The sequence below is a fragment of the Ceratotherium simum genome, chromosome 34 (genome assembly GCF_057802395.1).
Source record: "Ceratotherium simum simum isolate JZ-2026a chromosome 34, ASM5780239v1, whole genome shotgun sequence".
Lineage (NCBI taxonomy): Eukaryota > Metazoa > Chordata > Mammalia > Perissodactyla > Rhinocerotidae > Ceratotherium > Ceratotherium simum.
This window is the reverse complement of record NC_141933.1, coordinates 25,776,940-25,849,028: the sequence shown is the minus strand read 5'-3', so window position 1 is coordinate 25,849,028 and position 72,089 is coordinate 25,776,940.

Below are 72,089 nucleotides of genomic sequence, written 5' to 3'. Positions count from 1 at the left end.
GAATTGTACAATTAGTTTACCAGGAATTAGTTCACGTGCCCTCCTCACATCCCTAATGAGTATTTCTAGTTGACAAATAAACTTAAGCTCCGAATGATTGCAACTTTTCTCAAAAATAGAGAAATTAACCATTGGCAGATCAAATGGTTTCTAATTCTCAGATTAAAACTTTTTTCAAAGCCAATGTTTCCCAAGCACCTGTCTTTTGGTACCATTTTCACTCCTGTGAAGCTATAATAACCCCATCATCTGAACTATTATTGACTGATTATTTAATTACTTCAGTGGCTTAACAACTTATTTTAAATGAAATTTTGTATCTTACAATACTTGTATCTTATGATACATATCTTTATGTACAGCAAATTATATACTTTGTACATAAAAGATAACTGTACATAAAAGATAACTATAAAATTAATTTAAGTAAAGCAAATTATTCAATTCTTGAATATCATTGACTCACAAATGCTCTCAGGCAGTGGCCCATTCTCTTTTAAAACAAAAAGAGGTTAGCAAGTTGAAGACCTATTAACACCAAATTGGGGCGTTTTCCTTGTCATAATCGGATGAAATGAAATAGAACTGAAAGTGGAATTTCTTTATAATTATGTATCCCATTATTATTTGTTATTTAAAATTAGATTTATTTCTGTTCTGAGTACTGATTGCATGGCACATGTTCAACAATTTGAAAAACATTGCTCCAGGCCATATTGCTTCCCCAAATCTAGTGAAATATATATTCTTCCTCCTTCTATTTTTCTTTTCATATTATACTTTTGTCCTAAATATACATATGCAGATATTTATAGTTATGCCTAGCTCAATCTTTCTACATTACTTTAGAAAAGACACTGTTCCGATGGACTATCTTTATTCACAAGACATTAAACAAGCCTATCTTAATGTTAGAATTAGTGTATAAATGTGTTTTTTTTTTTGTAATTGACTAATGAAATATTTTTCTCAAGTCAAAATTCAGGTGGGTTCAATTGCAGTTTTATCTTCCTCAATGTAACATTTTCCTAAGACTTCTCCTATTCTTAAAAAAATTTCCTTTCTCAAATTACTACTTTTATTTTATCCTTAACTTTCAAGGCAAATTCCTAAAGAATCCCATTGATTGACTCCATTTCACGACCCTCCCACAGACTCTTTCCTTAGCTCCTGGAAGACTTCCACCATTATATTGAACTGATTCTCTAAGGTCACCAGTAGCATCTTAGCTGTCATAGATCATAGACTTTTTACTTTCTCTTTAATATTTAACTAATTGTTCTTATTTAACCTCTCAACTGCCTTTACTTCTGTGAGGCTGAGACCACTTGACTCAAACTGTTTCTGACTGTATCTTTCCTCTTAAGGCCTCAACTCTCTCCTCTCTGTAAATGAGTCCCAATTACCAAGTTCTGGATTCTGTCTCCAATTGTTTGCTGTCCACAGGAGATGAGACACCCTTGATTGGGGGTGGGAATGGGGCATATAACTCAACTCTCCACTGAACAGATCCAAAATGAAACTCAACTCTTAGTGCCTCAATACTGCTCCCCTTCCTCCTTTGTTTCCTATTGTTCTTATTGTCATTTTCATCCATCCGGTTTTTTAAGCCTAAAATCTTGGTATTGTCTCATTGACACTACATTTAAGCAATTGCTAAGTCCTATGTTCTACCTGAAAAATACCAATGCTTGTCCTCATAGTTTATTTTATTTTATTTTTTTGACAGGGGAAGAGTCATCCAGAGCTAACCTCTGTTGCCAATCTTCCTCTTTTTTTTTTTCCTCCCCAAAGCCCCAGTACATGGTTGTACATGCAAGTTGTATGTCATTCTAGTTCTTCTATGTGAGCTGCTGCCACAGCATGGCAACTGACAGATGGGTGGTGCAGTTTCACAACTGTGAAGTGAAGCCGGAACACCAAAGCAGTGAGCTCCAAACTTTAACCACTAGGCCGTCAGGGCTGGCTCTCTTGTCTTCCATTCTTATTATCAATGATTCAGGCCATAGTTACACCTTACTTGTCCCATTTTATCAAACTCTTTACTATTCTCCCCACCTCTAGTCTCTGACTATTCCAATTCATCTTGAGCAAGATTGCCAGATTGTTCTTCATGGAAGAGGATAGTCCTGGTTACGGCACTACTCTGCTGCAAATCAGTCAGTATCTTCCAAATATCCCCAAAATAAAGCTCAAACTTTATCTAGTCTTTTATTTAGTCTGGAATTTAAAGTCTTACATGATCCAATCAGTTCCTTTACTCAGTATGTCTTTACTTTCATCTTTGATTGGGCAAGTAATTAAAAAGTAGGTTAATTAAAATTATACACAAATTTTAAACATTTTGATCCAAAATAAAATGCATATATATACATTCATTTGCAAATCTTTTCATACAAAACCTAGGTCTTTTCTTTCTTTTTTTTTTAGTATAGATTCACTAGCTGCATAAATCACCTATAGTAAAGTGGATACGTTCTAGGAAATACTTTGCTAGGTGATTTTGTTGTTGTGTGAACATCATAGAGTGTCTTGAAGGGGAACAAAATTTGCCACCCCAAAATGTGCCTATTTAACATGAGGATTATTTTAGGCTGATTATTATTAAGAAACAAAAGAATCCAGAAAGTTTTTCTCGTTACCTGCCCTGCCCCTTAACTGCCTAAAAGGATTCAGAGAAAAAAAACACTGTCTCAGGAAGTGTTAGTTTAGCATAACATGAACTACGTGGTAGACAGGGAGGGACCTAGAAAAGCCTGTTTGTTGGGCTCCCCTCTATGTTTCTGTGTGGCCAAACACTTGATTTCCAAATGTTCGCTCCTAATCAACCACCTGTGAATTGCCTTCCTTCCTTTTGAAGTCCCTGACTCTCCCCCCTAAGATATTTTTTTGTCTTGAGCTGAGGATGGTATTTAAGGTGAGTGCTTTGGCCATTTTGGTGAGTTACTTGGTTTTCCTGGGTTTCTCCCTTGTATACGTGTTATCAAAATTCATTTGTTTTTCTCCTGTTAAGCTGTCTTGCGTCAATTTAATTCTTAGACCAGCTGAGGACCTTAGCAGGGTAGAGGAAAATTTCTTTCTCCACTGCAGAACTTACACAAACCTAGATGATACAGCCTACTACACATCTAGGTTATATAGTACTAATCTTACGAGACTGCTGTCATATATGCCATCCATCCTTGACTGAAATGTCATTAAGTTGCACATGACTATACTTTTTCTGGTTTTACTTTCCTTAGAATGGAGTAAGTGCTGAGAGATACCTGTGAAGCAATTTGAATGCACAATCCTTTAATATTTTAAAATTTTCCTCCAAACTTTTATATTTGATTCTTCTCCAATCACTGTCTGCTGTAATTCTTAAGTGATGCATCTATGTTGTGTCTTTTTAATGCATTAACTGAGCATTCACGGAAAAAACTAATTTTTCTTTTTGCACTTTGATTTCTTTGGCTGATATACTTTTAAATTACTATATATTTACAATAACAAGAACCATTGTTATTAGTAGTTTTAGGAACAAAAGCATGTGACTCCTGTTAAGCATACAATCGATTTGTAGAAGGAGAAATGCATGAATGTGTTGCAGAGTGGCTTAGCAGCACAAGAGTTCAATATGCCATGAACATCAAAAATAATACCCTATAGAAGTCAGGGACGACATCAGTTATTCAGCAACTTGAAGTTGGTTAAGGGAGACTTGCTGTACTCTCTATTCTCCAGAACAATGGTTCTGACCTTTGCTTCCCACGGTCCTCTCTCCACCCGACCCACTCAAATTTAGACGTATTTTAAAGATATTAATTTTAAGTTCCAAATCAAATTCCACAGTTTCCATGTTCAGTTCCCTGATGCCCCTACCTGAAATACTTTTCCTGTTTAAACTACCATAATATTTGTACATATGAATTTTGTAGAATAATTTTTTCTCCTTTGAACTATAGTTATTCCGCTGCACATTTCGTTGTAAGAGCTTGGAATGCAGGGGTTATTACTGAATTACATTGGTATCCTCCACAGAGTTTAGCGTGAAGAAAGCAAATGAACATATCATCATCAACATATCTCCAGGCTAATTCTCTGTGGATGCTGAGGCTTAGAGAAAGGAGAAACAATGGTAAGGCTTAGACAGAATATTACCAACACATAGACATAGTTTGAATGTAGGTGTTCATTCATCAGACATCTTAACTTGTAGTTGAATATATTTGATATGGTTAATTTATAAGTTTTTAAAAATTTTTGTTTTAATTTTTTATTAAAAGGAAGTTGCTGAAGCAAGGCAAAAATTACACAAACTATGATATATCCTAATGAAGGAATATTATGCAGTCATTTAAGATGATGTTTGCAAAGAGTATTTTGTATAATAAAAAAAATTTGTTATAATAAGTGAAAAAAAAGCAAGGCGGCAAATTAAAACTACAGTTTAAGCACAACATTAAACCTTAATGGAGAAACAGTGGAAATTAAAAGGCAAACATGTAAAATGATTGTGGGTGGTTTGTTTCTTTCATTGTTTATTTTATTCAAATTTTCTACGAAGACCGTGTTTTCATTTTATGATCACAATGAAGTAAAATGTTATCTTGTTATTTTTAAAGAAAGTTGCTCAATTTCCATAAATTGAATTAATCTCCTGTTATTAAGCAATTACTCTATTAATAGCTATTAGCAGCTACCAAAAAGGACAATGTGGGTAGAAGCATAGTGCAAATCACAGCACTATTGTTAGCTCCTGGAATACAAAGGAGAATGCCAATGATTTATTTTCAGAGTAAAAGGTGCATGACTTTCAACTTCTGATCCAAAGATTAGATCAACAAGAGAAAAGCTGAATATGTGATTAAGAGAAAAGCTAAGTATGTGATTAAGATCATAATTTTTAATGTACCTCCTCAGGAGATAAGGATACTATCTTTTCCCTTTAGGTAGGTGAGGGCCTAAAACAATTTTTAGGTATCTGTTATCTAATCTCAGAGTCTCTAGGAGATAAGAAAGAGGACTGAACACACAGGAGAGCAAAGACCATGGCTTTTCATCTCTTAGATGTGACATGGGACAAAGAATGTGAAGGTCTCCAAAGATTAAGGCCATTTCAAAGACACTTTAATACATTTTCCCCTCTGGGCTCTCTGATCCATTGTAACACCACCCTCTAGGTTCACAACTACCATTGGAGGTGGGGGAGGGGATGGTGGTGGAGAAGTGGTTTCCAAAGAGCTTAGAGAACAATTAGGCAAAATGAAAAGAGATGCAGGACCAACATCAAGGGCACCTTCAATGTAGCTAAAATCTCCTTGATTTTCTTGAGAAATATTTAGAGCCCTCTTGAGTGTGTCCATCTTAGTGCTCATCCTAGGATCTCCTCTTTGGACTGTCAACAATGTCCCAAAGTAATGTTTCAAAAAATGGTGTATTATTTTTCTAGCGCAGCTATAACAAAGTACCACAAACAAAAATCTCTCTAATTTTTCAAACTCTTGCCTATGTGTCTTTTCTGCCTAGATTGGCAGTTTCTTTTGGTCTTTTGTGATCAAGAAAGGAGGAAGGGCAAAACAGTAAGAAACAGAGTGTTAGAGAAAGACTGAAATTTAGGAGCAAGCAAAAGATACATAGAGGCATTTGGGAGTATTCAAAGTATGGTAAAATGGGAAAGAAAAAAAGAAAGTAATATTAACAAGTACAGTTGTCAATTAACTGTTCCTTTAATGAGTTTGAGATATACAAGTCAAGGACTTCAAGTATTTTTACATCACTGGGACTTTCTGGGATATGATTTCAGTCCCAGCGCTACTACACTATTGATTTATTTGGTCACACATACATAAGTGTGACATATAAAATTGGAATAATAATACATGCTTCATGACAAGTAAGAGATAATATTATTCATTAAACCCCTTAAGTAGTGCCTGATACATAATAGATGCTCAATAATAATGCTAGCTAGCATATATGCCTTCTCTCTACCTTACTACTCTCTGAATGGGTATCTTGCTATGCAATGGGGTGATGTCAATAGAGTTCTAATTACTCGGACACATTTAGTGCCTGCTAAGCTCCAAAGATAGAACTGTTTTTATGTAAAAATGCAGGAAAAATTCTGGCTAAAATATCAACTAGACATCCAGGAGAATTAGATCTGATTCCTTGAGTGCATGACCTTTGCACTGGATGCGATTTTAAGCCTTCATTTGACATCTAAATAATAACCATTTATTGAGTATACACCATCCATCCACCTATTTATCCGTCCATCAGTCTATCCATTCACCCATTCAGTCACCTGTTCAACAAATCCTTATGACGTGTCTGCTTATGTGTCAGGTAGTATTCTAGGAAGTGGATATAAGTGAAGAACAACACAGACTCTTCCTCTGCTATTGTGGAGTTACATTCTAATGGGGGAAACCAACTAGAGGAAACAGATAAAGAAACAACATGATTTTTGGTTTCTTGACCTCCATGCCAAGCACTGGAAACACATTTTTAGAAGGAGGGCTCTAGCAGTGTTGTAGAGTTGTCCAGGCAAAGAAAACCATATATGCAAAGGATCAAAAGGGAAATTCACGGTACATTTCAGGGCTGCAACTCAGTCTATATTGTACAGATGAATAAAAGGGATGGGGAATACCAGAAATGCAGCCAGAAGGGTAGAGAAACACAAGTTCTAAAAGGTATGTTAAGCGATATGTCAAGAATCTGGACTATATCCTAAGATTGTCAGAAAGATATCATTAAACACAGGGCTGAAAATGCCCTACTTAACATCTTTCAAATGTGCCTCCTTGTCTTTCTGACAATAGTTACTCAAATCTGAAGTCTGAATGAAAAGATAACTAATTTGAAGACCTATTGACATTACCTGGGCCTGGAGTCCTTTTCTATCCTGGATTCTGGTTTCAGATTCAATTCTTCCCTCATTAGTGCATTTCTTTTTACACCCAGGGTGCCTTTCTGGTTCTTGATTTTGCATACTTCCCTCTTCCCCACAACCCAACTATCAACTCAGCTCAGTTCTTAGATCTAAGAATTTTGCATTTACTCACTGTCTACCAGGAATTGCTGCTGCTTCAACACCAGACCCCTCTGCCACAAGCCAATGCTCTATGTTTGAAGGTGACATTGGCTGGATTCATTTTGTGTCACAATCTAAATAAAATATCTGGTTTTAATTGGCAGCCTTATAGTGCCCTTTAGAGAGATCATCACAAATTGAATCCCTTCTTTAAAAATTTGCATACCCAGGATGCATGAGGAGAATGACAGTATCTTTATTTAAGACTAATATCACACTAATTAATACTGTGTATTTTGAGGAAATGGTAATATTTTATATTATGTGGCCATCATTTTTAACAACAGGCATGGCATAAAACTTGTTTCTCTCTAATCATTCATATGCCTATAAAGCATTTTCTCTTCCTCTTCACAGAAAATTCTGAGGATAGGATGAGTTCACTTGAGTCCCGGAATAGCTGAAGAGGATATCCCCTATCATTAATGACACAAAAGTAAAGGTGCTAGTGGGTGGGCATTTTGAGACTTAAATTAACCACAACCAAAATATATAATCAGAGTTGTTCAGAAGAAAATCAGTTCATGGAAACATGTGGAGGAAACAAGATAAATAAAGCAAACTAAGTATCTACCCACAGTTTTGTTTGTCATTTTTGTCAGCCTTCAAACATTTCTCCAAAAGTGTGAAAAATCATACTCCAGGGATTTTTTTTTTTTAATGTCTTAAAGAGGAACTTTAAAAAAGGTGTGTGCATCCGTCTGGAGCAGGAATTATGGCAAAATTGTTATTAGAAGAGGGAGGAGCTACCTCTGGTGTTTGGACCCAGGTGGGAGTGAGAAGGGCTAGCACAGTTACCAGTTCTTCTTTTCTTTCAATAGCCCTGGGCACACCCCTGGAAGACCGTGGTAAGCAGTGAAATAGCTAATCAAATAAAGCTATTATACTGAGCTCTAGGAAAGGCTTGCACCATTTCATTCATTCATTCATTCATTCACTTACTTATTTCAGATTTTGTGGGTTTCTCACATTAGAAAAAATTACATAATGTCCAAGAACCCAAGGGAACTACTACAAGTTTGTAGTTGGAGCAATCAGACCCACATGCTGGGCCCTAGCCTATGCCGACCTCTCTAGCCTCTTACAGCAGTTACTCTGAACAGAGGCAGGCCTTCAGATGGCCGGGCAAGTTTCAATGTCTTGAGGTGGTTGGATCCAGGAGCTTCAGGTGGCTCTGGTATTGATGGTGATGGGGCACCACTGGGAGAAACATATTGAAGACTGGTCAGCAGTATAGTCACTGCAGGTGAGAGTCAGTGTAGTCTCCAGGCCTGCTGTCTAAGGTGGCAGCAGGTGATAGACAAGGGGGAGTGATCCAGTGACCCCATTAACTCTCCTTAGGGAAGGACACCTTGACTGCAGGATGGACTTATGTCATAAAGGAGCAAGAAGCTCTGCATCATCTGATCTGAATAGTGAAAGAGAAGTTCATTAAACAGGACAGGAAAATGATATCTGAGATTCATGATATCCCTGTAAACAAAATATGTATCAGGCAATCTCTAGAAGTAATTTTAAAAAGACCTCTGTGAAGCCGAAACTGTAAATATCCAATTGTGCCAGATGTCAGCTCTCATGATTATATCAATCTTCCTCCCTAAATAGATATTCTGATAACCCACTGGGGACATATGCATTTCAATGAGTTCCAATGGGCTTCAAACACAAGCATTCTTTTTCTGTAAAAGAATTACTACAGGAAAAGACTATGATCATTATAAAAATACTATTCCCCAAGGGAAGACGGAGCTTTTCTTTTTAATTAAACTTCCTTTTAAAACAAAACAAAGAACAATTTTAGACAGAGCTTCTGAATCTTGAGAACACTTTGCTTCCCCCTAAAAGCCAGGTTAGATGTAAACCGATCCTTCTACTTTTGATTACGTTCAGAAGCTATTTGAGACTGGTTTGTTTGTTTATTTTGTTTAAGAAAGGAGTGTGGAACAGCTGCATTTGTCTTCCTAAAAAAGCAGACAGGGTTAAAAGTCATACATAAAACGCTACTTTCTTATCTGGTTGAACATTTAAAATCTGTTTCTAAAAATAAGCAGGGGGTCGACCCAGTGGCGTAGAGGTTACATGTGTGCGCTTCTCTTCGCTAGCCCGGAGTTTGCAGGTTCGGATCCGGGCGTACACTGATGCACCGCTTGGCAAGCCATGCTGTGCTGGCATCCATATAAAGTAGAGGAAGATGGGCATGGATGTTAGCCCAGGGCCAATCTTCCTCAGCAAAAAAAAAAAAAAAACACAAGAGGATGATTGGCATCAGGTGTTAGCTCGGGGCTAATCTTCCTCACAAAAATAAAATAAACAAAAACAAGCAGAAAATAATTACATAAATAAGACTTTATAGCTGGAATCAATTCTACCTTTTAAGTTATGAATAACAACCACTTAGAACAATGGTCATGGAGGTAGAGCTAATTTATAGCTAGGTACTTACAAGTCATGTAAATTTTACCAATTAAGCCTTTCTTTACATGATATGTTTGCTCATATCTGTAATCTAAATACGGCAATTATTTCCTGGGACATAATCTTCTAGGCGGAAGAGTTCTGTACAGCATGATCGGCTATGAGCAAAATGGAAAGATGGGGACCCACGTATGGCAATAACACTGAGGAGATTGGAGAAAAACAGGCAAATGAGAACACATAAGTTTAAGAGAAGTCAAAATTAGACTAAAAAACTAGGTTTTGATCAATAGGTTATCCAAGCCCTAAAAATCCATTAAATTTCTAGAATCTAGGAACCTAGACAGCAGAATCCTCAAGTTAATCCAGGAAAAGTTCTGGGTCAGAGTGAAGCCTTAGGTTACTACTTTTCAAAAAATTTTTAAGCAGTTGGATCCCTTTCTTTAAATGAAATTTTAGTCAGAAGCCCTATATGTCCAACTAAGCGAAGCTGCTCTGCTTGGAGCAGGTGGGGACACTGCTAGCAGTCTCTCCTGTGGCTGTACTGGTGACTGTGGATGGTGGGGTGGGGTGGGGCATTGAGGCTGAGGGAAGCATAGTTTAAATTACCTTGTTATAGGAAAGTGCTTTCTGACCTGTGCAATTCTAAGCTTCAGGTTTATAAGGAGGCCCTTTGGCCATCTCCTTGATCTCCATGTTTTCCTTGACATTACAGTGTAGGGGAGGAAGAAATTTTCCTCTACCCTCTAGATCGTTCTGGCTGGTCTAAGAATTCAATTGATATGAGATAGAATAACAGGAGAAAAATCAAACAAATTTAATAACATATATATATAGGAGAAACCCAGGAGAACTGAGTAACTTGCCAAAATGGCCAAAGCCACCACCTTAAATACCATCTTCAGCTAAAGACAAAGGACGATGTTAAGGGTAGTGGTTTGAGACTTTAAAAGGAAGGAAGGGAATTTACATGAAGATGGAAAAGTAAATGTTTGGTAAACAAATGTATTCCATACCTTGCAGAGACAATGGGACATGGGGAGGACTTTGATCAAATGGGCCTTGCTAGGTTCCTCCCTGTTTACCACACCTAGTTCATATTATATGATATGATATAGTTCATATTATAAGATATAGTTATCTATTGAGATAGCTCCTTCTTGAAACAGGCCTTTTATCTTAAATTCTTTTAGGTAGTTAGGGGGATGGTCAAAGTTTCTTCCTGAGTCTTTTGTTCTCCAAAATAATCAAGATGAAGAGACACATTTTGGGGTAGCAAATTCTGCTCTCCTTCAATAGCAGAGTGAAACCAGCCCCAGTTTCAGATACAAAGATCTGGATTTGAATGTCTGCATTGTGATGTCAAGTATATTGTTTAACTTTGGTCACCTTCAGCTTCTTCATCTATAAAAGGGCAAAAACTTATTACTCTCACTTAATGAGGAGTAATTAAGAAGATGTATATAGCAGATAACAATGTTAAATTTTATGCAAGCCCTGTGATCCCGGGAAACAGTGATGGTTAAGAAATCCCACCTCCTGCCCTTTTTGGGTTCTGGGACACACCCTTCCCCACATGATTTAGAGAAGATTTAAGGATTTAAGGATGCCCCCATGTTTACCTATGACAAGGCCAGACGCAGACTCTTCAAATTCCCATTGTTTTTTGCCTCATAAATGATTAGCTGAACTGTTTTGTCTCCACTGATTAATCAGAACAAAATGTTTGTTAACCAAACTTTGGTTAAGATGTTCTCCTTCCCTGATGTCCCTGAACTTTGGCCTTCGGCCTGAGCCAGCATACAATCTCCTTCAGGGTAAAATATTCCCTGATACACTGTCTCATCAGGTCCCCTGCACCTGTTCATCTCATTCATTGCGTTTCCCCACTCTTAGTTCTTCATAGCCTTCTCTACTCCTCCCTGTGAAAGAAAATCCTCTTTCTGCCTCGCTGGCGATGCTTGCAGATCTCATGGCCTGAGCACTCTCCCTGTTGCGATGGGCCTCCCCTCCCTGGTTCAATAGTCATTTTCCCCTCTCTCACAATAACCTCTCAAATGAAGTCCCTCCTTACCTAAGTCAGGATTTGCTTTTTATTTGACATAGATGAAATTGCTGAGGAATTGAATTGGCAGGAAAATGGCTAGGTGATAACAGTCTCCCATTAGCTGTTGGGGGATAGAAAAATCCAGAAAACATAAACAACAACAACATATTTTTATCATTTGGACAGTGAGGGTCAGAAGAGGGAAAGTGTCAAGAATAATATCTATGATATCCAGATTTCTAATAGCAAGCCATGTATTATCACAATTGATATGGATCATTGGTTATCAACAACAGTTAAAAGTGATTTCAAAGCGATAAGTGCTCTGAAAAGTATAAAGCATTATATGAATGTCGATTGAAACTGCACAGGTCGGAAAGGGATTTCCTAATACATGGTATTTTAAGCTATATTTCTTTCATCTGCAATGAGCCTGGACTCCCCACCACCACCACACAAAATCTCCAGTACAGCCAAGAAGGTAAGCTGTTAGCAATATCCTTGCCCTGCTCTGAGCAGAACCACTGTGTTTTAACTATTTGTTGATATATAAAGCTTCTGAGAAAAATTTCTCTTAAAGAAAAAGATCCAACTGCTTTATTACAAAAATTTGAAAAGTATGAACCTAAAGCTTCAATCATTTATATCAATCAGCTAAATGACGTCAATTTTAATTCATCTCTACATGATTGGATATGTTCTTGGAAAGTGTGTTAACTCACCAGCCATGATTTGGATCTAACGTCAAGTCAAATACTAGTTCTTAAGGATTAGTCTATGTAATAATATCAATACAAATCATTCCTCAAAATGAGACAGTTCACAGCAAGATTTGCAAAGATAAAAGCATTTAATAATGAATTGTAGACCCTCCACTACTCTTTGGTACACCTGTAGACCTAACACTTATGAAAGCCCCAAACTAGCTCATTCTTATTTCTTTCCATCATGTATCTTACAGGTATCAGCAAGCATTTGCCTGTTGTTAGTTGACAGGTTATCAGCTCCTGCTATGGCATAACAGAGTCCTCTATTTACTCATCATTTCCCTCTCTCTACTAGAAGTTAGGGATACAGGGGTGAGGGGGTAGACAGGACCCCCACCTTCAATGAGCTTGGTGTCTAGAGAACAGCAGTGCTCAAACTTTACAGTGTAATAGAATCACTTGGAGGGCTTGTTAAAACCTACTCTCAGATTTTGATTCAGTAGGTCTGAGGTGGGGCCAAAGAATTTGCATTTCTAGCAATTTCCCAGGTGACTCTGATGCTGCTAGTCTGGGAGCTTTTCTATAGGAACCAATAGTCCAGTGATTACTAGGGATGTGATGCTCTTGTGAACTCTCTGACTGCATCTTTGTTAGAATAGGACAGAGACTTCTCACTCTTTGGAATGAGATTCCAATATGCGATTGAGTTTTATGCATACTCATAAAGACTAATTTCAGAGAGATTGAGTGGGCATTCTTGATAAACTCAAGATTACCTCTGATAACAAAAAAAAGGCTCACAAATGAAAATCAATCAAAGTGCTCTATGTTTTGGTATAAAAGAGAGATATTAAAATTCAAATTGGAGCTGCTTTATGTTAAAATCATGTGCTTGTCAAAGTGCTAAGCTACTATGGTAATGACTCAAATATATTTGAACAAAAACAAACATTTCCCCATTTATAGTGCAGACAAGCAGTGTTTGTGTCATTCGTTTCAGAAGCCAAGAAATATGTTCTGATTATTGGTGGAACAATGAAACAGATCTTTTTCATAAGGATAATTTATATCTTTGTGTTACAGAAAATTTAAGACATATTCCCTTCTTATTCCTACCTTACCTTTTTTATTTTGGTGGCAGGTGAGGGGAGACAGAGGGAAAAATCTGAAATAAGGGAAGGAGGCTGCTCTTTCATCGAAAATACCACCATAATATATCTGAAGCCAATGCACGACACTGATCCTGAACTTTGATAAATGTGATAAAATTAAAGCAAAACAAAAAATAATAGAATGCATATAGTCTTTGAGCAACATGAAGGCATCCTTTTTAAATGAAAAATTTTCCAGAACTAATAAGTAAGAACTTCAATTAAAGGAGCAGGAACGCCACCCTACTTTGTTTGCACTAATAGAAGTGTCTGTGTGAACTTCAATTCCTTTGGGAATAAGGCATGATCTGATAAATAAGTAAATAAATAAAAATAAAGAAGGACTGCTATGATCCACTCACATGTAAAGCTTTTTCAATGTTTTATCGAATCCAAATGAAAGTGACATAGGTTGAAAACACTGTTAACAGAGGCACCTCCAGTGACGTTTCTGCTGCTGAAGATGAGAGCTAAGCCCATCAGGAAGTTGGGAGATTTGTTCTCTAAAATATCTTATCCAAATAGTAATACCCAAAATAAAGGAATTTGAACAGTGGTTCTCAATCCCAACTACACACTACAATTACCCAGGAAACGTTCAAGCCATTCCGTCATTAGTTTGGATCCAACCCAAGACTAATGAAATCAAACTCTCTGGGTGTCAAACCATCCACATTCTTTACAAGTTTTCCAGTTGTTTCGAATGTGCCACTGAAGCTGAGAAACACTAATTGAGAGGAAAGACTGGTCTTTGTACCTGACATGTGACATATCCTTTCCAGTTTATTCTGTCATATCCTGGTTAAAGTCAGATTCCATACAGCATTTTTAGCATTGTCAAAGGAATTATTAACCAGTTTGAAATGTTTTTTGAGTCCAATAAGCACACTTCCTAGAGTCTGCTAGAATTAGAAGACTAAAAAGATGCCACTTTCTCTATGTCACTTGCAATAATCATTATTTACAAACCAGAGGATGTCTAGGGACTTTTCAAACCTATCACCTCACCTGTATCCCACTGAAGCACAAGGGAAGATGGAAATGATGTTGAACAAAAGTGAATGAAACCATAAGCCAGAACTGCTCAAGATGGAGTGTAATGTTCAGATTGCTCTGCTGTAGCTTTCAGCTGGGAATAAAACGGCTGTAAGCAAGGTACACGGTGATTGCTTTCCAAGGTAGCCCCAAAGTAGCAAATGGCCATTGAAATGTGATTCAACAGAGGACAAAACACTCCAGACACCAGTTCCAAGTCCAAGGAAATAATGCACAATGGGAAACGAAGAGATTTTCCCTAATTTTTTTCCCTCTTGAACAGAACTAATATTCTAAACTAGTAAAAAAGTCATTCAGGCATTTTTGCTTAAATGTATACAGACATATATAGAGTCAGATACGTACTCCCACACCCACTGGACACCCAATGCCATGAATTTGTTGCATATCTCTCAAGTCTTTTCAATGTATCTATGTATTAATATACTATGCAGTATATTAATTATATACATATGGAGTCATATAGTACAAATTCATGCATAGCCTGATTTTTTTATTCAACTTGTACATGGCCATCTTTTCAAGTCTATACCCTTAGCTCTACCTCACCCTTTTCAAAGCTATACTATATTCAATTATGTGGATGGATTATTCTTTGGTTACTCAATTCCTCACTGATGGACATTTAAAGAGTTTCTAATACTTTGCACTTAAATCATGTACACTTGTTTTCTTTTCTTTGCATAAATTCCTGGCTACAGAATCGCTGCAATGGAAAGAATGCAGATATTAAATTTTTATGGCAAGGAGCTAGTAAGTTACAGTGTGTTGAAGGTTAAGAGTAGAGGCAGATTGCCTAGGTTCAAAGTCTGTCTCTGATGCTTACTAAGTGAACAATTCACAAATTCAAGTCTCAATTTCCTCTGTTGTAAAATAGAGGTAATAATATTGCCTACATAATGGTTATGAGGCCTGAAGAGGAAAAAAATGATATATTGAGCCAAGCATACCAAGAGCTCTATGCATGATATCTTTTAAATTTTTATTTACGTTTTGCCAGATGGTTCTCAAGAAGAATTGCACAAATTTAGATACTTTTGCCAAATTCTAACACTGACACACTTTTAAACCTTTGACTCATATGAAGGGTGAAAACTAATACCACAAGGTTGTTTTCATTTGAATTTCTTTATTACTGAAGCTTTAAAAAGATTTGAATCTACAGTGGAACCGGAGGATATGAAATAGAGAATCTCACGCATATGCTCTCAGAAGAACGAAGTTAAGAACTGAAAGACTGATTTCCATTAAATGCCTGATTTACAGAAGACCGAGAAACACCTCCAGACCAATGAACATACGGCAAGAATCACTCCCCATCCTCAGGCCAACGAACTTACTGCTTGGACTCTGGCTGGTCTCCCTCTTTGCACTCTTTGCTCATAAATACAGCCTGCCCCAAACCCTCAACAGACACAGCATTCATTTCCCGAAAACGCAATTCTTCTACTATTCCAGAATAAGCTAAATTTCTGGTAATTTGAGCTTGCCTCAGTTTGCCTCTTCATTTGGGTTGACAAAGATGATCAGTTCTTCCTATCTATTAGGTGTTTGTTTGTTTTTCGGGGTTTTTTTGTGGTGAGGAAAGTTAGCCCTGAGCTAACATCTGTTGCCCATCTTCCTCTTTTTGCTGAGGAAGATTGGCCCTGGGCTAACATCTGTGCCCATCTTCCTCTATTTTGTTATGTGGGAAGCCTGCCACAGCATGGCTTGATAAGCCATGCATAGGTCTGTGCCTTGGATCCAAACTCACGAATCACGGACTGCAGAAGCATAGCATGCGAACTTAACCACTATGCCACTAGACCGGTCCCTCAGTGTTTGTTTTTTAAACTATTCATAAATAGTAATTGAGTTTTCCTCTCTTCTTGCCTCTATCATGAAGTCATTAGTACACTCTATTTCAAAGATTGGCAAACTACAGTCTATGGTCCAAACCTTGCCTGCTGCCTGTTTTGTAAATAATGTTTTATTGGAAAACAGTCTTATCCATTCATTTGCATACTGTCTCCAACTTCTTTCGTGCTGCAATGGCAGAGTCAAGTAGTCCCCAAAAAGACTGTATGGCCCACAAAGCCTAAAATACTTACTATTGAGCCCTTTACAGAATAAATTTCTCGACTTGTTCTATAGTAATTCTTCGTGTCTATGACTGCCTCCCTTTCTGGACTATACATTTGAATCTAAATACAGGGACAGTACTTTACCCATTGTATGTCCTTCACCTAGCACAGTCCGTGGCACAGAGTTGGTGTTTACTGAACATTTCAATATATCATTTGTTTCACTAAGGACCATAAAAGTCAGAAAATTTAAGTGATTGAAAAACATCTGAAGGTTCAATTCTGCAAGAAGTCTTCTACTTTTTTTATTGGTAAAATTCTGCTCATCCTTCCAGGCCAAGGTCAAATAACACATTATTTGAGAATATTCTCTAAATTTATATCCTTCTCAAACAAATAAGAAAACTACTTCCTCCTCTGTATACCACAAGACTTTAAAAAAACCATCATTGCAGAATTATAACTTCTTATTATAATTAAGAGCTTATGAGTCTGTCCTCCTTAATAGGATATGACCTTTTGTAGATCAGAGACTCTATTTTGTATTTCTTTATGTACTGCCAGCATCCAGCAAACAGTGGCGTTGCATTAAATATTCATTAAATGAATGAATGAATATACTCATTGTTAGTCTTAGCCTGGGTCATTTAACTTTCCTCTGCATTAATTTAACCACCAAACATAATATTTCCCCATCAACTCTCAAGGTTAAGAGCTTTATCAGGCCACCCTGGAGTCAGGCGCTTCATTGACCAGACTGCTTGTGGATGACATGGACTCATTCCCTTCTCACTACAGGTAAGATTTAGCTCTAAACACTAGTGAACATTTCCTTGACTGGATCTAGAATTCCTTTTAAACAACGTGTCTGCTGCTAAAGAGAAAAGCAATGAACCCAGTGATTCTACCATTCTCTGATTCTTTGCATTGTTTAGGGAAGCAAAGGAAGGATGTGGTTTAAAACCTTGATGGTTGTATTTCCTCAGTTCATTCACTTAACAAATATTTAAACAGGACCTAATCTGGAACAAGCTATGTGCTAAATTCAGGAATACATCTCGCCCCTCAAAAATTTGTCCTTCTAGAGTAGAGGAGCCAGTCTTGTTAACAAACTTTTTTTCTTTTTTCAAGTGATGCATTTGAAAGAGTGCTCTCTCCAGGGGAAAAATCAAACAAGCAATAAAAGATAACCAGATACTATATACCAATCTACTACATGACCAACTTGAGGTCACATAGCAAGTTGGTCTCTCTGGGGATAATCTTCCCATCTGTGGACTGAAACTCCCATAAGACAACTCTACTGACTCTAAAAATCCTATGAGTTCATGGTTGAAAATGGATTCATCATACTGAAGACTGTGTGGTCCCATCCAAACCCTTATTTTAACCTGTTTTACAGATCATGGGTGATTTCAGTTTTTAAAATAATCACCTAGTAATTGTCCTAATGGGAATAAATTTGTATTTGTATAAATTAATGTGTTATCATCTTTCTCATCTTCTGGTTATAAGTCTTTTTTTATTTGCTTTTTTTTTACTTAGATATGTCCTCTTTTTTGGTAATTTCGTGTCCCCATTCGTTGAATGGTAATGACAAATTCCAGAGCACTCAGATTCTCACGGGCACTGTTACTAATAAAAATACCCTCAGCAGGGTCCCAAATGCACGTAACTACATAAAAAGCAAAGACCATTTAGCTGTATGTTCATCAGGCCCAGCGTCTGGCTGATGAAATTGATAGAACAACATCGTGCTTGGTATATCAACCTACTCCACGTTTGACTGCTCCTCTTCCCTGGTGTGGGAGAGAATTAGAGAAATAAAGCCTTGAGATGCCAGAGACATGATGTTTATAGTAGATCTTTCAGTGCTTAAACCTGCAAGCATATTGGCTTTGGACAATTACAACATTAGACACAACAAACAGATACTCAAAGAGCATTAATTAGACACTTCACCAAAGAAGATATACAGATGGCAAATAAGCACATGAAAGATGCCCAAGATCATTTGTCATTAAAGAAATGCACATTGAATCAAGCACCCAATTTGGTTTTTGAGGTGTGGAGGATGAGGTATGGAATTAGTCCTTGACAGCCAGTAATATCTATGACACTTTGTTCTGGAAAATTGTATGCAAAGATGAAGACAGAAATGAGCTTGATGGTCTTTTATTTTCTTGTGAACCAAATACCATCAGCACACTACCCAAGAGATAAGAAGAGACCTCAGTACTGGATAAGCTCTCTGGCCTACAACAGGTATAGCATACCATGTAAGAGCTCATCAAGTTTGTGTTTGAATTCTAGTCCCATCACTTACCAGTATGTAACCTTGGCTGCGACATTCCTCATCTATAAAATGGGAATAATGGCATTTACCTCATGGGGTTGTTGTAACATTAAATGAGGCATTTTATCCAAAATACTCAGCCCAGTGTCTGGCGCATAATGATAATTATGCTAACTGTTATTGTTATTATCCTTTGCAGTTATAGCATCACAGCATGAGCTATTTCTGCTTCCCTCCCTGACATGGCTATCTTAGGTCCTTTGTGTTTACCAAAGGAATAGGCAAATATCTGAAGCGGTGGAGAAAACTTCCATTATATGATGTTGTTTCAGTGTAGCCCTGGGAAAGGTAAAGTTGATTCCAGTGCAAGGAATCTGTAGGGTAAAGGAGCCTAGCTGCCTTCTTGGGGACATGCGGGATGGGTAGGGAAGGGGGAGAGGTGGAATTTTGCTAGGTTGGCCTTCTTCTGGCATGGAGATATTTAGGAGGGAGCAAAAGCTCTAAACTGTGGCCACTTGGTGCATGAAAGGTATCAGAAGTGAAAGGAAAAATCAGGAAGGAGATGTTAAGACTAGTTGGGAAAGCACCCTGACCACATAGAAATTCTTCTTAATTTAGCTAAGATGAGGTCAAATGAGCTTTTTTACCAAATCATATAATTTTCTATGTCTCTGTTTCCTCTTTTCAATAGAGGAGATGTTAATTTCCTGTCTTGTCTTCATAAAAGGCTACATTTAAATCATCCTTGAAAAATGCATTCATCTATACTGGTCTTAAACGTCAGGAGTTACAAATTTCATAACAGACGATATGTATCTTTATTGTATCATTCACTCAGATGCAATCAAGCTTTTTCTTACGGCCTTCCCTCTGACTAAAGCACCCTCCCTACTCTCGCCACCAAATCAGACTTGTACTTCAAGTTGCCCCAAAATGGCTTTTTCCATTGACACACCCAGGAAACATTAAGTACCATTTTCTCTTCCATTCCATTCTACTTAGTTAAAAAAACTACTAGTATAAAGTAAATATTTATCTACAAGTCTGAATGCTGCTCTGCTGCAGCGGCCCGGAGTTCGCTGGTTCGGATCCTGGGCGCGCACCGACATACTGCATGGCAAGCCATGCTGTGGCGTCGTCCCACATAAAGTGGAGGAAGATGGGCACAGATGTTAGTACAGGGCCAGTCTTCCTCAGCAAAAAAAGAGGAGAATTGGCAGATGTTAGCACAGGGCTGATCTTCCTCACAAAAAAAAAAAAAAGAAAGAAAGAAAACGATGTTATCCCATGTTTTGACCATGGGGCTCAATTTTTTTTCAAAAATTAGAGATTTTTTTTCTCCAAATGCAATCTAAATGTCTCCTATTGTTTCTTGAGCATAACCTCTGAATTACTCCTTTCCACTACAAGCACAGTTTAAAGTAAAATGATTTTATTACTTTCCTCTTATTAATGAAACAAAATATTATTTAAAAAGAGAGTGATAGAAAAAATTCAGATAAGAAAAAAAATAAAAATATCCCCTAATCCAACCACCAAGACACAAGCACAATTCATATTTTGGTGGGGATCCTTCCAGAACCCCTGCCCTAATCTCCCCACAAACACACACACAAAGCAAATACAACTTAGTCCGTTTTTACTGCCATCAGTAAGCTTCATATAAACCTTCATAACTTTCTAATAAAATATTTCTTTGCAGTGGGTCTCTGAGATATGTCTGCTGATTTAACAAGTTTCTACAACCCATTAACTCCACAGGAGACCCTCCTGTTCAGAAAGAGTTGAGCTAGTTTCTCCTCAGGTTAGTTCACCGACTAACTGCCACCTAACATCACCAACAAATCCGTCAGCTAACTTCCGACCGCAGAATCCTTATTACGGCTAATTATATAAAAGGTAGATAAAGCACAGCAGGTGGTTCGTTTTTTAGGTGGAATGTGCAGCATTGAAGGCATTAGACAAGTATCTTCTTGCCTGGCAATCTGAGTCACATTGAAGTGGACAGGACAGGGCATCTGCATGAGGAAGGAAATGGACAATTTAGTCAGCACGGGGCTGGCGTTTGTGTGGTGTGGTGTAAGCAAGTGCTCATGGAATCCCACAGCAAACTCACATGGGAGTGCATCCTTCCTTTACAACTGCAAAATCTGGCTGAAGGAAGTTAATCAGTTTGTAAAGTTCTCATAAACATGAAGCGATGGAACTGCAAATTTAAACCCAGGTCCCTCGTGGTCCTACATTGCATATTCCGTAAACAACTATTACACTCGGTAGCCACAAGAATGTCTAACTCAGGGCTCTAACAAAGATCTCCCATAAAAAATTCTATAGGTAGATAAATACAAATCTAAACATTAAAAAAGACAGAATTATGCTAACAGCTAAAATTTAGAGCTAATTTTCAAGTTAATTTAGAGCTGTTTTATTAAAACAGCTAATTTTTAATAAAAAATTTAGGAAGAAAAGAAAAGCTATTTATATTATTTTTATAATGGCTAACATATTAAGGCCAGTGCAAAATACTTTACTTGCATTATCTCATTTAACTCTCATAGATTCCCAGAAAGCAGTTAGTACTATGTGGGGGACAACTTCCATTTGTCCAGATACATCCACTATTCATCCTTCCCCATCCTTATCTGTGAACTTGTGTAGATTATGAGTTCCCTTGTCTTCTGGCTTTCAATTGGGTTCAACCAATGGGGAAAACTGGCAGGACGTCAGAAGGAGGGAGAGAAAGGTCAGAGTATTTATATTCCTGGCTCCCTTCCTGCAGGGGTCATGGCTGGCTGAGTCCCTCGGCGGAAGGTCTAGTTAGATAGTGCTTTCCATATAGTTCTTTGTGACTTTAGGTTCAGATAACCATTACATTCACTAAGTCAACGGGTAGTAAAAGAATGTAGAGGTCACTAGCCCTTGTGGATTTCTTGTATGCTGCCCATACCTATGTAAATAGTTGTTGATGATACATACATTGTTATCCTCATTTACAGACAAGGAACTGATACTCAGAGAGATGAGATGACTTCTCCAAAGTCACAGAGGTAGCAAATGTTAGAATTCAGATTTAAACCCAGGCTTCTATCAAATCACAGCCCACACCAGTGTGCTGTCCTGTGCTGACTCTTCTTCTAGCCTATAAAATCCAAATTTCAGTCCCTGTTTTCTCTGAAGTGTCTGATAGCCTGATGGCCCACAGAGCACTGAAAGAAATTCAACTTCTGGATCAGCGGGAGGCATTAGTAATGTCTTTAGCCACCACAGGAGAAAGTACAATTTTATGAACCCAGGTCTAGTTAGCATAGAAAAAATGCTATAAAAGTCATCTACAAAATGTACACATGGTAATTCACCTCTAAAATGCACCCATTTGTACCACTAAATATTTTCAAATATGAGAGAGGATGTTTCAAAAAATTTCCATAATTTAACATTCAAATACCAAACTAATGAATGCTTAGAGTGCCATCATGGATCATAAACAGATAATGTTGCATAAAATTAGAGAGAAGTGACCAAAGTCAGAGGGTAACTCTACAGAATGGGCAGTCTTTGGAAGGTCCCTTCATCTGAAGGGTGTCGGTCTCCTGTCTGGGTGAAGGAGGGGCATTCTGATATCAATAAACCCACACCACTAGCCAACCAGTAAAATTAGGTAATAAGGAAAAGTTTTTCTCATACTCAAGATTCATGCCTATCCATGAGGAATAAGGTTTTCATGGTCCTTTCATGCCTACCTCTCTACCTTAATCTTCTACCACCAATTCCATTTCATACTCTAGGGGAATCGAGCTACTTGACCCTCCCAAATCCATAATTCTTAGTAACTCTGCATCTTTTTCATGCTGCTCCAACTGCCTGAAATTCCCTTCCCCTCCATGCTGCCCTGTAAACTCAATTACCCTTACAGAATCTCATGAAAATTGTCACCTCCATAATAGCACTATTAGATTATACTGAACTTGAAGCAACCAGAGCACGTTGCACATTCCTCATTTACTAGATATTGAGTGATGCATCACTCATCTGAGCTGGATACTCTTTATTTTATTTATTTATTTTTTTTTGCTGAGGAAGACTGGCCCTGAGCTAACATCTATTGCCAATCCTCCTCCTTTTTTTCCCCAAAGCCCCAGTAGACAGTTGTATGCCATAGTTGCACATCCGTCTAGTTGCTGCATGTGGCACGCGGTCTCATCATGGCCTGACAAGGGATGCGTCGGTGCGCGCCCGGGATCCAAATCTGGGCTGCCAGTAGTGGAGCACGCGCACTTAACCAGTAAGCCATGGGACCGGCCCCCAGATACTCTTTAAGTATGTTTTTTTCTCATCTTTGCATCCCTAGAACATAGTACATGGCTCACATCGACTCAAATTTGCACTGAATGAATTTATGAATGAATGATTAATTGAAAGCTTGAAGGAGAGAGCAGAGAAATTTCATCATGTAATTGAAGGAGAAACTATGAGTAACCTTGAATATTAAGTACAATGTTGAATCTATGTAGGATTTAGAATAAATATAGAATGAATTTTTAGGAAGCAAATATTATAGGATTGTCCTAGGCTAGGGAGAGCGTTGTGTATAACTTCTTACCATCATCACGAATTCATTTACTAAAAATCGTATCTTGTGGCAGACTATTTCTTTTCTCTCTCTAACGTATTGCCTAGAACAATGACAGGCCCTTAAACGTATATTCTTAGGGTTTTCCTCTTTGTCCATTGTAGTGGGCTGTGTGGTGGCCCCAAAGATATCAGGTCCTAATTTCTAGAACTTGTACATTTGGGAAGCGTCTTTTCAGATGTGATGAAGTTAAGCATCTTGAGACCATCCTGGATTATCTGCATGGGCCCTAAATGCCATCACAAGTATCCTTACAAAAGAGGGGTAGAAGGAGATTTGAAGCACACATAGAAGAGGAGGAAGCAATGTGATTACAGAGGTACAGATCAGGGTTACATGGCCACAAGTCAAGAAATGCCAGCAGCCACCAGAAGACAAGAGGCTAGGAACAGGTTGTCTCCAGGAGCCTCTGGATTCAGTAGAGCCCTGTCGATGTTTTGATTTTGGCTCAAAATGATTTTGGAATTCTGGCCTCCAGCACTGGGAGAGAATACATTTCTGCTATTTTAAGCCACCAAGTTTGTGGTAATTTGTTACAGCAGCCACAGTTAACTAACACACCTATAAAGCTAAACCTTACCTTGCCTTCAAAACTGACTCACAATTCTATAGTACTTATTGTCTGTCAGGCACTGTTCTAGCTGCTAAGGATGGAAGAGAAAACACACTTTTCTGTAAAGCTTCCCTATCCCATCTTCCTTTACCAGATATAATTTTTATGTCTTCTTCTGTACTACCTCTGGTCCTTGTACTTAATTTCATTATGGTCCTTATCACTTTATATTACAATTTGTTTTTAGATCTATCGTTCCTTGAGAAGAAGACTAATTTTTCTATACATTTCTCTTTCCCTAGGAAAGCATGTGCTGAGCATGTGCTCAGAAAAATACTTGGTGAATTAAATTAAATTGAATTATAAAGTTTCAATAAAGCGTTTTCCAAAGAATAAAATTTTTTGTGTGTGGCTTTATATAAGGCAAATTAAAAATGCACACTTTCTTCTTTCTGGAAGAGACAATGTTAATGACATTCTGGTAAACACTCAGACATTCAAAACTGTATACACTACAGAGCAAATTGATATTATTGGCAAAAAGAAGTAGGTCATTACCTTAAGATGTATTGTGTCATACAATTGCATGATATGCTTGTTGCTTGGCATGCTTATATATTTAATGGCTGGTCCTCTGAGTACCTCAACCTGAGGTCATAGTAGGTGAGAAGTGTGGTTCTGTAGTTTGGGAAGAGGATAACAAAGTGAGAGTAGAAAAGTGTGGCCACAATGGTTTTATTTGATTGTGTTAGAAACTGTAAGAGAAAGTCTAGACAGACAATTCCAATGTGGTGACTCTTTGGTGCCAATAAATTAACTTTGTCTTCCTTCTGAGCTTCAATACTAAGTCAGTGTAAGCCCTAGAGACTTACTTCCTACACCACTGTCAACCACAGCCTGTGGGAATTCTTTGCTTGATTCCTACCAACATTTTTGTAGGATGTACCTTAAAGTACACTTCACGGGCAGGCATGGCCCTAGGATTTCTATTCACTGTGAACCTAGGAGTTGCAAACATACTGGAAATGGGGCTAGGAGACACCACTTGAAGTTCTTTTATTGAGAACATGATGTAATCCATGCAGAAATAGAAGTATAATGATGTACACCTGAAATTTATACAATGTTATAAACCAATGTTACCGCAATAAACAAACAAAAACGAACATATTTTATGCAGATTATATGTTTATGGAGACATTTATCTTGAAACTTCATTGCACAGTAAGAATACTGTTTTTAACTTAATTCACCTGTGGAGCCATTAAGGGAGGCTGATGAAGATTTATGGGGTTGCCTGACTCAAAATTAGGAGATGCTTAACTCCTTCCCTCACTCCATGGCTATCCTAAAAGCAGTTCCTTTGTGCCCCTCCTCAAATGATGGGTTCTTATCAGTTTAGACCTTTGGAAGTAGTGTCACATGAGAGTATCCACATCTAGCTAAAATGGACCACTGTCTTTAAAGCTGAACTGCTCTTTCTCCTTTTTCTACTCTTGCTATTCTAATATTAGGCACTGCTTATGGATACTTTTGGTTTAGCAAAAACTCACAAAAGCTTTTAAGACCTAATACCCAATATAACTAATCAATCTCTCTTTCTTTCATTTGAAGTTGAGAAAAACATTTAAGCTTTTTATGGCTTTCCAAATTAAAACCCAGTCTTTCTCACCCAATAAATGCTTCCTCCTTGCACGCATCCATTTCAGGAAAAAGGCACCATAAATCTGGAATTAAACAAATAAAGCCATCTTCCACGCGATGACTCAAAATCTGAGAAAAGTAAGGTTCTGAGTCAGAGGAAGGATTTTAGCATTTTGTGGACAGATTTTTCTGTTTTGTTATTCAGCCTTGTGTAGGATTTAATGATCTGAATCGACTCTTTGTAAAACCCACGGATCCATCTACGCAAAGCAAAAATAAACAGACTTGTTAGAAAAGATCGCAGCAATAGAAGGAACAGAGCTCGTGCGTGTCTGCCCTAGCATCGCTGCAATTGTACGATGGAGGATCTCCTGATATTTTTACCCTGAGAGAGGACATGATTACCCAACACGACCCCTGAAATTGACCACAGAAGGCCAGTACTATCGCCTTAATTGTAACGTGTCACTAATTTTCTTGCCAATATGCTTAGATGTGGAATAAATGTTTTACTCATTAGAAGCAAACAAAAATGGCTCAGTCTCTTTAATAACGCACAATGTGATGGCAGGATTGGCACCACTGTCAACATTTTGATTGTCCTTTTCTACAAATAGGCTAAAAAATTTCACACCTGGCATTAGTGAGTTGCTCATCAATCTACATGTTTATTCAATCATTTGCAAACTATTTTGTGAACACGTACTGTGGGCCAGGCATTGTTTCAGGCACTGGAAGTACATAAATGAACAAACAGCAAATGTCCTGCCTTTCTGGAGCTTATATTACGAGAAACATAGTAAAGAAGATAATTATCTAGTGTGTTATAAGGTGAGAGATCTTGAAGAACACAAAAATATGTCAAGGAAAGAGGAGAGGAGTCAGGGGGACAGCAGTTACAGTATTAAATAGGGTAATCAGGATGGGCTTTATGGACAACATGAGATTTGTGTCAAGGCTTGGAAGAGGCAAGGTAATCAGCCAGGCAGATATCTGGAGCATGTGCTCCAGGCAAGAGAAGAACAAAAGCAAAGTCCCTATAGAAGAAGGATGCTCAACAGGTTCACAGGTTGAGCCAGGAAGCCAGTTTGCTGGAATTGAAGGAAGAGAGGGGAATTACAGAGTTAAAAGGATGTTAGAGAAATAAGGGATGCCAGATCATGAAGCTGCATGAATACAGCAAAGAAGAGCCATATCAAATTCATTAAACACAAATATTTGTTCATTAGCATCTGTACCTGGTTGTGTGATTTTTTCCTAAGCAGGATATGCTCTCTTTAAATCTACTATCGGCAGAAGTAATGAAAAATATGTTTGGGCTCCTATAATCTTGCATCAAAATTTCACCTATCTTGCAAAGCTTTCTGTTTATGACAACTGTAATCATGGGGCAGGCAAAGTCATCATCTCAACAGAAGGGAAAACAAGCATACTGCTTCATGCATTTCTTAACGGGGCTTTGATAGGATTGTTGAAACATGCAGGCTCTGGTCTACATGCAGCAAATGAGAATTAGAACATTAGATTAAAAGAGAATGGCCTTAAATGGGTAGACTGAGCCCAGGCAGCTAAGCCCAACTCTAAAATCTCTCCAAATGAAAGAAAAGTAATTTTTTTTCTTAAGAGGATTAGAATGGCACTACTTTGCCTTTTATGAGTGGTTGCTCTGTGCCAGGTACTGTTAACATGGGTTAACATTTGTCCCCACAGGAAGCCTATGAGAAGGATACTAGTATTTTTTTCCCCATTTTACGGGTAAGAAAGCTGAAGCTCTGAAGAAATTAGTGACTTGCTCAAGTAGGCACACTTAGTAAGCAGCAGATCCAGGATCCTATCCCTGTCAGCCTGACTCCTGAGCTCACGTCCTTAGCTATCATGCTACATCACGTCATTTAGAAAACTGGAGGGTTTGTTAGGAATTTTGAGGTATTTCTGAAAGGTATACAGAGAAGGGGCAACTGACATCTTTGCACCAGGAGAAAGCACTGAGCGAGGGAGGAGAAGGAAATGTGAATGGAAAGCGACCTCCTGGCGCAGAACAAAGCGGTCATTCATTCCTCCCTCCCACGTTCAGGCTGTTCCGCACTCTCAGAGGCAAATCAGTTCGTCAGCATCAGAGAGCAGTTATTTTCCAATCTAAAGATGAGAAGGCAATCTAGATTTACCAAACATTTGCAAAACAGCACCATGAAAATTATCAAAGGCGATGCACAGGAAGAAATACGGTATGCAAGACCGCAGAGTTAACAGAGCAAAAAGAAGATTCTAAGAGGGCTAAAATTACATGCTCAGACACTAAGAGGGTGATCGGATCCATAAGACAAGAACTGGCTTTTATGGAATTTTTTTTTAAAAAAGGGGAAATACTGGAAATAGAACCATGATTTCTGTTGCAATTAAAAGCTCAATAGGTGGATTGCATGGAAGAATTGACAAGGCTGATAAGAAAATTAGGGAGCTGAAGAAGGGAACAAAACTACTGTTCCAGAGTGTTAAGGGTCGGAGAAAAATTTAGAGAAATGGAGGATTGACTCAGAAGTCTCTTTCCACTGCCTCCCTTATGCTCTCCATTCCCTCCTCTGCCTGGATGTAACTACATTTTATATAATACTTTCTAGTCCTTTTACTTTTCATTTGTGTGTGTGTGTGTGTGTATTTGTACATGCATACTTCTGTTTTACATAAATAGAATCACACTGTGTCTATAGTTTCTGGAATTTTCTTTTTCATTAATATATAACTAGAATTTTCAAATTTCAAACTTTACCCTATGTACTTCTCTTGTAAGACTTATAATAGCCTTCATCAAAATGTAAACTTAAAATATAAAATATATTGAAGATTTTTGTATACATTTTCTCAAGACAGATTTTTACCAATTTATTCAAAATTTTTAGCAATTTGAACTAGAAAAATCTGTTCTGAATATGAGTTGCCAATCTGAGGAATAATGGCCACATGTCCAAACAGGGATTCACTGGTTTATCTCCAATTAGTCTTAAAAGGCTTGAAAACATGTGAATGGCATATATGTCTTAATTTATCTATTTAACTATCATTCATGAGTATAGTGCAGGTGGCTGGCTCTATGGTAAGAATAGATGAAAAATAATGATACATGATATTTTCCGTCTCAGAATTCACCGCCTAGCAGAGGATATAGACACTCAAATGGCTATCATACAATTTGCTAAGTGCTATAATAGAAGTCTGTACAAATTGCTATGGGAACATAAAGGAGGAAATTCCAGCAGTGGAGAGAGCTATAAAGGGTCTGAACCAAAGAAAGGAGCAGTGTATTTACAAAGAAACTTCCGGTTTCCTTTCTGAGGTAGAATCAACACAATATGGTGGCCAACTACATGGCTTGGAGGACTGGAGGCAGAAAGTTGAGATGAAGGTGACTCTTATGTATTATCCTCACAACACACCTACATGTTGCTTCCATTAATTGAGATGGGGGAAATAAAGGCGTGCTTATATTGGTTTGAGAGGAGTGGGGAGAATTGATGATTTTCATTTTAAGCATATTGTTTTCATGTGCTGTAGGTCATCTAAATAGAGCAGCAGTCTCGTAGAGCAATAATATACCACGTGTTTCATAATTTTTAAATTAAAGGAGCAAGAAATACAAATGCCTGTGAGGGCTGTCATCAGGGGATTGCTTATTCCATGTAAACTGGTGTGTTTTGTGGGGTGAGACTCTTTAAAAAGACATTCCATGGTCAATAAATATAGAAAATCCTACGTCCCATATATTCTTCTTGCATATATACAATATGAACATTAACATATGAACATTAACATAGTAAAGACTGTGAGAAATCTTGTAGCAAAGAAATTTGCTTAACTGATTTAATCACAGAGAATGCCTCCTGCTTATTTCTGGTTTTTTTCCTGAGTACCATTACATCTTGTAGAAGTTTCAGGGGTCTCGCCAATGGACGGTCTCACCAAAGGAACATTAATCCAGAAAAAAGTAAGATAAACCACAACTATGATTTATAATGAGGGAAATACTTTTTCTCCGCTCCTGACACTATAGGCTAGAAAGTTAGGGCAATATTCCCGGTTTCACTTGACTCCTTTTATCCACTTTGCATCTCCTGAGGTATGGTTGTTAAATTGGGGAAAAATAAAATATTTAGTCTTTTCCCTTTGGGAGCAAGCCGTCCACGGGGAGCAGGTGTTCCTTTGCTGCTCCATGCTGTAAGTCTCACCCATCCAGCATTGTTTTTGACTGGATGGTAAGTCTGTCCAATATGAGGTTCAGTTATTATGCCCAAACTATGCTATCTTCCCCAATCTTGTCTTTATCACCAGTAAAGGCATTATTTTATTCTTCTAAGTGCCTTAGTATTTTCTTTTATTTTTGACTTATCTCTCAATTAGTTGAGAACCTAGGCAGAGAAGAGGGATATTTATTTACTGAACTCCCTCAACGATCCCCATAATACCAGTAATCATTCAGAGATGTTGCTCTGTGAAGGATCACACAGAGTTTTCCCTCAGAAAACTTAAATGGTTGGGTAGATGTGGGAAGTGACACGTCCTTTGTGCCAAGTAGTGCCCTCAGCATGTTATACATAATATCTTATTTCATCCTCCTAACCTACAGAAGGGGGTAAAAATTATTAATATTGCCACTTCAAAAGAATCTGAGGCTCAGAGAGTTTCAAAAACCTGTACCATGTCATGCAGCTTCTGAATTCCTTGCTCCACTACCCAGGCTCTTTTCCATCCGTTACTTGGAATTTGTATGGAAACTAAATGATGTGCCTTCTCTCCCTGCAATGTTTAACCCAGCTCAATTCAGCTCAAATCTGTAGGCAATTGGACATCTAATAGTTTGGAGTAGCTTAATGGTTAATAACAAAGGTGCCAAAGTCTCTCTTGCTTTGTATCCAGCTCTAGTTTTGTCACCTTGGGCAAATGATATACGGACTTTAAATATCCATTTATTTTTCTCAAAAATAAGCAAAAGTAACAGTTCTTACCTCATGGAGTAAAATGAGATATTGCATATAAAGTGTTTAGCACAGAGCCTGGCACATAGAAAACATTTAATAAATCTGTTTGGTCCTTAAAGCCTGATGGTGAAGCCACACGTGTTTAACTATATTTTCCCTAGTCCCTAGAGTAGATTGTATTACCGTTCTTCAGTATGAGCAAGTGCATGGTGAAAATACTTTATTTATCATGCCAAAGTTACTGTTTAATATAACATACATTCCTTGGCCACAGAACCACTTGTAACCATACCTTCATGCTTTAGTGTCCCCCACAATGCACATGGAATTGTTATTGGTGGGCGAGTATGCCTCCATAAAATAAAAATTAGGTTTTTATTTTTGACAAACTCACTTACTCAAAGATGCCTATAATTGGTGCCTTCTGTTAGAAACACTCTATTTCCTGAGCTCTCTTTCTCTTGGCTAACTCCCCTACTCAGGCTTCATATCCTAGATTGAAAACACTTGAAAGAGGTGCTCCTTGAACTCTGGGCCCTGAGTCCCCTTGCTATAAGCTCACCCAGCATGTCTTCCTCTCGTCCTCGTGTCTTCGTGGTAATTTGTTCGTCCCACAGGACTCAAGTCATGTCTATCTTATCTGGCACTGTTTCCTCAGCATCAAGCACAGTTCTGAGGAGGTAATCAATGTTTTTCAAATTCAGTTGATTGAATATGGTCCATGTCATGTCAGAAAAATGACAAACCAACATATGTAGGATGCTTGCCTTAGCTAGGCATTTTATAGACACAATTGCAATTCACTCTTAACAATGCCATGTAATGCCCAGTATTACTACTCCCCACCCCCAAATGAAGTTGAAGCTTAGAGTGATTGTCATACCCAAAGTTCTTCAATAGCTTATTATACATTAATTGCTGGATTCAGAGCCTGATATATTTTAGTACAATTCCATGACTTTTACCACTATGTGATGGGTGCAGCAAAACCAATGAGGCATATTTTGCTTTGATAGATGATAGATAGATAGATAGATAGATAGATAGATAGATAGATAGGTGATAGATAGATAGATAGATAGATAGATAGATAGATAGATAGATAGGTATAGAGATGATATAGAGTTTTTTTTTCCAGGAAGAAAATATGTAACTATAACACTTCAATAGCAATGTCACTCAACACTTAAGATCTAGATCTTTCAGATAGCCAAGGGTATAAAGCCGTTGGCATGCTTGGGTTGAAACCAAAAACCTTTCCCAGCACTACCACCCAACACAGAAGGTTAATTCTTCTGCTAATTCCTTTGAGCAGGCGGGAGCTGCTGACAGTGCTTTCCCTTTTGGACAAAGACTGAGATGATGCACCTGAACATTTCATTCATTTGGAGAGGGAACACAGGCCGCCTCCCGCAGAAGCAGATCAGCACATTTCATTATCAAATAATGTAGCAAGAAATGGAAAACATTTACTCTATTACCTAATTCACACCACTCCTCCCTGGGGTGTATTGACTCCAAACCTTTGTCCAGTCTAGCTTAAACAAATCAAACTATGGGGAACCACTTCATCACCTAGTCAACTTCACAAGTGGAAACACTTTTGTGACACCCACATCTAATTAACAGTAATAATAAAACTAATGTGATGGTACTGATACTTTGGCCAAAATACAGCATAGTGTCACCAAATTAAGCTAAGCAGAAGTTCCCACTACCTGCCCATCTCAATTATCACCAATAAAAAATCGTGAGCCACACACTCCCCAGTTGTGATGCTCTCCCGCAATTAATTTGCATAACGAATAGCAACATTGAAATAAACACTAATTATGTACTGAATGGGATGTAGAGAGGTGATTCAAGTAATTTGACTGGCTAATCAACAGGAGATTATTTCTCAGCTATGATTGTACATATCAGAAATTTACTACCTGTTAAAAATGCAAATCGAGTGGTCCAGTGGTTAGGACAGTGGCCCAGTGGTAAGGACAGTGGCCCTAATGGACATAGACAGTTGTCTGTCCTGGTTCTGTGATTGCTTGATAGTCTGTGGATAACATGCTTACAGTTTAGTGGTAGCTAGCATTTATTGACCACCTATATGGCAGACACTGCTCTAAGGTCTCCACATAGTTTAAGTAAGTTAACCTGTACAATCCTACCTTTTAAAAAAAGATGAGATAGCAAAAACACAGAGAGTTTAAGTAACTTAACTAACAGCTTACATCTGATGAGCAGTGAAGTCTAGAATTGACCCAAGATGCCTGGTTCCAAAATCTAGGCTTTCCATCATTATCTGTCTCCATCTCTAAGTGTGATGGCTGAATTTATGCAGTGGACACTCCCAGCTTGTTAACAAGAGGAAAGTTACCATCTAAGAATTGTTGCCAATCTCCAACATCAACTTCATGATAACTTTGACTGTGGGAACCACCATCCACCATGTCACTAACAGAAGCTGAAGGTAGGATAGACCCACGTGATCGGCTGCCATTTGATCCAGAATTACAGGAATCCAAATTTTAAGTGCTTGGAAGATTGAGGAAATGTTCACTTATACATCTAAGCTGTTTAGCTTCAGATTGAAATGACTAAGAAAATGACTAAGATTTATTTTCAATTGGCTACTGTTCAGCGGGCTAGTTCACAGTGAAATCATTGGTAGAAATGACGTCTAGCAGTTGTCTAAAGCAGGAGGATCTCAGTTTAGGCCAAAAATCCAATGCCTGTCATAGAAGTTAAATCACTTCTTTCATCACTACAAATCCCAGATCATCGTTGAAGCAAATCTGAATGAGAAGTAACTGTCCCATACAACAATGTTCTATGTCAGCACTGTACGTACATAATCACCACTCCTCACAAGGACAGTATGAAATAGTTATTTTCTCTATTTTACAAATAAGAAAATGAACTGAGATGTTAACTCACTTGCTCAGAGTTACACAAAGTATAAAAATCAAAGCTACAACTCAAATCTAGATTGTCTTCCAAGTTCTTAAGCCTTCCTCAAAAGGTTTCCAGGCTCTATTTATATTCCCATAACAATCTCCAGATTAAGAGAATACAAATATATTTTTTCAATTTATTCCTTATGACATTTCTCCTTAATTATTTAACATCTTTCTAGCATTGAGGGTGAGCAACTAAAAAGAAAAGTGTCAAATTAAAACATGGCCTAGAAAATTGCTACTGAGTTTGCCTTTTCCTCACAGAGTTGTGTTATATGACTATGGCAATTTCATTTAGTTCATCCACATGTAATTGCACACCAATCCCAATCCATAGGATCCCGTTGGTATCCTAAAATCCCAGGGGCATGTGCAATAAGCCAATCACCTAATCACATATCTGCCCCACATGGTAAATCAATAACATACACTTGACAGAATATAAATAAATATTAAGAGATTATATCCTAAGAGAATTTGAGGTAGACTCTCCAGCTAGAATATTTGGCTGCATAATATTTTATTTACTATTATTTGATTTGCTCCAATATAGATCATGGTGAAAAAAAATCCTTTGGCATGATTTTATTTAAATTAGAAATAAATTACATACAACACTGAATACACTGAAGTTATAGCAATAAATAGGACAAGACCATTGCCTGCAAAGAGATACCAGATAGCAACTGAAAAGTAGTAAGCTTTTTTGGAGAGTTCTCAAAAAATTAAAAATAGAAATACCATATGATCCAGCTATTCCACTTCTAGGTATTTATCCAAAGAGCATGAAAACACTAATCCAAAAAGATCTCTGCACTCCTATGTTCATTGCAGAAATATTCACAATAGCCAAGACTTGAAAGCAACCTAAGTGCCCATCAATAGATGAATGGATAAAGAAGATGTGGTATGTATATACAATGGAATACTACTCAGCCATAAAAAGGTAAAATCCTGCAATTTGTGACAACATAGATGGACCTTGAGGATGTTATTCTGAGTGAAATAAGTCAGATGGAGAAAGACAATTACTATGTGACTTTACCCATATGTGGAAAATGAACAAACAAATAGACACAGAGAACAGCTTGGTGGTTACCAGAGGGAAAGGGGGTGGGGGTTGGGCAAGAGTGTAAAGGGGCGCATGTGTATGGTGACAGATGGAAACTAGACTTTTGGTGGTGAACACAATGCAGTCTATACAGAAGTTGAAATATGACGATGTACACCTGAAATTTATGAAATGTTATAAACCAACGTGAACTCAATAAAATTAAAAAAAAAGATCTACAAAAAAAGTAGTAAGTTTTATTATTTTTTATTCGACAAAAGTAAGTAAATACCACATCCTTCAAAGCCCTCCTTTCAATTCCATCTTAAAATGAAGATAGAAAAATCATATTAGGTATTTAATGGAAAACAAATCATAAGAAGGCTTAACAGCATTTTTTCAGTTCATTCATAAATGGCCAAGACAGAAGATATTTTTCTCTTAATTTAATATGAGGTAATTCTGTCCCATGAAAAATAGGTACACTTACCCAAAAGTGGGATCATTTCTGAAACAAATATGGTAAAGAATACACTTTACCCGGGTGATCTCATGTATCCTCATAGCTTCAAATACCACGTATACTCCTGACTCCTTAATTGATAGCAAGTCTCAGATTATTGGCTTAATTTCCAAACCCATTTATATACTATACATTTTCATTTGCATGACCTACAACTATGTCAAACTCCACATAGCAAAAAATTCTAAATGAAATTGCAAGAAAATATTTTTTATTGACTTAAGCTGGTGGATTGACTTAACTAAAATTAGCAAGTGATCCAGTCTAGATGCTTCTGGCCTCGATTATCCCAGGCAGGCTGAAAGGCCACTGGCATGCTGCACGCCTGTTCTCATTTATGTCACCATGAGAACCGCTGAGTGACCACCAGGCCAGCTGCTGGGAAAACAGTTATGGCATCTTAGCCCATTACGTCCAGTTCTAACACCCTCTTGAAGTACGGTAAGCTGCCGTCTTACTGCCCCAAAATCATCCAGTCCTGCCACACAGACTCAGAACGCAAAGGACAAAACAGAAACTACAGAGACAAGACATGAACAAGTGCAGTTATTCTGAGATGACACAAATGAGCCTGGTATTAACAAAAGAGGGCAGACCTAGTGCACAGCCATACTTGCTATCAGGAAACATAATTTGGAGAAATACTCAATGAGCCAGGCTACAAGAAAAGCAATTTTGCATTCATGTTCTTAATCAAAAAAAGTCTGAATGCCATCAAATCAATTTTCACTATCTGAAATAAAATTTCTGCCACGTCTTAAATTATACAACTCTAGCAAACCCATAAAATATGGCCCTGTCATTTGCTTTCCTGACCTTTATATACCACAAGGCCATATGCTTCTGAGGAAGTTGCTGATTCCCCAGGGCTGATCACAGTCACAAGCCATTCTGAGCAGGCTCATGCCCAGCTCTTTCCTCCAAAGGTCACTTCTCCAGAGAGGCCATCCCTGCTCAGTGCCCAGCACAGCCATCCCAGGGTCCCCAAGCCGACAGCATCAGAGTCTTCCTCTTGTATGTTCACATAGTCCCTGCAGTTTTCCTATATTATTTCTCAGCTCTTACCCATTTATTTTTCATTCACAGATTATTTTTGTGTTTATCTCATTAAAATCTCTCTCTTCCAAACAGGACGTAAGCTTCATGCTTATAAGGACTGATTCTGCTGCTTTTTCTTTCATATTACATTCCTTGAACCTAACAGAATATATGGACTGAAAAACAAAATGATTCAATATATGAATAGTTTTTATCATTATGTGTCATGGTCCAAGAGAATTAAGAATCCTCAGGAAAGTAAAATCATAAAATTGTTTAATACAGAAGCTGAAGGGCCCTAGATATTATTTCAACTCCTCCATTTTAGAAATAAAGAGACTGAGGTTGAGCTGCTGACATGCGTCCAGAAACCCAAGTTCTACCAGCTAATTAGTGACAGAAGCTAAACATTTGGGACGCAGTTCCAGTGGGTTTTCTAAGAAAGCATTCCACTATCTGATACGTATGAAATACGTGTGGTTCCTACAACTTCTCCAAAGTGGAATAGTCTCCTGAGCACCACTTCTAATTGACTTTAAATGATCAAGTGGGGCCAATTGGGAAAGTCAGCTTATTCTATGAGAAATGTTGAAAATGCAAATTAATGTAGAATTATGAAGAGGCTTCTCCTTTACTGTGTGATGATTGTAGAAGACTAACTCACAGCTCTTTCTGGACTGGGGAACATGAGTAATTTGAAATGTAAAAACTATGAGTTTCAAAACCACCAATTCCATAATCCCTTCTCTGGAGGGAAGGGATCAATTTCAGTTTAAATCAAAGCTAACCTGAAATTTTGGTGAACATGAGCATTCCTGGCCTCATCACTTAACCACTCTTCCACATTCACTCTACGCATCAGCCTTACTGAATGGCTCTTTGCAATCCCTGAAATGGACTGACCATATTCTTTTCCACATGCTGCATTTCTACCTGAAATCTCTACCTGAAATTATCGTGTCCCCTTGTTTGTCTAGGACACTCACACTCATCCTTCAAAATCCAAGCTGAAAATCACTTTGTACCAAAGAACCTCCTGCTGTCTCAAGACAGAAGTAGTGTCTCTCTCTAACTTCCATGCATAGTCTAATGTTGAATGTTTATATTTTTATTTGATAATCACGCCAGAGGATTTTTCCATAGTCTTATGAAGTGAGCCAAACCAATATAAACAAAAAATATGAAGAAAGTCTATTTTTAGAAAATGCCCAAGTTTTAAAATTTATAATTTCTGAGATAAATATTTCTCCAATATCATAAGCTTTGGCATGTCCAGATACATAAAAATCATGTCATGATAACTGACCATTAATTTATAAAGTATAGGATATCTGAGCATAGCATCAATATAATTTATTCCACAACAGATGACAAACAAAATCAAATTGACTAATTTGCTGTGTTTATGGTAGGCACACAACAAAAGTGGTTCTGAATGAACAGGCAAATAAACTTATCATAACAGCAACGCCATAATTGAGCTCATTTTGTGGACTAAGCTTATCAAGTAATTTATGTATGAGCTATGCAATATGGCTAAGCTTATCACTTAAGATCCCTACAAAATAATTAAACGGAAAGAATAGTTTATCTCCAGTTAAAATTCTAGACTTTATTTCCTGGCTACTGATTCAAATGGCAGAATAAAATAAAGATGCAAATATATTCCCTTGTAGAAGTCACAGAACTTAAAATAGTAGATCATTAAGTTTCCTATCCCTGGAGATTGAATATATAATTTCTCTTATAACTTGTCCAGTCACTGGTGTAAAAATAAGAATAAATCAAAGTGTATGTATCATTCTGGACTCCCTGATTCAGTGTTAGTTGTCTGGAATCAAATCCGCTTTGGGAAATTTTTTATCTGCTTTGTTTTTCAGGATTATGTGGTCATGCAGTTTTCTGTCATAATGCCAACTAAGCAAGGTCATTCTGTGATATACTTAACGGCATTTTGTCATAGAATACACACTCCCAGGGTGATCTCATCTACAACTATGGCTTAAATTACCATCTGTATCCCATGTCTATATCCTAAAGCTTCACAGATCTATATCTTTGCCTTAGATCTCTCTCTTGAGCTCCAATTTTAAACAATTGTCTACCTATACCTAGACTTAAATTTTGGACAGGGATCTCAATCCCAATATATCTAAAACTGAGCAAATTCTCTCTCACAGGCCCCAAAACTATATTCTCTCTTCAATGTTCTGTATCCTGCTGAGGTCATGCAACTATAAAAACAGAAACATGAGAATCTCATTAATGTCTTTCTTCTTCTTTCACACCCTTATATCCTATGAGTCACCAAATTTTATTGGTTCTACTGCCCAAACATATTTTGAATCTGCTCATTTTTATCTATTCCCACTATGGATGCCAGAGGTCCTGCTCCTAGCCATGATTCTTCTATGTGATATTTGTAAAATGTGTGTGATTTCTGCAACTTCTCTCCCTTAGATTACTTCAACAGCCTTAAAACTGGTCTCTAGGCCTCTGGTTTTTCTTATTCCAACCCATTTTTCTCACTGCAGCCAAAGTAATCTTACAAAAACCCATGTCACTATATCATACACCTGTTAATAGTTCTTTTGTCATTCCCAAGAGTCTAGATTATTCTGTAGGAACAAAAAATCCCCAAATATCAGTGGCTTAACCAAATAAAACATTATTTTGCATGCAAACTGCATGTCTTTTTTTTTTTAATTTTTTGTTTATTGCAGTAACATTGGTTTATAACACTGTATAAATTTCAGGTGTACATCATTATACTTCTATTTCTTTTAATTATTTATTTATTTATTTCCCCCCAAAGCCCCAGTAGATAGTTGTATGTCATAGCTGCACATCCTTCTAGTTGCTGTACGTGGGACTGGCTTCAGCATGGCCAGAGAAGCAGTGCGTTGGTGCGCGCCCGGGATCTGAACCAGGGCCGCCAGCTGCGGAGCGGAGCGTGTGCACTTAACCGCTAAGCCACGGGGCCGGCCCTATACTTCTATTTCTGCATGGATTACATCATGTTCTCATGTTCACCACCCAAATACTAATTACAACCCATCACCACACACATGTGCCTAATTATCCCTTTTGCCCTCCTCCCTCCCCACTTCTCCTCTGGTAACCACCAATCCAATCTCTGTCTCTATGAGTTTGTTTGTTGTTGTTATTATCTACTACTTAATGAGGGAGATCATACAGTATTTGACCTTCTCCCTCTGACTTATTTCACTTTGCATAATACCCTCAATGTCCATCCATGTTGTCACAAATGGCTGGATTTCATCGTTTCTTATGGCTGAGTAGTATTCCATTGTGTATATATACACAGGTTCTTTTCTCTCATTTCTGATGATAAATCCCTGTTAATTATTTTGCATGCAATTTGGTTTATCGTATTTGTTGATTCATCAATCATGCATCCGTTCATTCAGCATTCACTTATTGAATGACTACAAAGTATCAGGAATGGGTCTAGATGCTGCATTCATTCTTCTAGCACTAGCAGTGAATGAATACAGACCAAAATCCCTGCTGTTATGCTTTTGGAAGGAAATTAACAATAAATAATTAAATAGCTAATGTTTATACCATGTCTAACAGTGATAAATGCTATGAAGATCAAATAAGTGAAGAAAGGGGCTGGGAGATGCCAGGAGTGGGGCAACAGCAGTGCATTTTAAGAAGGATAGTCAGGGAGAGGTCCCACTGGCAACTGGTCTAGGACCTGATGGAGGAGATGGAGTGAGCCATCATACCTTGGGGAGAGATTTTAGGCAGAGGAGACATCAAGTCCCCTGAGGGGCTATGACTGACTTACAATAAGGAGGATAGTGTGCTGGATCAGAAAGTGTAGTAAAAGAGGAGTTTGTGTTCATTGTAGGGGGCTAACCTGGTAGCAAAGTGCAAATTGTAGTTGTGGAAAAGTGTTTTGTTGACTAAGACAAAATCAAAATGTCCTCCTTTTGAAAAAGGATGGAGATCTTGCTTTCCCTACTTATGAGTCCTGAGCAGTCCAGTTTGGTATTTATTTTATCACCTCTAGAGAAGACAATAATATAACTCCAACTGGCCTGCTGGGGTCCTTGTGTGATCACACCTGACATCACTAGTCAACATAATGGACTCAATGTTCTATTGCCTCATCTGTCCACATACTCGTTCCTCCCTCCCTGCCTTCACCACTGGATGGATATTTTGATATTTAAGTGAGCAACGTTCGGAATCAGGGCCTTAATTTGGATGAGTCAATTCACTAATGATATGAAATGTTGATTCCCCTGTAATCAGAAGTGGATTCCATCCCAAGCCCTCAAAGTCAGACTAGAAATTCCAATTTGAAGCACAGCGATAATGACTTTCATTTATATAGTCACATTTCTCCAGAAGTACTCCAAAGTGCCTTAACAATTATGTATAGGCAGTCACATCTCCCACCACTAAAACACAGTTGTGTCTAGAGGGAAAATACAGCCACTATTTAATAACAAACAGTAGCATAACAAGAAATAAAGACAGACACTTTAACAAACACCACAGCCAAATGTGAGGGGTGGAAAAGAGGGTAGATTAAGAAGCTAGATGTACTTCAGATTGAGAATAAGCTAGGATATTTTGGTTAAATTCTGCATTTCTGTAAAACATGCCATCTCATACGTAGTGCATAAAACGGTTCAGTATTAACTCCTCCAGTGTCACCCAGGCCCATTGTACCAATGAAGCATAAAGGTAGAAACCAGCCGTCATATTTTGGCCCGTTGAACTGGAATGTTTCCTAGATGTAGTCCAACACACTTTTACTACTGACCCCAACCTTTCCTCATAAGAGTGGCATTAAACTGATTCAAATATTCTTTGATAATGCAGAGCACCCAAAGGAAAAAAAACAAACAGTATTTCTTGAATGCTATGTCTTAGCTTCTGCCTTAGATTCACTAGGGAACCTAATAAATATTCTCATTCATGGGACCCATATCAGACTTTCTAAATCAGATTCTTCAAATGTAAGGCCCAGAAATCTGCTTTTTAACAAGCTTCCCAAGTAATCCAAGTGTACAGGTGCTAGCAGATTTGGATACCACTGGTACAACTAGGATTAAGAAGTAAATTCATAGGGCCGGCCCCAGTGGCCTAGTGGTTAAGTTTGGCACATTCTGCTTCGGTTCCTGGGTGTGGACCTACACCACTCTTCTATCAGTGGCCATGCTGTGACGGTGGCTCACATACAAAATAGAGGAAGACTGGCAACAGATGTTAGCTCAAGCCAATCTTCCTCAGCAAAAAAAAAAAAAAGAAGAAGAAGAAGAAGTAAATTGACAGCCATAGAACATGCATATTGAAAAATGGGAAAGATCATGAAAACATGAACATTAGGAAAGGAAGCTCTTCCCAAGCCTCTTTATCCTTAAACAGCTGTAGTTAGGGTCTTGAAATCTAGTTCTCTGTGAGCTGCAAAACCATTCAGGGTATAAATTCAGAGTCTGGAAATGGAGAAGATTTAAGAGTTTGTGTAGTCTAACACTCAACTTACAAAACTGGAAACTGAGGACAAAGAGGTCATGCGACCTGGCTAAGTCAATACCAGGAGCTTTGAAACACTTCACAATGGGCTGCCCACCAAAGCAGTACGTTTCTGGCCTAAGGGCCTGATGTGGAAATGCCAATTGGACTGTGGTTGCTTTCAGCAATTTTCTCATTTCCTTCTCATTAATTATCTGGTTCACCCCTAACGACAGTTTTACACCGCCTTACTTTCCTAACATTTTATTCCTTTCTCTTCTGCCTCTTTCCTCGCATTCACTTAAAACTGACACATTTGGTCCCTGCTTCACTTAACATCATTTTTAGCAACAACCGCAAACCATTTATGAATTCCTACCAAGGGGGAAGTCATTGCCAGATGACAGGCATGCAATGGTGCCCTGCAATATAAAGAATATGACTCCTGAAGTCTAGAGAACTAAGCTCAAGTCACAGTTGTGACATTAATTAACTTTGTGGCATAGACACCATTCATTCATTGAATAATTCTTTATTGAGCATCTACCATATCTTTGGCATTGCTAGGTGCTGGTAGCAACAGAGACAGGTTTTCTTCCCTCTGGACATCACAGTCAATGAAAAAGACAGACGTGAAACAGTGAATTAAAGTGGTAACTGTAGTAGGAGCTATATAGGAAAGTACTGGCTTCTATGGGACAAGCATAGCTATATAGGACAGGAAACCTAGTGCGGAGGGGGGCCGGGAAAACCTTCCTCAAGGAAATTACACTAAAGGGGAGACCTCAGAGTTGAGTAAGAATTAGTCAGGCAGAGGGGAAGCAGGAAAGAATGCTGTAGATCTAAAAGCACACGCAAATGTCCTGAGACGGCAGAAGCTGAAAGATCAGTGTGACTAGAGCCCGAGCAAGAGGAGGGCAGGAAATAAACCCGGAAAAGAAGGAAGTGGCCAGATCATGATGCTGCAGGTACTACTGAGTAAAATAGAGACAATCCAACTTGCCACCAAGTTATTGTTGTTGCCAAATGAGGTAATTTTTGAGAGAAGAATTTGAGACAAGCCAAAATAGCAATAATTTTAACAGCTATGCAAACAAAAACCATTTTAAAAAATTTAATAGACTTCATGTATAAATTTGCTCTTTCCTCCCCTCCTCTAGAGAAAGGAACTTTAAATCCGGAGGTCACCAGCAGAAAAAGACTAACTCTCATTTAAAACAAAATAGGATGAGCAATCATCTGCTTCTATCTTCCCTTTTGAAAGGAATCAGGAGTAAAATTTGAATTTGGATGTGTGAATGAGTGTGTATGTGCACGTGAATGTTTAATTTATTGTAATTTACCAAGTCTTCAAAAGGACCACCCAGTACTGATGACCTGACTAAAGTCACTCAAGGGCTGAGCTGGTGTCTTATTCTACCAACATCACGATTTCCTCCATATTCTTCAGGAACACTTCCCATGTACAGATCCTTGATCCAATGGCTGATTTTTATCCTTACCATTTGCTGTCTGAAAATGCCTGATGCAAAGAATCAAAAAAGTGTGCAAGAGGCAACTTTTAGTTTGATAAGCTAAGAAGTAAAGAGAAAAAATAATGGTTAGACCTCAGCTCCACATCCTCATGAGTTGGTAATCATCAACGAGACATGTTCCCTTTCAGACTCAGTTATCAGTCTTCATCTTTGGCAGAAGAGCTTTTAAGAATGTTGGTCATTAATAAACTACAAAATATTAGTAGCTACAGAATGAACTGTTTCCCCGTTCAATGAGTCAAATAACTGTCCCTTTTCATTCAAAATGTTTTCCTCTTTGGTTTGGCCATATGAAAAGAAAGATATTATATCTTCTTATTGCCCATTGGTGTGGTTCGTCAGATTTCTACTCTTACCTCCTCCCCCACAGCCTCATACACACAATTTTGCCAAAATGAGCATTAGGTTTTTCAGGCATTCTTTTTATAAACACTGAATTGGAGGAAGGGGAATCTGATGCATATTGAAAGAATGATCTGTGAAAGAACTTGATCTCACAGAAAAGAAAACCAAAGGCGCAAAAAACTATATTCTCAGTGTTCATCTGTTTCCCTGCACTACCACTGCTCTCACTAAATAGCCCTCAGAGAATAAATTCCCCTACACTCAAGAACCAAAAGCTCTCATATAGGATCTCCAAGCCCTGCTGGGCGCCGTTAGGAATGTATTCTTGATACTAACCTAATGAGTTGGAAAGAGAGACGTTGAGCTTATCAATTAAATGCTGAGGATCAATTCCCAGCTTTAATGGATATCCTCAGAGTATTATAGTAAATTAGTAGCAGAACAAAAGAGAGTCAACTCTTAATACCCATAGCAGTTCTGCTTGAGTTGTGACTCACAAATGAGCCAGCGCAATCCGATCCCCTTCTCTAATCCTCCAAGATCATCTTCCACTAATGAGGTAAATACATAACACTAACCAATCACTATCAATTTGCTACTTTGCTAATGTTCAAAAGCAAGTTTAGTTCTATTAGATTTTTGTCTAGCCTGTAGACTAGCCCATCCAGGATATGCTAATAAATTTGTTTTAAAGAAAAAAAAAAAAAGCCTTTACTTAAATATTCTTTCCCTTTGAGCTATTACCTAAAAAACCATTCTAGCAGCTATTAGGACTTGTCAAAGGAGTTTACAGTGATGATTTCAGTATAAGTGTAACCATCTTGCATCCCATTTGACAGTCCCAACTGCTTAACACTTACTTCTGATGTATTCTTCGTTTAAGTATTCTAGGATAATATAACCACTTAATGAGTCATGTTGAAAATCCATGTTTAAAGCAATGATACTGATAGACCAAAGAGATTTCAATACCATCTGATGGAGAATAAGGGGCCAACTGATACATTCATATCCTCCAGCTGACTCACAACCATCACAATTACTTTGTAAAAGCAACTACTAAAGGAATTTCTGGTTGGGTTCACTTATCCAATCTTACATTATAGGAAAAAGATCCGAAAGCGTGAGATTTTAGGGGTGAAATTTTATTGGAGACACAGAAAGTTGAATATATCTGTAATTTCAGGCCATGTAAAAACTAACACTTTTCTCTAATATATGTAGTATGGACTCAAGTGAGAAATTACCATATCCTCAAGTCAAAAAACCTAGGTTCAAATTCTGACTATGCTACCACTTTAGCTGAATGGTCCTGGATAAGCAACTTAATCTTTCTGGACCACAGTTTTCTCATGGGTACATTATTGATAATAATAACAACCTATTTCCTGGTTGAAAATACCATGAAAGTGAAAGTATCCTGTAAAGATCTCTAGAATTTTTAATTAAAAGTTGGGTAAATTAGCTGAATCATTTATCATGCCTTCAAAAACTCCTTGTTGTGTACAACGTAGATAGAATTTTCTACTGTCTAATAATTTCAAAATATGCTCAGCAATTCTGACTCCCATGATGTATTTACATATCATTATATACACAACATTACAACTTTAATATTATCCAGCAAGTACAAAAGCTCTGATGTGGGAAAGACCTTGTGAGTTATGGGAACCAAGAGAAGGTCAGTGTGACTGGAAAGTGTGGAGGAAAGGGTAGGTGACAGACACTATGTCGAGACCCAGGTAGAGGACCAGATCACGTAGTGTCTGCCAGCCATGATAAGCAGATCAGATTTATATGAAATGAGAAGGCTTAAATGGAAGAAGGATGTGATCTTGTTTACATTTTAAAAATTTGGCTGCAGCATTAAGATTGCAGCATAAAGGTTAAAGAGGGAAAGAGTAAAAGAAAGGAAACACACTAGGAGGCTATTTTAATTAAGATAATGACCTGTACCAACGTGATGTAGAGGATGAAGGCAAACAGATAGACACAAGATATATTTTAAAATTAGAATGAGAAGAGGATAAAAGAAGAGAGTGGTGGTGAAGACAAAGGTGAAATGGGTAACTAGGAAATAAACTCCTAGGATAGCACTTTTTTTCCAACCTTCAATCTGTTTCAGGTCTACCTCGCTAGCTCACATGTCACTTCTCTACTGTCGTTAAGCAGCTCCAGGTCTCCACGCCGACATGCCCCTTCTCAGAATGGCTCTAGTATTTGGTGCTGGCCTTGCTCACTGGGCCTCTTCATGACAATTTGTCTAGCACTACCAGTAACCAGTTCTTGTCCTATAATTAGATGACAAACGACAGACAGGCAGAAAACCATCTAACAATCATACATGAACATGTATTACTTATCCTTGTAAAAACTGGCATTTAGAACTATCTGTGTGATGTAATACAACCCTACTGACACTTTTGCAAGAGCACTTGCTCTAATTTTTTCTGTAGGAGTGGAGAGGAATATCTATTTATCCTGTTGTCTTGCCCACTTATCCTCCCACCTAAGCCCCAGGCAGAGGGCAAGAGGGCTGAAGGGCCAGAGAGGTGGAATTCAAACCCACTTGTGAAATGTAAACAGCTTCATCTGTTAATGGCCTTGAAAGCCTTGTAATTAAGGCAAACTGGCAAAATAAACAGACAATTAGCTTGTCTTTTTGGGGTGTAAACAAGAGGAGACTCCGAGCATTTTCTGGAAGAACTCAGAGGCTAGAGAACAGGGTTTGGGCAGGGTTTAATTCATCTTGTTTATTGTTGTAACAGCACAGTGCCAGGTGGTTAACATATTAAGGTTGCAGGATTGAATGAAGCAAGGAATGAACGAATGTTCTCCTCTGCTGCATTTATCATGGCCTGAGAACTTGCACATAGATTTCCTAGTCTGCACCAATACAGATGCATTGGCTAAACAACTTTAAAATGATCTATGCTCCACTGAGTACCTTTGTGTTTGTCCACACTTGCATACACAAAAATATATCAGCAAACCAGAGGCTCGATGTTTAAAATCTGAAATGATGTGGCGCTGGTTTGGCCATAGTTTATTTTCAAACATGCTGCATCTGCAGAATGTCGGGTAATGATTATGAAACCCTTTCAGAATAGTTACAATCCAATCATTTAGCATGAGCCCTTTCTCATGCTCTCTGCCCCTTGTTCGGTGCCTTAGAAATTAATGCCTCTTGCCACAGTGAGGAAAGGACTGCACAGAAACTTACTGTTGTTCCAATAATGAGAATTTGAATCATGAAGTGTGATAGCATCAGCTGGCCTTGGCTCATCTGTATTAATAATTGATTGTTGTAATCTGTCTTAACCCCTCTCTGGCCTTTTTTTTCCCCAGCTATTTTTTCCTTCAGGGCAAAGTGTTTTTATTCTGCAATGTGCAGAAATGTACCTTAATAGTGCCTTATTCATTTCAAGAATATTGGTTTGCACTTGTTCCCACACATTGTTTTTCTTTTAAATTAAGGTGGACATAGCTAAGCCACAGTTTCCTAGACCCACAGTTTGCCTGTAAATTTTCCGTAGTGTAAGATAATCTATAGTGAGTGGCAAGAGTCTCTCAGACTCCTTACCTTATTTATGTCATGAAAAACTTTTCCTGCTCTTTCATTGCCCTTAGACTTGACCAATATAGCAGAAGTCTCTTTGTCTGATTAAAAACGGTCCGTTCCACCCTGCTGCCAATTTAGCTAAATCCCTTCATCTTGCAGCCTGTGGGTCATCTCTAAATGGGAGAGTAAAGCAAAAGACAATAACAATTCCTATCATGACAGCCAAACTTCGCAGTGACCCTGTCAAACTGTGAATAAGTTAACATTACAAAGAACTCATTGCAAAGATATTTGGTCATGTTAACCAGAGGGTGGTCCCAGAGGGGGTCTAACAGCGTAGTTTATAAACTGAGTTCTGCAGTTTAAACCTTAAGGGCCTGCTGCATTGGAACTGGGGATCTCCGGAATGGGCAGTAGGCAAGATGAGCCTTAGACAACTCTCACCCACCTTCTGCATCAAGCAGAGCAGCTCTATTTTTATCCATTTTATTTATCAATGTATTAACTGTAGTTGAAAAAGCATTCTGCAGCGTAAAGTAGTAACCACTTGGATAAGACGTAGACCCTGATTTTGGAATCAGATACACAAGTTCAAAGCTTCAATGGCATCTCCTCGCAGCCTGACTTTGGCAATCCATCTAACTTCTGGGTCAAAAGCAACACATTAACCTCCAATGGCATACCCAAGTCTAAGAAGACAGGTAAAATTTGCTTGTCTTTTATATGTGACTCAGATCCTTTTCTGTGATCATTCCCTTGGACCTCAGAGAGCCACATGGGGCCTCATTCACTTCACTCATGTTTCTACTTCAACATCAACTTCTCAGAGGTGGTCCAGGGACATCCCTCTGAAATAGCACTACCTCATGACTCTTGAGCCCTTTACCTTGATTTATTTACCTCCATAGCCCCTGCCTTACTACACACTAATATTTCTTATTGGTTCGTCGTTCTTTTCTCACACTTTCATGCAAGCTTTAGGAGATCAAGGACCTGTCCTTTTTATTACTTTATTGTCAGGACTGGAACAGTGCCTGGCACATAACAGGCATTCAACATATATTTGATGAATGAATGAATGAGCACCTCTTATTCCAAGAAATTTTTATGAGGTAGTTATTACCAAACACATAAGAGAAAAAAGGGTTTTAAATATCTTTAGGAGTCCTGGATTCTAGGACTCTTGTTATTATTAGTTCTCTGTATGACATTTGGAGTCATTTCATCTTTTTGGACCTGTTTGGACATACTTATATCAAGAGAGTCTTGGTACTGAGATTATATGATTATGATTATACAGAAATAAATCCCTTTATCCTTGCCTTCTGGTTTTCACATCCTGTGTAATCTCTTTGAATGTGGGTCAAATCTGACACTTGCTTCTAACCCACAAAATACAGCAAAGGTGACAGGATGTACATAAGTATGTCACATGAGATTATAATGGCCATCTTTATAGGAGACTCCCTTCAAGGAAGCAAATGGCCAAGTTGGGGAGGTTCATGTGACTTGAGGCTCATCCCTCAAGGAATTGAGGGATGCCTTCAGATCCACAGCCAGCAAGAAGCTAACGCCCTCTGTCCCAGAGCCCACAAGGAACTGAATACTGCCATCAACCATATGAGCTTGGAAGTAAATCCTTCCCCGATCGAGTCTCATATGAGATCTCAACCTCAGCCAAGATCTTGATTGTAGCCTTGTAAAATAAGATCCTGAAGCAGAGGATCCAACTAAGTTACACTGAAATCCTAGCTCACAAAAACTGCACAAAATAAATGTGTTGATTCACTACATTTGTAGTAATGTTGTTCTGCAACAATAGATAACTAATACAGATATGAAATATTCCCTTTGCTGCAATGGCAGGTTTATGAAATGTACTGAGTCTAATATCCATGGAAGAGAAGGGGCTATGGCTCTACAGTCAGGGTTTCTAATTTTTCAGAACTCACTAAAGGAGTATGCTTCATTAAGACACAAAAAATAACTGATGTTTCACTTGGCTACATATTTTCCCCATCATACTACAGCAAAGTAGGCAAAGATGTACTTCAGACGTGGTTTCTCTTTTGTTCTTCTGATTTTTCCTACAGGCCCCTCCATCCCTCCTCTCCCAACTTCATTTCCCCAGGTATCAATCCTTCATCAATTTTTTTCTCTTTAGGTTAACAAAACAAATCACATTGTGTGAACATGCCCTTTGCAAACTGCTCACCAATGTAAACACTATTTAAATTAGCCTTGTCGGAACTTGGCCTGGTCTTTTCACAAATGCTGGGTTGACAGAATATAAACCAATAAGTAATCACAATCTAGCCATTGAAAAATGTACCATTAATTAGTCCACAGAGATGAAGTCATTCAAAAAATCAGAATTATTAACACTATACAAAATGTCAATTCTCTCTAGGGCTGTCAAACAGGGCATGTTTCAGAAACTGACAATACATTGGGAAAAGGTCCAGCCAGAAGATATGCAGGTGTCTTTCTGTCTTTGACTTCAGTAAACTTCTCTGAAGTTGTTTTTTCCCCAAAAAATACGGCACATAAAACTCACCAATAGCGAGGTAATAGAGATATGTGTAATCTTAGAGAGGTAGGCCTACTTTATATTCCCATGAAGTCAGATTCAGAATAATTGGATACCATCAGAAAGACAGCTTCTCTTAGATGGAACGGAAGGGGGCCTTAGATGGACAATGAAGTAAGCAAGTTGCATAAACGTGTGAAAGAAGCAAGTTGTCTTTTTAAAATCAATAAACCTCTTTAAGCTTCCTTTCTTGTGTCTTCCTTTAAGGTAGAGTATACACAGAACTGCAGTAGATAATGTATCACATGTGGTAGACACTGGACTAGACCTGTGAATTAAAGCTAACTTAATCCCGTTGAGGAAGAAGAGAGGGGAAGAAAGTCCCACATATTTTCTGCTCAAGGACTCCTTTCTATCGATGAGATAGTTCTTTGACCTTCTTTCATCTTCTGAGCTCTTTTAAAGTTTCTCCTAGTCTGTTGCTTTCTTTGCCTATTCAAGCCCCTTAGAATGGGCAATTCTAGTAGTTCTAAGTTCTAACCCCAGTTTTGTCAGTACCTAGAAACTTATTTATACCCGCTAACAACTCCAAGTCTCAGTTTCCTAACCTTTCAAAGAAATTTCTTAAATCAGATAAGATAATGCCAGCTTCTACAACACAAGATTCCCTAGAATCTTAGCAGCTTAACAATATAAGAAGTTTATTTCTTGTTCACCTAATAGTTTATTAGTGTGTTGAATGGATCAATTTTTACACATGGCTCAGTTATTCAATTCCTTTCATTTTGTACTTCTGCCATCTCCCAGGGCGTCAGGGTCCTTTACTTCTAGTCCTTTACCTCAGCAGATGAGCAAAGAGAAGGTGCAAGTCCTCACACTGCTTAACCATTTTAATCAAAGTGTGGTACCCATCAGTTCTGCTCAAATTCCATTAGTGGGAATGAGTCACGTGGTCAACAAGACTCAAGAGTGGCTGAAAAATTGTTCTAAGCTGAGCAGCCATTTCCACCAATATCTGTACTATGGAAAGGAAACAGAAATCTTTGGTGAGCAGTTAATCCTCTCTTCCATAGGAATGATCTCTGATGCTTCTTCCAGCTCTATAATGGTGGACTTTTATTATGTGAATTGTCTATCCTAAGTATAAAAGTATAAAAAATGTGAAACGATAACAGAAGCAGCATAGAAAAAAAACCAAATTTTAGAAAATAAATATCCCATGGATTCCCATTAAACGCAGATATGAAATATATACCTCAAGCTGTCCATTAAAAAAAAAAAAACTTTGAATAAAGAATCCATGGAGACACAATGATATACATGTAAAAATTATCGATAAATAACTTTATCATCATAAGTAATCTCTTGTGGGGGCTACAATTTTTAAAACAATCTAACTAGGACAACTAATCAATTTTTTACTAATTATCTGCTATGTGCAAAGTGTAATCCTGGGTGTAGTGGTAGAAATAAGACGAACGCAAACACTTTCTCTATTAGGTAGGTAAAATATCTCAATGAAGGAGAAAAATAATACTAATATAAAAGATGAATGTCAGACACAAATATTTTCTTTAGGGGGAGTGGTTCCAATATATTTTTGTGTGTGTGTGAGTAGGAATTTCAGCTGGGCCTTAGAATTTAGATGGGGTTTGAGGGCATGAAGATGAGGGAAATTTCTCTCTCTTCTCAAGTTCAGGCGACCAATCTCTTAATCTATAACTTATCCATAAAATGGAAGAAAGGAATAATAAGTTCCTTATCATGGATATTATGGAATTGTGAATCTGTACATATATTTATTTTTCTGTCACAGATATGCTCAATTTTCTTATTTGAGTTCTCCTAGGTACACCAATTTATTCATTTAAACCAGTTCAATTTTCCAGAGCTTTTACAGTAACATCTGTTGCATTTGCTCTATACTCAAGCAATATTAACTCCATGACATTTCTAAATGCCAATTTGAATATTTTCAAAATGTATTACTCTCCGTGTATGAGTACCTCAACCTGAAGTCCACATGAAGTTTAAAGACATATCTCCCTCGAGTGTGAAATGGACATGTTCCTTGATGGTCTGGGACGTTTTATTTGAAGAGGGAAACACACCCTAGCCTAGCAGCTAACTTTTGAGGAAAGGACAGAAACAACAGCATTTGAAAACAAAAACGGTCATTAGAAATTGACCAGACTGGCTCTTTCCTTTTCTAGATGAAGAATAGGAAAGTTAAATGTCTTATTCAAAGGTACTCATCAACATAATGGTAGTGAGATGATGAGAACCTAGATCATGAACTTACACAGTGACAATCTGCCATTTTCCAATTTGAGTCCATCAAACTCAATTCTAAGGTCATAATGTGGGAGATTGAAAGGTTAAGACCACATTGTTAAATAGAGGGGAAATCAATATTTGTTTACCACTAATTACCTAGCACTTATCAGAAAGTCTCAACGTTGAGCTGTTCTATGACGAAAGAATGCATAAATGAATGCAAGCATAAATAGATGGATAGATGAATGTGTTGGTGGGTAGATGGATGGATGGATGGGGTGACACATGTCTGTTCATGTTATTCTCCAGCATGTCTGAAGATTTTCTTTGAGATTGCAACTCAGCCTCGCCAGGGACTGACAATTCATTTAATGACAGGATCAAATTAGTCATTCAACGATAACAATTTTTAATAACTCCTGTCCCTAATTTTCTGCAGGTAGAAAATTAAATGTCTGATAAAAGACCTTCATTCTCTTGTGTCAAGTACATGGGATTGTAAAGAAGATGGTTGCTTCCAAGTCTTGGCTGTTGTGAATAACGCTGCAATGAACACCTGAAATTTATACAATGTTATAAACCAACATTACCGCAATAACCAAAAAAAGTAAATAAAAAGAATTGACATCACATCCAAAAAAAAAAAAGAAGAAGATGGACATTAAAGTCTTAAAACTAATTTTCATTCTTCAGCTTGAAATTCCTTCTATGATTACCCAGGCCTAAACCTTAAGAACAAGAAGCTGAGCTACAGATCCGAATCAAGGAAGTTCTGTGCACAGAAGTACCATTTGGCTGGAACAGCAAACAAGTTACAGTTATACTTAAGTTCAAGTGGTATAACTGCAATAAAGTAAGGATTTTGTTGTTGTTTAGCAGTGGATTGATTCATTGACAGATCTCTATACACACCAGCATTCTTCATGGATACAACATGAGACAACACTATTTTAGAAAATAAGCCCTTTAGCTGATAAGGTTCAGATCTTTCTATTTCTATTCTATTTCTAAGAGATGCCTGAGGTGGGGGGGGGGGTCCTCATACCCATTCTGACATTTGGGAAGACAGGTTTATCATTTTATTGGGCTCTGCAACCCACCTGGAACAATGCTAAAAAATAACTTCTGGAAAATAACAAGAAAGGAAAATCTGTTTGCTTGTCCTACACATCATTGAGTTCTGCTTCTCTAGAGGATTTGCAGGTGTGATATTATTTCCCAGAAATACTCAAAAACACTGAATAGCACCTGTTTTAAGGAAAATCTGTAGGGATCCCCCTGAATTCTGTACTAGCAAAATACAGAGACAGAGTTTGCTTTTTTTCCAGATAGAGATGAAATTTCTTTTCACTGACAATAGACACTTCCTTCTGTACCATGTGACCTAGTAGGTGGTGAATTCTCAGTCATCTCAGATGCTCATTGTTCTCCTAGCCTCTTCCAAGTTACTTCCCTAAAGATATATTCTCATGAAACCACTTAAAATAAGGAAATAACCTACTCATTCTAGGTCTTAGTTTGCCTGGATAAGATGGGAATATCAATACTTACTTCATGGAGTAACAGTGATATATTACAAGGAAACAGCCCATCACAATGCCTGGCATACAGTAAGCGCTCAATAAATGAGAGCTGATATCACTACCAATAAAATGCATCACCACCTCCACCAACACTGCCATCACCTTTGTTGTTACCATCATCACCAGCATCTTGGGCTCAAGACAATTCTTATCGTTTTTTTTTCTAACTTAGAAAGATAGGAGTGGATACTTTCTGTGAAAAAAATTTAGGCGGGATTTAAGATGCTCATTCATTTAAAACACATCATAATTTACTTTTGGGAATCTATAACAGAAATAATGAAAGAGTAGTAAACAATTTTGGCAATGGATGTGTCCATAGACGTTTGAGTTATTAAATTTAAATTATTCTTCCATTGTATGTGCCCTAGCTGCTGTCCTAGCTATGAAATATATTCATGTACTATACATCATTCTAAGATTCTTTTTTTTATGTCCTCCATTTAAAAAATAGTATTATGGTAGAAATCTATATTACTGTGAATAGTGATGACAGTCACCCAGGTTAAAAACACAATTTTGGGTATAATTGATAATAATCTTTTAATTTTTCAGGAAGTAAAAAATAAGAAAATATTTAAATAACTATCATCAGTATCAGTGTTTTCAGGATTCAGAAAATGTCAGTAAACACACTTAGAACGAAAAGTCAAGCATCTGCTTCAAGGAAGAGGTGAGGCAAGCATTTGAGAATCTGACCACAAACTGGAATCCAAACAAAGAAGGCACAGCATATCCTCTCTGCAAGACAAGTCCTTTTGGAAAGAGCATTTTAATCAAAATATATGGAGGGAAGTCACGGGAAATAAAATGCATCCAGCTTTGGTCTGTGGGAAAGATAGTCAATTTGCACGAGGTCTTTTTCAAGATTCACTAGCTGCTGACATATTGGTGAGGAGTATGATTTCATTAATGCAATGAAAGTCCCAGAGAAACAAGCAAGAGATAGACATGTAGTTCAAACTTTACTTAAGTATAAAGAGTCGAACCAAGTCTCCCGGGAGCTCTATATTTATTTACTCAACTGTTAGCTCTGTAATGAGTAAAATCTAGAACTCAGTAACTACTGCTTTAGTTATTCCAACCCTGGATCAAAATTTCTCTAGAAATGTAAGGTACTAGCTGCCTTTGTTTATTGAAGAATTAACTTGTGATAAATTCACTCAACAAATAAATGTTTGCTGAGTGCGGATTTTATGCTCCTGCATGGCACTGACAAGATAGCAATATAATAGACAGCTGTATCAGCTATGATCTATTTGGTAAAAGCACAAGAATTCTCAAAAAAACAAGTTTGAATAGTAAGGCACTTAATAATTTCCAAAGCAGTAAATCAAGATATGGTTATTCTCGAGTTCATTCGATGATTAAATCATGTCTCCGAAGACCTAGGGCTTTTCCATATTCCTACTATCCTCAGCTGTTGACGATTTCTCCCTTAAAAACCAGACAATGACTCCAGCAACTCCAAGCATTTCACCTTCACACTACCATGTTCAAAAGCAGGAAGGGATTGGCAGGCCTCCAGTGTGTCTCTTTACCAGGAAAGAAACACTTTCTCTTGTATTCTCTCATGTCTCATTGGCCAAGACTGGGTTACCTGCCAAGGTTTAGCTGCAAGGGAATTAGGGAGCTGGCTAAAGAGCTGGTGATTTCAACCACCATAGTGGGAGGCAGACTTATGCCAACAAGAACAGACGGGGCTGGGCAAGGCTGTATGGCAACTGAATTTACCACAATGTGATTCTTCTTATGGACAGACTTGCGAACTCATTGAAAAGAACGTTTCTTGGCACTTCCACGTACAAGACTTTGTCTTAGGCTGCAAAGATCAATAGGTCTTTGTAGCCTATGGTAAGAACTTTGAATTTTATTCCGGGTAGAGTGGGAACTTTTTGCATAGTGTTGTTGAACATTTGCTTTAGCTGTGATCTATGCTAGAAATTTTCACTTGGAGCATTTTCTGTAGTTTCTTATAATCTTTCAGGGAATTTATCTCTTCCTCACCTCCACTCCTTGTTTATGAAACTCCAGCAATGCTGGCCTTCCTGTGATTGCTAAAATCCACCATGACAGTTTCAGGTGCAGAAATACTATACCAGCTGGACCTCCTCTCTGCAAAGCATTTCCATAGATCTCGTGGCTGTCGCCAGAATTCAGATCTCAGCCACAAAATCACCTCCTCAGAGGTCCTTCCCAGAGCACCCAGATAAAATACACGCACTCCTCACCCCTCAGCATCATTCCTATTTTAAAAATGAATAAACCAAGCCTCTGTGACCTGCTCAAGATTATACAGCCAATAAGCCTAAACCTTCTTGCTCATTTCCGTTGTCCATTATTTCTATGAAATAATGGAATTATTTCTATTTCTTAAATAGAAAAACACGTTGTCACTTGTGAGTTGCTAGCTCTTAAGCCTGCTTCACTTTCTTCATAGCCTTCTCACTTCTGAAGTAAGTTATTTGTTCAATTCTTTGATGTCTGCTTTGCCAGTTAGAATGGAAGCTTCAGGGAGGTAGGGACATTGTCAACCATGATCTTGTTTATTGTCCTATCTTTAGTTCCAACGATACTTATGACTATTAGTAGGGACTGTAAATAATTTTTGAAGGAATGTATGAAAGTATGAATGAATTGTTCTGAAATGTATTAAAAATCAGAAAATTCCTAGGGAGTGAAAAGACATTGCCTTTATAGTATAATGAGGCTTTCTACAGGTGTTCAAATCCTAGCAACTTGGGCCTGCCTTTTTGCACCTGACTAGTCTAGGATTTTATCTGGTTCTGCTTTTACTTATGACCTTGCTTTTATAGGTTCAGACAGAGATTTGTTCTCCTCCAGAAACAGGGGGTTTCTTTGGCACACTTTTTATTTCATTTTACTTTTTTCAGATAGAGTTAACCTATCTAATCCTGAAACAAATAAGGATATTTGTAATAATTACTAACTATTTGTGCATGCCTAGAGACGGGGCTTGCTTTACATATACCAGAAGAGGTAGCCATGTGAGATATTTCCAGAACAGAGAGTAATCCCCATCCCCTGGACTTCAAACCATCCTCTTTACTCCACCATCATCTAGTTCGTTCTGAATTGCCATTCTCTGTGGTCAAAACGTTACCTTCCTAAACTTTCTTCTTCTTCTTTCTTTTTTTTTTCGTTGAGGAAGATTATCCCTGAGCTAACATCTGTTGCCAAGCCTCCTCTTTTTGCCGAGGAAGATTGGCCCTGGGCTAGCATCCATGCCATCTTCCTCTTCTTTACATGTGGGATGCCTGCCACAGCATGGCTTGATAAGTGGTGTGTCAGTCCACGCCCAGGTTCCGAACCTGCAAACCCTGGACCACCAAAGTGGGGCGCACGAAATTAACCACTACGCCACCGGGCCGGCCCCTAAACTGTCTTCTTTTAAAACATGATATTTCTGGAACTGGCAAATTGTTGAATGATTAAGACTCCAATTTGGACCATTTCATTTGTCAAATTCCTTCCTAAGTTAACCAAATGACTCAAGGAGAAGAAGGATGCTGGGGACCTCAGCTGGGAAGACAGTGCTCAGAAAGGGAGTGGTGAGTGGGAGGATGAGGAAATGTCATGATGAAAACCAGTGGAAGCTCCAGAATTTCCATATACGGGACTTATCTAGGGGTAACAATCAGCTGCACCCATGCTGCAGTTTTTATAGTAAAAGTAAGATTATTCCTCAGTTTGAGTGTTAGTTTCATGTGTCCTAGGATAGGGGAACTAAAGGAGATTATGGAGGACACAAGACCAAAAGAGACCTCTCTCTCCTTACAACATGGTCTCATTAAGTCAAACCTCCCCCATTTCAAAATCTACCTCCTGCTAGGACTGCGTGGTGGGGTGAAAAGTTTAAATGGTTGTAAATACCTGTAAGACAAAGCAAAAGACTCCAAAGATTTGACATGTGCAGAGTAACAGTCTCTATTTAAAGAAACTGAACAGTAGCTGAAATTAACAGACAAGGTACCTCTTCTTGTTTGGATCCAGTTAGGGAGCTTGTGTTCCCAAAAGCAATCCCAACGTGACACCTAGTGGTGGCTCTAGGCTTAACCCTTCAGGTCCTGATAGAAATACCCCAACTATAAGGTTTTCAAAAGTTTTGTTCCTGGGGGCTCTAAATTCACTTCTGTGGGAGTAAAACTTACTTATTTCATGGGAAAAATCAACTATTAGAAAAGACTATTTAGAAGAAAATGCTTAACCATAGGTTTGAAGATGGTACTCAGGCTATTTTTCCCCCATGCCTGAATTGTCTCTTCCTGAGACTCTGTGAAGAATCTTCCCCACCTCCACCAAACACCAGCCTATTTACAAATTCAAAGACCTGAAGCCCTTTCCTTGTTATTCTAACTAATAATTTTTCCCTTTTAAAAACTGATAAACATCTCAGAAGGAGATTATGCATTGGTTTTCTTTGAAAGATTTTAGCACTGGCAAATCTTCTTGAAAAATGTTAGTTTTTTAATGTTAATGTTAATTCCAAAGTGTTTATATAAAAATGAGCCATGTCAGTTTCATTTGCTTTTGTGTATTTGTTTTTTTGGTTCTAAATTGGGTTTCTTCAAGCACCCAGGATGCTTTTGGCTGCTCCACCTACACACACACTCATACACACAGACACACACACACAGACACACACACACCAAACTCCAGCAAATGTAGTATGGTTTTTAGGCCAAAGTGGGGAAAAAAATTAGCTTTGATACCCCACTTTCCTAGGAGCCTCCTGGCTCCATTTTTGATACCCCATCATCTTGGGCCACCTCTAGAATTTGTTGATGTCCTCTTGGGCACACCAACTCTTCCCTGGGTGGACAGCGTCCACTTCATTCCCTCTCTGTCTCCTAACTAATCTGATCAAGTCAGCACTAACAGGCTGATGAAAAGGCCCCAAATGCTAAGTTTAGAGATGAGATGGGCTTGTCCAAACGGGTCTTCTGCTGACATTGACTCAACTCTTTTCTGTTTGATACAGAGTACTACTGAGGAGAATTGCTGGGAATGATTTGGATTTCCCACCATCACTTTACTGTCCCTCCACGCAGACTTAGTACTGGCTCATCAAGTAATTAGGAAGTTAATTACACTGAACCCTCTCAAGTTTAACCAAGAGCCTGAAACTACGGATTTTTGTGTGATTTATGTAATGATTCCCTTTCATGAACTGAGTTACTGAGTGTCCTCTATGTATCAGGCATGGCACTAAAATCGCTTTTCATACATTGTCTTACAAATCCTCAAATGAGCCCCCAAATCAAGCTCTTTTATTCCCATTTTTAGATATGAGATAACTGAGGTTTAGTGATTTGCTGAATATCCTTCAGTTTGTAAATGACAGAGCTGAGACAAAAAATGCTTTTGGCTCCAATATTCTTTTCTTGAGCTTCTCTTTAAATACTTGAGAGTTTGAAATGGAAATTCTGTGGTATAAAGAAATTTTCCCCCAAACAACTATTTAATAATAAACTGAGTTCCTCAGAGACTCATAACATATACACATATGCACACAGAGTTGATAATGTATCAAAGGGGCATGATGTTATTACACTTGGACCCTTGGTCACTGGAAACTCTTGCTTTGAAAACAGATCTCTTTTATCAGCTTCTTGTGCTGTGCTCACCATGGAAGGCCTTATTTCTTTGGGGATTTCTTAAAGTCAGTCCAAGTCTACTGTTTTATCTTTCATTCCTCCTGTCTTCTTGAGGATGGGCTATGGATAGACACTTGGACAGAAAATATGGGTAGTTTACTCTATACAGCTTTCGTTCTGAGGCTCACTTGAGAGACCCACAACAAAACTCTAGAATATTTCGAATATAAACCCTTTGGTTTTTCCAGTCTCATCTGAGATGCTGAGGAAAAGGTGGTTGCTTTGATAACCAGGATTCAAACACTGGACAGCCTTAGATGTAGAGTTATAATTACAAGCCTGAAATTTTGCTTGGAAGCAAATAGGAGGCATTGTTTTCTTAAGGTATTGGTTTTAGATGATTAATATTTTTTTAATAAAGTTACAAACTTCATTTTGATATGTGTGAGAGTCCCAGTATCTCACAGATGTAGACACAGACACACAGAGACTACAGAGCTACTGCCATTGAGGGAATAGAATGTAGTGGTTAAGAGTAAGTCATCAGAAGCCAGATTATCTGGTTAACATCTCAGCTCTATCGCTTGATGGGTAACTTCAGACACCACAGTCAACCTCTCTGTGCCTCAGTTTCTTTATCTGTTGAATGTGAGGGTTAAGTGAACTTATACGTGGGAAGTTCTTAGAATGGTGCCTGGAATAAGGTAAGCAATCAAAGTTGAATATCAGTGTCAGTATTGCTGAGAATATATGTGTATACACAACCTTCACAGACCAAAATGCCTGTCCTTCAAGACAGCCTGTGGGAGGACATCTTCTAGAAAAGTCACTGACAGGTGACATTAATGAGAAGTAGGAGGCATTTCACCAGATATGTGTTTTTACCCCCCCCTCACTTTCTTTGAAGCAGTCTCATGCAATTGTTAGATCAGAATGAGTCCTCACATTTTTTTCTCCAGATGATGGATGGTTAAACTAAAATAGGTCCTCCTGAGATAACATTTTTGAGTGTCCAGCTGGTGGAGACAGGAAAAGCAATTTCAGTGAGACAAGAGCCTTCAAGAACAGATTTGGAGAGAAAGTATTATCTTGGTCTTCTAGAAATAGAAGTGCCAGGATGCAGACTGCAAAGAATTAAGATTACCCACATAAGCATTTTGCTGTTCAGTAGAAGAGAAAATGATGGAAGGTATAAGGCAGATATGACCCTGTCAAATCCTGACTTGGCCAACTAGCCTACTGAAACCAACGTAGACCTGACTGGGCACTATAGCCTGCTTTGAACACTTAGCGTCTTGGGTGTGGCATGATTGTGGCAGAAGCAGCTTGGTGCCCAAATCCTTACACAGTGGACAACCTCTAGCCAGACCAGCACTTGCTTAATAGACAAATCTAGAGACTGACAGCCAAGCAACAGCACCTAGAGAGAGACACTGCTTTCCGCCTGAGAAAGAGACAGTTCTCAGACTCACGGCTTTAGAAGAACTACTCCATTTATCATTCCCAGAAGTCCAGCTCACAGAGTCAAGACTCTGTGCTGAATGGCACTAATAGTCAGCAAAACTTTGTCATTCAGTGCTTAATCTTTGTCTTTATTCTTTTTCTTTTTCTTTTTTAGTTTTCCAGCTTTATTGAGAGATGATTGACAAAAATTGTATATATTTAAGGTATATAATGAGATTATTATTTTTTATTTTTTTGCTGAGGAAGATTAGCCCTGAGCTTACATCTGTGCAAATCTTCTTCTATTACGTATGTTGGTCATTGCCACAGCATGGCTTGACAAGTAGTGTAGGTCTGCGCCTGGGATCCGAACCCATGAACCCAGGCCACTGAAGCAGAGCACGCAGAAATTTAACCACTTGGCCACGGGGATGGCCCCTAATTATATTTTTAATATTGCAAAAATATATTGAGCACTTTTTATGTACTATCATTCTTCCATTTTGTCTTCCCTTCCTTTCTTCCTTCCAATGATATTCATTGAAATTACTATGTGCCAGGCATTATGGAATATAATGATGACGAATTCATATAAGGTCCTGGCCTGCAAGTATCAGGGAAGAGAAACAATGCACAAGTAAATAGATAAATAAACAAGATTATTGTCAAGTATGACAACGTGTACTAAAGAGATGAGATATAATGCAGATCACCCTGGAGGGTTGCCCACTTTAGATTAAATTGTAAGAAAAGTCCTTTCCGAGGAGACAACGTTGAGTAGAGATGTACAGGTTTAAAAGGAGCACCACCCCTTTACAGATCCCAGGTTTTTTGTGAGCATGAACATGTGCAAAGGCCCTGAGGTAGAAAAGAGCTTGGTATGTTCCAGGAACATAGGAAAAGCATGTGTGATTGGAGCATAGTGAACAAGGCAGTAAGTATTTGAGATAAGCTGGGAAACTAAGGGATGGATAGATTGTGTGGGGCCATATAGATCATGGTTGTAAGACTGGCAAATTTATTCCAAGACTGATAGAAAATCAATGAACATATTAAACAGAGCAGTACCATGATTTAATTTATATTTTATTTCACGTTGTTTTTAATTTTTTTTATTGAGGTATAATTGACATACAATATTATATCAGTTTCAGATGTACAGCATAGTGATTAAACATTTATATATTAATTTATATTTTAAATTGTTGAGACTGTTGCATGGTGAATGAGTTGTAAATAGATAAGAATGGAAGCTGCAAGGCCAATTGCAAGGCTATCCCAATCCTGAAGGCAAGAGGTAATAGTGGCTTAAATCCAGATGGCAGCAATGGAAGTTCATCTCATTTAACCATTACCCCAAATAGATAAAGAAGACCTTATATCGTCCCCATTTTAGAGATGAGTTAACAAAGGCTATTAGTGATTGCTGCCTAAAATTACTCAGCTTCTAAGTGATACCAGTCAGGACTCAAATCAGACCAGTGTGGCTCAGAGGCGAGTTTCCTTTCTCCCAGAGTTCAGGCTTGTGCCTCTTTAATGAGTTTGGCAAAGAAACCTTACAATAAGCTTCAGGAATCCCTAACACTTAGTGATGCTTGCTATGGACCCAGCAGTGATCTCAGTGTTTCCTATGCATTAGTAAACAATTTTCACAGCAATTCTATGAAGAACATGCTATTATTATCCTCATTTTGCAGATGAGTAATCTGAGTCTTAAAGAAGGTAAACTAGTAAATGTCAAAGGTGACATTTCAAACCAGGTGTGTTAGCTCAGAATCCGTGCATTTAACCACTAAGTGATTTAAGAATGAAGCTTCTTAGCTGGCCGGTGTTTCTACACTGAAGCGATATACTTGATACATACCCAGGAAAAGAGCCACCATTAACCCCCTTCAAATCTCCAACTAAGATAAGGATTTACACAAACACAGAAAAGCTTTTTACGGGGCAATTTCATCAAAATCTAAAGATTAGACAGGCAGGGCTTCCCACACACTTCAGATGAGAGTAAGGGAACAACTCCACAAGAAAGCCAACAAAAGATTTATCTCTTAGCCATTCTCAAGTCTCAGAATCAACATTTCTACCAGGTCTGCTTTTTCTAATATAAATGTAAGAAGAGACGGATTGAACTGCCAAACTGAACTGCTCAGTGTTTTAGAAAAAGCTGTTTCTCATAGGCAGCCTCAACTCAAAACACAATTTGTTCGATATCTTCTGAAAATTTTCAACAAGTTGGGTTTGCAGATTCTTAAGATTAATCATTAAAACATCTAATATTCTAACAGAACAGGAGTGACCTAGAAAGGGCTGCCTTCATTCTCTGCTAGGTCTCTAGCTGAACACTCAAAAAATTTAAAACTCACCTTGAATAGCTGGAACGCTGCTCACAGCTTTCTCTGTATCTCTACCGTAACCTTAACCACTTGTTTCAGAATTACTCTGCTATTTGCATATACCCTTTGATGCCCAAGTCCTACTACTTTGATATGTCAAATTTAGCTCATTTAGGCTTTGCAAGGACACATTGCTGAATCTCTTGCTCCAAATCCTAAGGATCTTAGTGTATCAGAAAGAAGATAAATGGAAATAGACACTTCAGGTTTTTTCCATCTGATTTCTCTAACTATTGTTAATAATACCACTACTGGCGGGCTATTTGTGGCTTTGCTTGTATAATCTCAATTCATAACAAAGGAAGATACTGTGATTATCATTCTTGTTTTTCTTAGGAGTGTTAAGGTCAAGTCATCAGAATTAGAACCCGACCTGTCTAATTCTAGACATTTGTCTATTATCTTGTACCTACACTCCTAAGTATACTATGGTATATAGTACAAATACATGTTTTCTGATATATCACATAATTTGGTGTATAAATTAAAATAAGTATAATATACAGTACATATTCCTTGAGATCATACTGTAACATGCTTACAATGCCAGCACTAATTCCCCCTTCCTTTTCCCCAACAGTATTCACAACACTCTATGAATTATGGATTAGACCAATAGGCCCTAAACAGCTTAGGTCTTTTCAATCCTAGATGCAAATCTATAATCACGTGGGGAACTTTTAAAAAGTGCTTATTACGCCATTCCCTGGCCTGAAAGATTTTGATTTAATTGTTCTGGGGTAGGGCCTGGGCATCAGTATTTTTTAATGTTCCTTTCTTCATCTCTCTGGTGATTTTAAGGATCCAGGGGGTGGAATATAGCTGCTTTGAGCAAATTAATGTAATCCTATCCCTTACAGATTGGATTGTGTCTGCCCACAATTCTTACGTTGAAGCTCTAACCCCCAACGTGACTGTGTTTGGAGATAGGACCTTTAAGGAGATAATCAAGGTTAAATGAAGTCAAAAGGGTGGGGCCCTAATCTGCTAGGACTGGTGTCTTTTTAAGAAGAGGAAGAGACACCAGTAGTGTGTGCACACAGAGGAAAGACCATATGAGGACACAGTGAGAAGGTGGCCATCTGCAAGCCAAGGCGAGAGGACTCCTTAGACACCAACCCTGCTGGCACCTTGATCTTAAACCTGGACTTTCAGCCTTGAGAACTGTGAGAAAATAAATCTCTCTTTAAACCCCTAAGTCTGTGGTGTTTGGGTTATGCAGCCCAAGCAGACTAATACGACATCTTTTGGTCACAACAATTGTTATAAGCTGTGGGCTAGACATCTTAAAGATATCCTGTACCTGAATGTGAATAGGAAGGCTCCAGGTCCAGGAGCTGTTGGCATCTGTCCCTCTGCCCTTAGAGAAGCCAGTCTAAGAATGGAGCGAATACAGAGGGAAAGAGTTTCCAAGAACATGGAAAGAAATTGAGCCTCACGGTTTATTGCTTATACACTGTCAAGTGATAGGAAGGAGCAGTATTTAGAAAAGACTGGGGATGGGTCTCTAATAATGAGGCTTACAACATTCTTGTTTCTTTCCCCAAGGCAGGGTAAGGACCAGACTGCCTTCTTACCTCTCTATCGTCCTCTAGCAGATGCTATGGAGTCCATACATCTCTCCAGTTACCATGAGGCCAACTAATCTTTATCTTTTTGTTTGCTTACTTTAATTCAAGATATGACCAAAGTGTATGTGTGTGGGTGGGGAGAGTCGAGGGGGTTATAACTGGTCCTGCACCAGGAACAACAAGGAACATTTGAAGAAAGCACAGTCTTTCTTTCCACAGTAATTTTTTCTAATCAAGATTACTTTTGATCTCGGGCTTTCCCGGTGCCCTGACCAAAGAGTGAATTGTAACCTTTTTGAAAACACATGTGGATCAAATAAAACATGAAGTTGACTACAGTATTAAGAAATTAATCAAGGGCTGCAAGACAGTCATGATTCAATTTTCATAACAAAAACTAAAGCTGAATATCTTCCCCACATCATGGTTGTGTTTAGAATATCCGGTCTAAAGTAAAAATGTAAGCTCTGAAATCTGTTGCACTGAATTAAAAATCTGCTAAGAACTAGGCTTATGACCTGGGACCTTTAGTTTCCTTGTCTGTGAAATGCAGGTAATGAATTCTACCTCCTATGATTACTGGAGGATTGAGAGTGTTAACATCCTAGAATCTTCTCAAATAGTGCTAGAATACAGACTTCATAAATGTCATTTGATTTCCTTACTTCCTTTCCCAATACTTGTTTCTACACTTTGCTTACTGAAAGTTAAAATTACTCTGATTCTCAGTTTCCATGTATTGTAAACTATATAGTGTCAACATGTCCACTGGATTCTGATAGGACATTTGTTAATTACTCCATGAAATGACTTGATAACATCTCAAGTCTTATGATAATGTTTGTTTATTTTATGCAAAATTATGTAAGGACTTGGACATTAATCCCCGACAGGGACCTTTTCTCACACAAATATCTCCCTTTTATAAATAGCTGTGAGGCTGAAGAGATGAAATCTGACAGAGAAAGTGTCAGCACACTCATTTTAGTTTAGTTTAAGCGTCCATCAGTAACTAACAGGTCACATGACTGTATGTCTAAGTCTACTCCCTGAATCTCTCTACCACACAGTATATGTGTCACATGCTGCAAAAGGTTTAGCGCTACAAATCTGAAGTGATCACATTGCTTCTTTGAGTGGCAAAGTTCCTAGCTCTCAGTTATACAAGATGAAATTATAACAGACTTTGCATGTTAGAGAGTGAATAGATCCTTGCGTGTTATAACAATAAAGTGCAGGATAAATGCACACTTCTGTACACACTCGGTACCCTTCACATTTCTCTTCTCTTTGAATTCTTCAAGTGCTGTCCCAACAGCTTTAATGAAACCAGCCATAAACTGAATTACATTCTTTTAAAACAGGAACAATCTCACAGCAATTTGCATTAAGTTCCTTCCCCATAGATCTAACTGGTACAAGATAGAAGTGTGAGAGCCCATTTTGACCTCCATTTGTTATTCTCATTTGTTCATTCTGCTATAAATTTGATTTGATCTCATTATAATATCCTCAAATGTACTAATCCTGCATTAGTAAAAAGACACACAGAGCATTTAGACTAAGTTGCTGTCCTATTCTGTATCCTGGGCTGCCAGAATTTGTGGTCTACGAGTTTGTGAATTACCTCCCTGCCGCAATGAGCTAGGCGAAGCCTTGAAATCTGTCTTCAATGAGAAAAAATAGTGATCCATACTTTCCTCCAAATAAGGAGTATCTATAGGACATCTTCAATCATTGGTGGCCATGTCACTGTAGGTGTCTACTCCTACAATGAGTTACAACACCAGCAGTGACCCGGGTGAGAGGACAATGACCTCTAGAGCTACCAGGCTGCCAGCTACTAGGAGCTTCCTGGAGTACCCGTCTAGCTCCTAGAAGACTGACCACTATACCAGGCATGTGTCAGTGACCACAGACACCTTGCCTGGTTCTCAATAAAAATGAAAAGAAACATCTCATACGAGTGAATAGTTGGCCATCACCTATAATTGAAACAAAAAAATACTTAAGTAAATTATGGTTCATTTAGTTAAAAGATAATCTGGAGACATTAAAAATAGAAACATTTATAAAGAATGTTTACCATGAAAAGCTTATGATGATAAATTGTTTAGTCGTGATTTCCTCATTAATTTCCGCCATTCTCAATTTCTACTTTTCATTAGTGAATATGTTACTTTTTATATAAGAGCTTTATTGAGATATAATTCGCATATCAAAAATTCACTCTTTCAAAGTGTATAATTCAGTGATTTTTAGTATATCCACAGAGTTATGCAATGATCACCAATATCTAATTTTAGAACATTTCAGTACTTCAAAAAGAAATCCCATACCCATTAGCCATCAATCCTCAGTCTCTCTTGTCTTCAACCCCAGGAAACAATCTACTTATTGTTTCTGTGGATTGGCCTATTTTGGACACTTCATGTAAGTGGAATAATATAACATGTGGCCATTTGTGTCTATCTTTTTTCACTGCCCACAATGTTTTCAAGGTCCACCAATCCTGTAGCATGTATCAGTACCTCATTCCTTTTTAGTGGCTAAATAATTTTCCATTGTATGATGTACCATATTGCATTTCTCCGTTCATCAGTTGATGGCCATTTGGATTGTTTCCATTTGGGGGCTATTATGAGTATTCATGTACAAGTTTTTGTGTAGATATGTGTTCAATTTTCTTTGGTATATACCTACAAGCAGAATTTCTGGGTGATAGGGTAACTCTACATTTAATATTTTGAAGAATGCCAAACTGCTTTACAAAGTGGCTGCACCATTTCACAATCCCACCATTTACGTAGTTTTAACAAAACCAAAACAAAACCCTTAATTAACAAAATTACCTTAGACTACCTAATTTTGGCAGACTACAGCTATGGAAGCTACAGATTTTTTACTTTCTTCAAGAGCAAACACCTGAGCTATAACACTGCTCTTTTTTTGCAGCAAGATTTAGCTCTCACAACTCTTCATTTTAAAAGATTATTTCTACCCCTCGCCATTATGCCATTACAAATTTTAGCAAAATTGGAGACCAGAGAGAAACTGAAATGTCACAGGGAATTTAGGACACAGAGAAAACAGGGCAGTAAAGGCAGGTAAGTAAAATAGCCACTAAGCAATCAACATTAATTTTTCATTTTTATGTCAAGGAGGAAAAATGACATTGAGATAAACAACTTGGAGATCAGTGAATGTCCCAAATTAGGAGTTTAAAAATAAGCTTTGGGATAAAAATGATATTTTCCCCTTTAAACACATTCTTAAAGCAAAAAAAGGTAAGTAGAAATTGAAAACAGATTTCACGAAATGCCAGTGCTTCTAATAGCTCAGTGTGTGAAAATCCAGCTGTTCTATTCTGCTTCATACATTAGCGGCAATAATGGTAAAGACAATGCCTCTCTTATTTGCTGACAGTTGTGTTATGATGCAGAAGGCAAAATAGCATTTCTCTTCTGGGCAATGTTAATTATGGAGTGCTGACAGGAGTTCAAAAATAAATCCAGATCCTTCAACTCAAGGCCCCACATCAATATAATATGAAAAACTCATAATGCACTGACAAGCATGAGAGAAATGTACCATTTTGCCTGATGACTCTTCTTTTGCAGTAAGTGAAAAGATTCATGGTATATTTAAAAACCAATAAGGATAATAGGTTATATCAGAATCACAAGTTAGAGATCTATCTATTCGTCTTTTTTTGTTTCTATTACTTATTTGACCCTTTGAAGCACAAAGAAAAGGTAACCGTATACTCCTTTTTCAGTTGATATGAATGAGGGCCTGAGAGATGAAGTCACACAGGCAGTAAGTAGGTTTCTGTCTGTTCGTCCAGTACTAGAACATTCCTATTTTTCAGACCAAATTTCTGAGCATAGTCCAGCAATTTTAAACTTATTTATATGGACAATGAGTCAGGATTTTCGAAATCTGGGCCCTATGATGAACTGAGTACCACTACACCACACAGTTATTTAGGCAGTGCACATTTCCTGTTAGAAAGTAGTTAATAATACTAAGTTAAAAAATTTAGAACGCTTGAATTTTATTGCTAGAGTTTAGCAGCCATCTAGTACCTATTATCAAAAACATAGGGGGAATTCAATAAGTATTTTTAAACCTCTATTATAGTTTTTAAAACAGCACTTTCAGGTAAGTATTATTATCCTCATTTGTATTTTTTTTTTTTTTTTTAAAGGAGGAAACTAAGAGTAACGAAGGTTAGGCAACTTACTAAGGTCAAATAACCAACAGAAGAAAAGTTTATACTTTAAATTCAAGTTGGTCTGAACTCCAAGGCCTACTGCTTTATACTGCTAGCTTGGGAAAATGTATTTAAGCTTTAAACATGTGCTGGGACTTTGAACCAGTAATGGCACATCTAGGATTGTATTCTAAGAAGAGAATCAAGGGCCTGTACCATGATTTAGCCATAAGAGTCTTTATATCAATGTTTTTTATAGTTGCCAAAAAATGGAACAAGCTTAAGACCAAAAAGAAGGATTCAATTAAACTATTTGTGTTACATCCACATAGTGGAATAGTATGCAACCGTTAAAAAGGTTGTAACAGAAAATTATTTATTGGAGAAACAATACTATGAAGTCTAATCTTCCAGGTGAACTCCACTTAACCCGCAAAGTTCACTTAAACATTACCTCACCCTGTTTCTCATCCCATATAAAATTAGGCTAGCTCTCCTCTGTGCTCTAATGGGTCTACACATACAGCATACGGTAGTATACCTAGTTATGCGAGTATCTGTCTCCCCTTATAGGCTATGACTTCCTCAAGATCAGAGAACAAACTTTAGTCATCTTTATTACCCCACCCATATCTAACACACTGGTTTATAGTTAATAGGAGGTATTGCATAAATATTCACTGAAAGAATAAATGAACAATTCTTTAGCAGTGTGTTCAATCTATTTCATGTTAAGGGTCTTGTAGAAAATAAGACTTCTTACTGGGGAAAATTGTCAAGCTTGCTCACAATGAGAGGAGAAAGACCGCAAGGTTTTAGTTATCTTTCACCCTACCTTGCTGCTCTGAAGACAGAAAGGGATTATGATCTTGGCACAACTGTAACCCATTCACTTCACAATATGGTCCTGTGATGCAGTGATTGCAAGGGTCTGGCAATAAACTGAATTAACACAGCAGTTTTAATGCAAGAGCTATACATTTTTACGGGATACATTAATAGGTTTCATCAAATACCACTCAAAATTATCTTCAAAAATTTTTGTAGATTTTATTTTGTGTATATGTCTATTTTGCAAGGATAGAGTCCTTTATCTTTCTATTGAAAAAAGGCATTAGGTCCAAAAGGTTTAAACTACAATGATAGATTCTACATTGTTTTCATATTGTTTTGGCCAAAAATCATCTTAACTTTGTTTTTTTCTGAAAAAGATTTACCCTGAGCTATCATCCATTGCCAGTCTTCCTCTTTTTTTGCTTGAGAAGGATTAGCCCTGAGCTAACATCTGTGCCAATTTTCCTCCAGTTTTTGTATCTGCGTCACTGCCACAGCATGGTTGACTAGTAGCGTAGGTCCGTGCCCAGGACCTGAGCCTGTGAACCCAGGCCGCTGAAATGGGGCGCACTGAACTTAACCACTACACCACCAGGCCGGCCCCCCAAAAATCATCTTAACCTTTATATGCATATTTCATTTATTAAGTCAAGAACTTTGTTTTCACCTTGAGACTTGGGTGAGATGCCTTTTTAACAAAGCCCATTAAAATGTAGTTAATGAGAAGCTTTGGCCATTATTCTTTTCTGTAGACATTATAATACAGTAGAAATACTTCCAACAAGATACAAAAATTCATCTGGGAATGAGAAAAGAAAGTTGCTATTTAGAGTTCAGTGGAGTGAAGATCCCTCTCACCCTTGGCATCTCTGTACCGTCAGATTCTCAAATTATCTAAAGAAAGTCAGAGAAGTGGTCATTAGGAAGAAACTCAAACAGATAAGGGCCAGGAAAAGGGAAAGAAGAGGTCCCAGATCAAGTTTACAGAATTCACAATCAGAAGATTGCCTTCAACTAATACTCCGGAAATCTTCCCACCTTCTCAAAATCCAGGTGACTGTTTATGTGTGTTTCAACACAGAGGTGTAGTTATATTTAGACTTGCTAGATTTTTCACAGACCGAAGAGGTCTCTTTATTTACCATGGTACTCAAGCCCTAGCAGAACCATCACACCACGTGGTTTAATCTTCTGTCTCAACATTAGACTGGAAACATTGATGGGAAAACATCATATATTAGCTTCATTCTGCTCCTTCCAAACTCTGGTGAATCAGGCTCACGTGTAGAGGTTGGGCCATGTGAGGTTTCAGAGGTGCAATCAGAGAATGTTCCTTCGTCTACCACCCATGCCAGGCTTGGGCTAGTCCCAGTTTAAAAACATTACAAAAGAAGCCAGGATGTTCTCAGAGTTTGAGGACATAACAAACAGGATTGGAGGAGTCCTAGGAAACCCAATTTCAATAAGACATAACAGGCGTTATTCAGTCCCTATATATATGTGTTTGGGTTTTATTAGAGCTGGATTTTTATTAAGAGACAACTCTCTATAGGATCATGAAACTTTGGAGCCCAAATCAGGGATCATGTCACTCCTAGCTTGCACAAATTGACTGGATAAGGTGACGTTTTATGTATTAGGATATGGAAATAACTATAACAATAATGTTCACTGAGCACTTACTTTGTACCAGGCACTGTTCTACGTGCTTTACATGTACTAACTCACTGATTCACTACAAACTTATGAGGTCACGTACTATTATTATCCTCTTTCTGTTAACGAGGAAAACAAGGCACAGGAAGATGAATAACTTGTTCAAGGACATACAATTAGTAAACAAGGCCTCATTCTCTGAAATAATATGAAATAACTGCCTACAAGAGAGAGCTGTGCAAGTAGGGATTTCTCTGGTCCCCTCCTGTTTGACATTTTCTTTTTCTTTTTATGGGGGGGAGAGGAATCGTATATCCAAAACAGTGGATGATCACAGAAATGAGTATATTTTTCAAATCGTTAACTCCCTTCCTTCCCCATGCACACACACACATATACATAGTTCTACACACTTGTAAGTACTTATAATCACAAGATTTTTAAAAAATTTCATTTTAGAAATATTGATCCTTCCCATTGAAAACCAAATGTTTTGGATGTGGTAAAATACGGAAAGATTAACACTTTTACCACCTCATTATAATTATACATAAAGAATTCTCGGTCTGAAAAATACTTTCATTACACTTCTATTTAATTTAGTAAATAAACATAACTAAAAGCAATACTTTCATATCCCAAGAAAATTTGAATGATTTCATAATTAATTTTCATAGCAAAAGAATCATTCATTACTTTCTTTATTCAAACAATAAATATTCATTGAGCAACAACTTTGCTCTAACTAATACCTGCGCATGGGGTATATAGTACATATAGCAATCAACAAAACAGATCACACCTCTGACTTCATGAACCTTATATTTGGTGATATAGATGTTATC